The sequence below is a fragment of the Lipophrys pholis genome, assembly GCF_963383615.2.
Source record: "Lipophrys pholis genome assembly, chromosome: 3".
In the NCBI taxonomy this organism is placed as follows: domain Eukaryota; kingdom Metazoa; phylum Chordata; class Actinopteri; order Blenniiformes; family Blenniidae; genus Lipophrys; species Lipophrys pholis.
In genome coordinates, this window is record NC_137627.1 from 28646580 (window position 1) to 28718668 (window position 72089).

The window sequence follows — 72089 nt, forward strand, 5'->3', positions numbered from 1 at the left end:
TCCCAATCACGCTGATAAGCTGCTTGAGTTCTTTTCAGCGAAAACGTCCCGAATATTGACAACAATCATCCCACTTTGTGAATGCTACTTCAGTAAAACAGTGAGCAATGTTAGCATCATATAAGGTGGTGTACCAAATAGCTCAGTGCAGAAAACCCTACACCATAGCAGAGAAGATCATAGCATTAGACTGGTCTCTGTCATTCTGGATGAACAAGTGCTGCAAAAATAAAAACAACCCATCTGTCCAATGACACTGTCGCCAGACAATGACATTGATAACGATCTTCAAGAACAGCTGGGAGATGAACTCAGACTTGTTGATCAATTTGAATGTTTTGTTTATTTTATTTTATTTTTCAGTATCAAATGGTTCAAATCGGTCCAAATTTTTTTTATAGTTTAAATAAGGATTTATTTTTTTAATGTCAGCTAAATTGATACACTTTAAATCTTTTCTAGTACAGACTAAAAATAATGTCAATTAAGTTACTTTGTTGTAAGTTGATCTATATTTCTTTTTTTTGTTTAATGTTAATAAGGATACAATGTTATGCAGAGGTGTAGTTATAACAACTTTATAGACAAATTATACATTTTACAGTCGCGGCAGAGAGTGGCGGGGCACGAAATGTTTTCTTCTTTCTGGGGGGGTATAACAGAAAATAATTGAGAAGCACTGGGTTAGAGTAAGTTAAAGTATCTGCTCAAATCAGTGAGTATCTGTGATAGTGGTCATGTTTACTTTGTTCTGCACATTTATAGTAATACATTTTTTAAACAAATCCTGTTTTGGATTGGTTTTCTGATTTGCATTTCTTTATCATTTATTTATTGTTCCAACTGTTCCCATTAAACAACGAAAATGCTTATTTTTTTTGCAGTTTCTAAAAAAAAAGTAGCCTACATATATACTGGTGTATAGCATACATTTGTATATTTTCGTGTACATTAATTGTTTTACTGAAGCCATTTGACAAACATTTTCATTATCTAATATTTTAACAGAATATTCAAGCAGCAACCTGTTGTGTAACTATTCGCTACATCAGTTTAATTTCTGAATGAAAAAAAAGTAAAAACTTGTTTTTTTCTTCTGATTCGAATAATCGGAAAAATAATCAACTGATTGATTATTAATCGTTAGTTCCAGCCCTATTGCTGTAGCATATTTCATTCACAAGATCAACATAACTTTATACGCACACACTAACAGACAACACTGAAGCAGAGCTTCAGATTATGAGTAGTTGAAAAAGATGAAATAACCTGCTGTAATAACAATATAAAACTGAATCATAACATATCACAGGACACAGAATTTCAAAGAGCTTATGACACCACATTCCATGTTGATTTAATTATTTTCTCAGTCAAAAATAACAGCGAATTGTATAATTGCTTTCATCGGATGCCCCCTTTTTCGAATTTTACACTGTTGAATAGCAAATCCTCTCCGGGAGGTGTGAGACTGGACAGGAATGTGGAAGTGACATCACAGGATGAATGCTTTCTCTCGGTCCCACAGGGAATGCTGCGTTTTCATGTTGTTGCAGTGATTTTTTATTTTTTTTTTGAGGGATTTTCAACACAGGATATAATAAATAGACATATTGTAGTAGACCTCTAGAGATTATAAACATCTACATAGTAGACATACTCTAGTACAGGGGTCATCAATTCCGGGCCTCGAGGGCCGGTGTCCTGCACATTTTAGCTCTCTCCCAGCTTCAGCACACCTCGATCTGATGTTGATGTCATCATCTAGCTTGTAAAAAAGACAAGTAAGGAGCCCCTTATTGGATTCAGGTGTGTTGCAACCGGGAGAAACCTAAAACATGCAGGACACCGGCCCTCGAGGCCCGGAATTGAGGACCCTTGCTCTAGTACATCGTTCACTATATCATGTAGACTAGGGTTTCTTCACATATATCAACGATCTACTAGCATATGTCTATGCTGTAGGTGCGTTAGAGCAGACATTCAATACAAGGGATAGATTTATTATTAGTCCTTCATTAGTTCTCCAATGGGAAATGTCTACACCAAATGGACCACACAGCGCAGTGCTCGGGGGGACGGGGGGTTGATGGAGCACGGGGGTCTTGCTCAGGGAGTCACAGTGCAGGTTGTTTGGACTGGAAGTAAACTGGAGTACCGGGGGAAACCCACACACGGAGAGAACATTCCACACAGAAAGGCTCCTGCCGGGATTATAATCGGGACCATTTTTTTCTTTTAAACCGGGATCTTCTGGCTGTGAGGCGAGAGACTGTGGAGTCAGGACGTGGTGAGTGGAACATTATCACAGCACATCAGATCTACAGTCTTTATTGTCTCCACTGGTATGGGCACAATCACATAGTCTTGACGATCATCATTGATGTCTTGTCTTCAGATTGTTTGAGTCTGTGCCATAGATGCTGGGTTAATTGTTAATATACCCCCAAATCTCTTCAGTCTGACCCCCAACACTCCTGCGAACACTCTTGCATACTCTTCTTTAGACAAAAAAAATAAAAAAGTCTTCAACTACCACTGAAGAGTGTAAAATATCAGATAATAGTTCTGTTTCTTCACTTGTCTGCGAGTCCACCGCTGTGTGTTGAGACTGGCTGCTGGAGCCTATTACTGCTGTGACGTCACAACAAGATGGAAGAGGTTGAGAGAGCTTGATCAGCGGAGAGATTTACAACTTAATTTCACTCGTTTTTGCTAACGAATGACCAGTATGACAAAACTTTTTATAATGAAATTACCTTTATTTTGGTATTGCTTTTTTTCAAAAATGTTTTGGTGTCATAAACTCTTTGAAGTATCTTTATCAACACTTACGCTCTTATTTCATCTTCACTGTAGAAGATTTCTGGCACAGTCTCCTTTTTCTTTTGATGACGTTGGGAGCATGGCTTTACATAGAATGGGTCCGTCTTTGGGGGAAAAGCCTTATATACATCACACCAAACGTGTTTTTCTTCAGGCTTTATGACTCTTGACTGCATCAAATCTCGAACACTGGGAATCATAAAGAAAAAATATCACAAAATGACTATCACAAATCAAAGAGTATTATAGGTCTGGTCTGTACACACACACACACACACACACACACACACACACACACACACACACACACACACACACACACACACACACACACACACACACACACACACACACACACACACACACACACACACACACACACACACACACACACACACACACACACACACAGGCCTTCTAGAGTGTGACCTTTGAGGGAGACACTGAATTCGAACCACGTTGCATCTCTGTCGCATGAATATGACGTCAAAAGAATAGCGCTTATAATGGATGAATTACGAACTTCTGGTTAATATACTCGTATTTATTGCAAAACTAGTTCAATTTACTGTCGTTTCATGCAAATGTTACCGCTCGTCTTTATTCGTCAGCGTGAATGAGAAGTAAGATGGAGAATTAAGTGAATTAAAGTCCGAGCTTGCTGAAACACTAACATGCCTGACAACGAGGATGTGTCCCTATCGCCTGAATGCTGTGTATACATAATATAACTAATAAAGAAAGTTACGATGAACCAACATGACGGAAGGATCAAAGGACATTTTAGCAGCGACTGCTTAAAGAGTAATGCTAGCTGCCTGTTAGCTCCACCGTTCCAGCAGAAACATGGAGGAAGGGGGCGACCTTACCGGCTGAAAACCGTCCCCAGCTTCTCCAGCCTGCTGCAAGCCATCGAACTCCTCCGGTACCAGCTGTGCGGCAGCTCTATGAAATGAGACGAGGAGAGCTAACAGCCGCTATGACAATCGCGGAGGCGGAAACCACACGGCGCCTGTTACGTCCAGGCCGAGCAAAGGTCATAACAGCTACATATACATCGAATTGTTTTTTCCTTCAGGTGTATCACCCAAAGAGGACCTTTTGTCACCACGGTAACATAGCAAATTGAATTTAGGAGCATTACGTGTCGGAAAAAGGGCCCTTTTACGGAAGGGTATTAGGGCCACTGAAAAAGAGATTTTTTATTTTTTTTTTATACTGACTGGAAGCGTCTTCGGTCCGTGTACGACCAAGGTACGTTTTGTTAGTTTGATTTGTTGGCAAAATCCACACAATCAGAAACAAAGAAACGAGTCGTTTTTTCGTTTTCTGGTTTTTGGACAAAAATCGCTTCAGCGATCCTTTTGTGTCTGATTGGTTCACAGTTGCCTAACTTCTCACTGTGGTGTTCATGATTGTTCATATAAATATGTTTATATGTCCATTATTTCTGTTGTTTAGTGATCAAAATGATTCTGTTGTGTGATTTTTGTTGTCCTCTGCGCACAGCGTCTGCAAATCGGGGCTGTACGAAGTCACTCTCATCTTTACGCAGGACTGTAAGCTGTCATCTGTGAGGCGCAGGCATCATTGAATGTTCTATTTTCTTCAGATATTTTTCTTTTCTTACATTTCTCCATACTTGGCCTTGCTGGGGTTGAAAGTCGCGACAAATGGACGGCGTTTTGGCGGGTATACCGGCTTTCGCGAGTATGACGTTTATTTTGAGCGACGAAAAACAATAAAATATGTTTATTCTAATATGTCAAGATCACAATAATCTTCCAATTTAGAACTAAAATATTAAAGAACTAACACAAATAAAATACACTTCAATTAAATACTTAGTTGTTGTTTTTTTAGTCATTTATTTTCCCAAGCCACTCAGAGCCGCAGTATAAGGATGAAAGAGCCGCATGCGGCTCCGGAGCCGCGGGTTGCCGACCCCTGGTTTAGGGCTTCAGCCCGTCGGGCCTCACTACTGATGACCCTAATTTTCATCCTCAGAACTTGGCATGTCTGCTTACAAAATCCTGCCTACGCCTCAGTCTGTCATTCTGTTGTCTAGATACCATGAAGCAGTAAGCAGCTTCTCCTGTGCTTCTTTCTCATGTTCCTTCTGCATCAAAGAACGAGCCACGAAGGCTTTACAGCTTCTCCTCCAGTGTGTCTGACAGCAGGACTGTGACAGAGGCCAACTGCTACAAACTCAACAAAAACACTCCTGTACCTGTACCTGTACCTGAACATCAAACACTAATCATGTTTCTAAAGTAATTGAACAGAAACGTGTTTGTTTGTTAGTAGTTGAGAATGTGGAGTGGATAAAAGAAGCTGAAACACATCAAAAGAGCTTCTGTTCTCATCATTTCCCCCCACACTGTAAACCCGGATAAGTTGACGACTTAAAAAAGTTTAGGAAACTGGTTGCCTTAAAAAAAATTAAGTAATGTTCGATGAAAACTTGAGTGAATTTAACTTAAAAAAATTAGTTAAATACACTTAATGCCAAGTTTGTTTAACTTAAAATCATTTGTAATATCAATTGCTTTGCATATATATGTTTAACTTATAACTTTTACTTGAATACACTAAGCTCCAAGTTGATTAAACTTAAAAACATTTGTAACATCAATTTCTTTACATATTTATTTAATTTAGAACTTTAAGCTGAATACATTAACCTCCAAGTGGATTTACCTTAAGAATCCCTTTGCCCAATTACTCCATTCATATTCAGATATATCTGATGAGTAAAATTAAATCTGTTTAATAAAATTAAACTATACAGATTAAATTAAGAAAATAAAAACCAAAACCACAAGAGTACATTTTTGTCTACATGTTTTATTAAACTTGCCTTAATCATGTTATTAAACAAAATAGGTTTGAAATCAAAAAATCAAAAAGGACGCTGGCATTAAAGGATGGCATTAATCTACAAAAACAATGGCAATGCGAGACAACATAGGTAGTAATAGAAATTTAACTAGATCAGCGCTAATAACACAAATCATACAGCAATCCGGATGGAATCAAATCACAAAATTAGTGGCGATGCATAAAAAACTTGCATATCAATCAGTGTCAACAATAAACATGGTATTTTTAAAGTGCAACATTACAATTAATGAAAGTTAGGTCAGAATATCTCCTGATCATTTCTGGTCATAATGATCAAAGCAGGCCAGATACTATCGTACTGATAAACACTGCCAAAGCCTCTTCTCAGAGGCTCTGTCATTGTTTTGCTTAGATTTTTTTTTTTTTAAGGGATTACTGGTTGAATGTGAACACATAGTTTATTTTAGTTGTTCTGTGCTCTGAGGGTTAGAACTAAACTGCTAGATTAGTGCTAATAACATGAATCATACCCCAATCGGGATGGAATCAAACAGCATTAGTGGCTATGCATAAAAACTGTCATATCAAACAGTGCCAACAGTAAACATGGTATTTTTAAAGTGCAACATTACAAATAATCAAGCACTCAGATCCAGAGTATTCAGCAGCCTGTTTTAAACAGATAGCTGATTCTTCAAAGATTGAATTTTGGGTTTCAGCTCACCTCTGCCCAGATTTAGCATGACCTGCTGAATAAAGTGGAAGGTGCTTTTCATGCACTTGGGGTAGTCCAAGAGCAAGGCATCAGTCAGTCCAAAAAGGACATAGAAAGCCTGTGGCAGGTTGGCCAGCCCCTCCATTACAACACTCCCTTCCAAGATGATGCTCACTCTGGAGGGGTTGAGTTGAGGATGTTCGTCAATGCAGATGATTCCCACTGAAGTGTCACTGTACAAGTCCTTGTCAGTTGCATCCTAACAGAAAAAGAATCAGACAAAGAGAGAACATTGTAATGTCAATAATGTTGGGTTGACCACAAAAATGAAGAAAGGACAACACCATCATTTGAACTGTGCATTACAAGAGCTGTTTGAAAACCTGTGGGAACGCTTTGCATACATAGGCTGCTCTCTTTTTAGCAGTTCCTAAGGGTCCATCTTTGGCACAAAATGACATCATGTTACACTCTGACACGGCACTGGTAATTTCGCTCACAACTGTATCATCCATATTATCAAAGTATTTATTTAATACAGCCCTCACTTTGTTATGCAGAAGTGGCTCTGACAGCTTATTGATTTGACAAAACTGCTGTAAAACCTCTTGCACAGAACTCTCTGGTCTGTGCATAACTGTTTGCATCTTTAAAAGGAGAGATGCCAAGTTGTGCTCCAGCTGCTTTTCTAAATCACAAATATCATTCTCACTAGCTTCTTCACTAACTCCTTCCAACTCTGCCATGTCATCAGCATGTGATATTTGCTCTTGTGCACCATCCTGATCATGACCTTCATAATCACAACCAATGATTTCTAACTTGAACCTCTTCCAGCTGTGTTCCTTGTGTGCTTTACTCTTGTGTGCTTTGAACGTGGAGTAGACACTGCTTTCAAAGTCACAGTATTTATAAGGGCAAATTACTTTATGGTTGACTTTTAAGTGTGCATTATGCAGGTGACTAAAGTAGTCAGTTTCAGTACAAGACTCAGCAAACCCGCATGACAGACAACAAAACTTCACTGGTACATCTACAGTTGGTTGCTGTTCTGAAGTTTTGGTGTGATGGCGGGATAGGTGTACTCTTAGTGCATTGAGTGATTTGAATGTACACAGACATTCCTGGTGTAAACATGGAAATGGTTCTGTTCTTGCATAGCTCCCATGTTTTAGTCTGTAGTGCTTAAATAGCTGTGCTCTCTTTTCACAGATGAAAGGGCAGTACTTCCACTTCCACAACGTGTCTTCTGGAGACCTGCAACACAATAAAAAAGAAAAAAAAAACATAAGAGACAGGGAAGTAATATTAAATTATCCTCTACGATCTATCTGTATTTTGAGACTCATAATTCTGGATAGTGATAAAACTGTATAATGTCATTTATTTGACATTCATTTTAGGGCTGCACGATTTTGACAAAAAACCTAATTGCAATTTTTCTGACAGATATTGTCATTCGATTTTTTAAAATATATTGTATACCCTTAATAGGGCCCTATAAAATCTGTTTCTTTTTTTCCCAGATTGAGTTTTTTTTTCCAAATTTCGTATTTCACACATTAATTAAAACATTTTTTTATTTTTTTTAAATAGAAATATTAATAATTTTTTCAGAAAATATTAGATTTTAACTCCTGTTAGGAAGCAAAATAAATACTAATAAATAAAAAAAACAGAATTAAACAAAAATGTATGTCGGAAATAAATTAAGATACTATTAAAAGGTAGATTTAAGTTGTACTGACATGGATTATTCTGACTGGCCCTTTTTAATTATTTACATGTCATATAAAACTGAAATTGAATGGCAATATCCGTCAGTGAAAATCGCAATTAGGTTTTTTGTCCAAATAGAGCAGCCCTCGGTCACATACACATTGCAATATCACAGCCTGGTCACATGAATACAGGTAGCATTTATCATAAGTGAAAGTATCATTGTGAATACTTAAAATGTATTGGGGGTGGGGGAGGGAGTGGGGGGGTCTTCACTGCTCACTCTAGAAGTGAAAATATCATTGTGAATAATGTCATTTTCACTGCTCACAAACAGCTACTAAAGCTATATGTGTCTTAACATTAACATTACTGTGACTTTAGCTGATGAAAACATGTTTTTTCACTGCTCTAACAGTCATTGGAGCTAATGCTCACTTTAAAGGGGACATATCATGCTAAATCCACTTTTTTAGCCCTTAAATGCATGTTGTTGTATATTTAGAGTGTTTAGAAGTACAGAAAAGTTCAAAGTAGTCTCTTCAGGTGCTCCGTTGATATCTTTATATTCTGTTTTGGTCATATTTTGCGATCCGTTTCGATTTTTCTATTCTCTATTACGTTTTTTGAACTATTACGTCACAGTATTCCCGGCGGAACTGCCAAATTAGGACATCGACACTTCGAGCAATCCGCCATTTTTGTTTCTCGCTGCGATTTTGTAGTCCAACCTAAGGGTGCCGAAGTTACGAGAGGATAAGTCGAAATGTTCGGTTGTTGGATGTAGTAACCCACAAGCTTCGTTACACCGTCTCCCAGCATCAGAACCTTTTCGAAGTGCCTGGTTGAGTTTTATTTTTCACAGAAATGTACCCACATCTGTGGGTAAGGTCATTTTTGTGTGCGCGAAGCACTTTAAGGACGACTGCTTCAGCAACCTCCGCCAGTATAAAGAAGGATTTGCCGAAAGACTTCGTCTGATTGAGCGGTCAGTTCCTTCTATCTATGGAGACGACGAACAGAGCACTTCGGTAAGCTGTATATAACGCTAAAAAGTGTGATGATAAGACGTCCCTGTCATTGTTTTGTTAGCATTAGCAGTTGCACCGTCTTCATATGTTAGCGCTGTGTGCTCGTTTTAGATTATAATGTAACTTCTGTGTTAAATAGTCGTTGTTATACAGGCAGTATTGTAGTAGTGGGCATGGATGGAGAAGTTAGTGTAAATATAGTAACACACCATTGCGTTACATCCATATGAAGACGTTGTTCTTCAGGTGCATCATCGTCATTTTCATCTCGCTCCGCCTGGTCCGACTCTGGCTCGAACATGTATGGCTGGATGGACAAATCTTCCGTTGTTGACATTTTGTAAATAATGTGTGAATATAAAGTTTCTGCGCCGCTAGATAATTGTATCTGTTCTATCAAACTACAAAGATGGCCGAACAGGGTGGCGTTGAACCGAGTGTCACCTCTGCAACCTGGAGAGGAGGCGGGGTATGAAGTGTCTCATTTGCATTTGAAGAGACCGCCCCAAAACGAGTTGCTCTCAGAAGCACATCAGAAAAGGGGTTGAAAAGGGGCCTGTGGAGCTCTAATAATGAGGAATTCAGACCCAAGCATTGCAGTTCCGCTTTATATAGACCACAACTGTATGATTTATATGTAAAAAGGAAGGATTTAAAAGCATGATATGTCTCCTTTAAACCAAAAGTCACCACAGAGTAAAGGCGCTCGCTCACTCACCAGATTCAGGAGTCCTGTCGCTCGTCTCGAGGCACACAAACTGCTGTTTCCACTGCTTAAAAGCTACTCCAGGCCTCACTGTATGTCTGGCAGACACAACAGCTGCGAACAGTGGAAATGACAGGCAGCAGAGGTCCAGGTGACCCTGCAAAGCCTGCAACATGCCCCGACATGTCTTCGGGATCCTTTTGCTGCATTCAAGTGGTGTCAGAATAATCGCCCTTATGATTATCCGAATGACAAAAATCACACAAATACTGATAGGCTACAGTACATTGCTGCCCATCTAGAGTAAAACAGATTAGTGAGGTTTTTTATTTGCATAAATCCTAATATCAATGACATCAAGTCAATATTTTTGTGATTTAAAATTTGTATGTATTGTAGAGTCTACTAGTAGAACAAGAAGTCTGATACAAAGCTTAAAAAGTGTTTCTGCATAGTTGATAACAACATGAATTATCACCGGAAACGGCAAACCTTGTCTTTTTAATTGTTTTGAGTATTAAAACAAACACATCTTCTTTGTAGCATCCACAAAATTGAAAAATAACGTAAATAATTTCAAACTTTCCTACACTGCATGAATGCAGCGGGAATTTAAGAGGCGTGGTCATGACCAAAACTTAAAAATTCCATCCCTTTTAATTTAAAGGGGACATATCATGCTAAATCCACTTTTTTAGCCCTTAAATGCATTTTGGTGTATATTTAGAGTGTTTAGAAGTACAGAAAAGTTCAAAGTAGTCTCTTCAGGTGCTCCGTTGATATCTTTATATTCTGTTTTGGTCATATTTTGCGATCGGTTTCGATTTTTCTATTCTCTATTACGTTTTTTGAACAATGACGTCACAGTATTCTCAGCGGAACTGCCAAATTAGGACATCGACGTTTCGAGCAATCCGCCATTTTTGTTTCTCGCTGCGATTTTGTAGTCCAACCGAAGTTACGAGAGGATAAGTCGAAATGTTCGGTTGTTGGATGTAGTAACCCACAAGCTTCGTTACACCGTCTCCCAGCATCAGAACCTTTTCCAAGTGCCTGGTTGAGTTTTATTTTTCACAGAAATGTACCCACATCTGTGGGTAAGGTCATTTTTGTGTGCGCGAAGCACTTTAAGGACGACTGCTTCAGCAACCTCCGCCAGTATAAAGAAGGATTTGCCGAAAGACTTGGTCTGATTGAGCGGTCAGTTCCTTCTATCTATGGAGACGACGAACAGAGCACTTCGGTAAGCTGTATATAACGCTAAAAAGTGTGATGATAAGACGTCCCTGTCATTGTTTTGTTAGCATTAGCAGTTGCACCGTCTTCATATGTTAGCGCTGTGTGCTCGTTTTAGATTATAATGTAACTTCTGTGTTAAATAGTCGTTGTAATACAGGCAGTATTGTAGTAGTGGGCATGGATGGAGAAGTTAGTGTAAATATAGTAACACACCATTGCGTTACATCCATATGAAGACGTTGTTCTGTAGGTGCATCATCGTCATTTTCATCTCGCTCCGCCGGGTCCGACTCTGGCTCCAACATGTATGGCTGGATGGACAAATCTTCCGTTGTTGACATTTTGTAAATAATGTGTGAATATAAAGTTTCTGCGCCGCTAGATAATTGTATCTGTTCTATCAAACTACAAAGATGGCCGAACAGGGTGACGTTGAACCGAGTGTGACCTCTGCAACCTGGAGAGGAGGAGGGGTATGAAGTGTCTCATTTGCATTTGAAGAGACCGCCCCAAAACGAGTTGCTCTCAGAAGCGCATCAGAAAAGGGGTTGAAAAGGGGCCTGTGGAGCTCTAATAATGAGGAATTCAGACCCAAGCATTGCAGTTTCGCGTTGTATAGACCACAACTGTATGATTTATATGTAAAAAGGAAGGATTTAAAAGCATGATATGTCTCCTTTAAAGTTAATCATTCATAACATTACTTTCAAATCTAATTATATTCTACTTCAAATTAGTAAACTGAGCTTAAATTTGATAGTTATGCAATCAAACAGAAATTATCTATGTACATTGAAATTGATTGTTTTAGTAGAAATGAAATCCGGGCTAACAGTGCAAGAGTGAATTGGAAAATCTTTCTTACTATTAATTCTTACATGAGTCCATCTGGTTATTAACACCAGAACGTTTTTGAACATACTATCAGGGGATGCAGTGTTACAAGTATGGTTGTTAAAAATGAAAAATCTGAGACCCTATTTGACCAAAGATTAAAAATCTCTTCCAGAATTGACTGTCTCAAAAAAAGTTCTATTAAATGTCTCATGTCAGTGGATTGAGAACAAGTTAAATTTCAATGACTCCTTTCATCCTGTGGGAATATAACATTTAAGTAATGTTAAACTTAGCCCTGTGATTATTATTTTTTGCATTGGGTGTGATAAATATGTTAAATCACACATTTTTACTGAGGCACATGGAGCCAGTCTTGACAGTTTCCACAGTACATTTTGTGACTCTACCTTTAACACGAAAGACACTGAACACATTCCTCCACTCTTCCACTCAGACTTTACATATCACCAGGCTTCAGCAGCAAAAAGAAAGCATTGGCTGAGTCACTGTATCTTTAAAAAAGAAAAATATACTGATATTATGGACTGTTTCTGAGATGTACACTGGAGACAAAACCAGCCATGTCCAAACCAGAAATAAATAAGAAGAGACTTCATTTTGAAATTAAAATCATTTACCGGGGTGGCAGGGGAGTAATTATTTGTTGTGCTATTTGTTCAAAATTAGATTTTCTGATGTATTGTCTGAAAAAAAACAATCTCTCCATTTTGTTCAAATTTGTATCTTAAATTGAGATTCTTAATCTCTATAAAAATGTCAAAATCTTTAAATATCAGACTATTGTTGAAAGATTAATGAACTAACATTACATTTGATTATTTGTTGTACTATATCCAAACAGGCAGAATGGAAACAACCTGCAGATCAAGCAGAGACAAAGGTGAAGGCACTTTATATACATACCTGTATGCCAGGTTATTTTTTTCGTTTGTTTGATTTATACAAGCATTATATCGATAAGTCTAAGATGGGTTGTGCGGGGCAACCACACAATGAAAGACTAATATGAACATAAATGATGTATCATAGTAAAGTCTTTACGTTTTTCCAAGTATAAAAATAAACTAGTATGACAAAAATAAACCAAACCAGCCCTGAGCTCATCCAAAAGCTGATCACTGGCTTAGTCATATGCACGTCTTTTGATTTATATTACGTTTTTACATACACTAACATTCATTAAATCAGGTCTTTAAGGGACAAACATGTCTCCAAACTGCCACCTGCAGGTATTGTTTTGTAACTGCTTTTGGTGTGTCAGCTAGTTGCCGGCAATCGGCAGTTTAACATCCAGGAGTTACGGGGTTAATCAGGAGTAAGTGTGGAAAAATAACCCAGTGCAGAGTGAGCATGTGTGCATTGATATATAACCAAACACGATATTTCCAGTGGTGACAACACAGACTGGAGGCTGCAGTGGTTATTTGACATTGAGGTATGTTGCGTTAACGTAGTTTTACTGTGAAAAGTTCAGGCAAACGTGAACCAATCAGAAAGAAAAGGGTAGCTGAAGCTCCGCCCATCAATGACAGCTCTAATGTACTTCATCAATGACAAAAGAAAATAGGAAATTGATTTGAATTTGTTTTTTTCGATTTTTGTCCAAAAATCAGACAACGAAAAAACGATACGTTTCTTTGTTTCTGATTGTGTGGATTTTGCCAACAAATCAAACTAACAAAACGTACTAAGGTCCATTCAATTTTAGTTTTGATGTCGGAGAACGAAAAACCGGAAACCATCCGATTTTTGTTTTTCGATTTGAGGAGCCACTGGAAGATCATCAAGAGCAAATCCCCCCCAGTGGGGATTCCTTACCTAATTGCTTAAGGCCTTACCTTTTCTACATTATTACATTGCAGTTTACTTAATGTCACTTATGCTTTGGTGTGATGAGTCATATGAGGCTACGTGGAAAAGTCTGGAGTTCTCTTGAACTGAATCACTGCTACAATCAATTCTTGTTTGAGTGGAATACGCTGAAGCAGTTCTGCAGCTTGGGCTTACTTTGTAAAGGAAATGCAATGTGCTTTGACTGCAAATAATAATGGATATCTATAAAGGATCCAGCAATAAAAGTATTGTAAGGAAAATATACCAAGGCTTTAAGCTCAATGGAGAATGAGACACATCTTCATATGAAGTATCAGTACCAGAAATACCAGAACAGCGTTGGCTGGAGGGATGGAAACCCCAAAGCTACACTACAAAAGGCTGTTTTATGCTTTACACACAGGCGTGACGTGCAAAACTTAGACGTGCGTATAAGTTACAATTATAGCAAGGGATATTTTCATTGTAATTAAAAATGTTGCTATTGTCTCAGTATCCAGTAACAGAAACACTACGACGTGTTTTTAATCTAGTTTCAGTGGCACTATGAGAGAAGCTATAAAACCTCACTGACATCCAGCAAGTCAGAAGACAAGAAAACACAGGAATCTGGAGTTTGTTATTAGAAAATCTTTGCATTTACAGGTTTGAACAGACAAGCAGGTACAGACAAAGAATGCCTATATACAGAGCAGCGTGAAATGTTAAAACGAGTGCTAAAAACCATGTGATATTTACAGGTGGACTATCGCAGAAAGTACACACTAAGAACAAGTTTTATCACAAAACTTCTGGTACTCTACATGGTATCACAAATTTCATGAACTGTACATTTTACCCCCCCCCCCCAAAAAAAAGGTAACTCTACATGTAATCCAATGTTTCTCCAACTGAGAGGCACTGAAATGTGTGTGTGTGTGTGTGTGTGTGTGTGTGTGTGTGTGTGTGTGTGTGTGTGTGTGTGTGTGTGTGTGTGTGTGTTCCCATACATATATAGCTACCTGTGGTGCAAAAGCAGCAAAAGAAATGAGAATGTATGGAATTTAAAACAACAAAAAGGTTTGTGCTAAATGCTGACTGACAGTGAGGTTACACCGTACATAACTAACACATTGGTAAAGAAACTAAGCAATGGTAAATAATGTGTGCACAAAGTTTTAACAGTCTGAAGTGAACACAATGGTACTGCCAGTCATTCACAAACAGAAAAGATTGTTCATAATACTTCAACTTCATGCAACGATATAAAGCATTTAAAAAAAAAAATAAAAATAAAAAAAAGAAAAGAAACTTTTCCCTGTTGACCAACCAGCTGTGCAGCTTTCCCTTCATTGTGGCTTGAAAGGTGCAAAACCAAAGTGTATTTTCCTCTGCATGTTACGGAACAGAGTTGGAGCGCAGTACGGGCACTTGGTGTGGAGGAACAGTGTCAGCCAGGTCCCGGCTGGAGGCAGTGCTGAGTGGTGGGGGGGGGGCAGGAGTGCTGGTGGCAGTGTTAGCCATGCTGCTGGGGTTTGTGCAACTGGCAGTAGAAATCCGTGTGCTGACGTGCTCCTCTTTGGGTTGCTTGCTGGCGAACTCAGTGATGCTGAAGACGAACTGAAGGCAGCCCAGCTTGATGTAGCTTCCGTGGTGCAGCAACGCCGTGCCCTCCCAGCCGGCCCCGCTGCCTCCGATCAGGCTGGAGCTGCTGGCCTTGCAGCTGCATGTGTGTTCAACAGCACCCTGAGACTGGCTGCTCATCACCCCGCCTGCAGGCAGCAGCCCCCCCACGGAGCTCACACTGCCGCTGTCCTCCTCACGCTTTCTACTACGACCTGCACACATCACAGCCAGCAGGCACACTGATCAAGACCTGTCCACCAGTCTGAAAACTGTCAACATGTTACACTTCTGACTTTACTGAATGCTCAAGTACAGTAACAATTAGATAGATTGTGTATACACTTCCATTTCAAGCCTTAAGTCACAATCAACAACATATCACATTTACTAAGTGCCTGAAGTTGGAGGCTCTTTGAAGGAGTCTGGAGGTTAGCATGTAGCATTGTCCCTGCAGGACTCTGGAGGTTAGCATGTAGCATTGTCCCTGCAGGACTCTGGAGGTTAGCAGTTAGCATTGTCCCTGCAGGACTATGGAGGTTAGCATGTAGCATTGTCCCTGCAGGAGTCTGGAGGTTAGCATGTAGCATTGTCCCTGCGGCAGTCTGGAGGTTAGCAGTTAGCATTGTCCCTGCAGGACTCTGGAGGTTAGCATGTAGCACTGTCCCTGCAGGAGTCTGGAGGTTAGCAGTTAGCATTGTCCCTGCAGCACTCTGGAGGTTAGCATGTAGCATTGTCCCTGCAGGACTCTGGAGGTTAGCAGTTAGCATAGTCCCTGCAGGACTCTGGAGGTTAGCATGAAGCACGTAGCATGGTCCCTGCACCATGTTTTCAGACTCAACACTGAAGTGAATCAGATGTTTGAATTCATTGTGATGAGCTGTGTTTCTTCTCAGACCTTCAACTTGTCAAACTAGCCTGAGTGTCGCTAGCTAACAGCTTGCAGCAGCAGGTTGCTGCAGGATAAAGTTGCTTCATGTGGCTGCTATAGGTTAAAGTTGCTCTATGTGGTTGTGCGTTGCTCCAGTGAATTATATGTCATTCTTTTCTGAGTCAGCCTACAAGCTGCCTTTTCATTTTCTTGAACATGATTGTTGTAAAAAATGAAAAGGCCACGCTGGTTTAGAGATCACATCTCATTTCAAATGGCAACTTTTAAAACTGCTTTTTATTCCAGTACTCGTGCAGGGAGTTTACCCCAGTACTGCTGCAGTACAGTTAGGTGACACCTTGTAAGTGAAGGAAAGACTAATTAGGTAAACATATTGTATAAATGACGAGCCAGAAAAACTCTGTGCTTCATCCGAGTACATTTGAAAGCATCCAAGAGGCAGGAACAAAACTACAGCATGAAAAAAACTGCTCTTCTACAAGACGAATAATTTGTACAGTGAAAAAGTGGAACATTGTCAGGGCTTGACATTAAGGATTTTGAGCAACAACTTTTTACTTAACCGGACAAATTTTTACTTGCCCGAAGTTTAATGGAAATTTATAAGCCTATAAGCAACCAATAAATACACTGAAATATGTTTCTGTAATGGTTTTTTGAATAAACTTGAGGTATATTTGACTCCAATTAAAAATGACTAAGCAAAGATAATAGGATTTCACAAATAATTTTTTTACAATTTACATTTCTTTCTATGAGAGTATCCATGCAGATTCTGACATAGTACTGAAACATTAAGACATTTAGCCTATCAGAGTTCATTTACATGTTTAATTGATTTACACGTTAACAGAGTCGTTTCAATTACCTTAGAATAGTTGAAAACAACTGTCTGTATTATATTCAAGTACTGCATTAATGATTTAAAGGGAAGAATTAAATTATTGTGCATACTAGAGAATTATTGACTAGTTTTAGACAAAAAATAATATGCTGTATCATACATTAACTGGTATTATTCAATGACTCGAGTTCATCAATAAAAAAACACAAAACTGATGCATGACAGAGTCCAGTAATGTAGAACCCAAACTGATAAAATGTGGATCCAGTTTGTTGTCACAAAAATATTTTGAAAACAAGTATTGAAGCACAATTCATGAACATTCAAAAGTTCTTATTTCAGGTGTCTGATCGAGGGACAGCTTCAGGAACTTGCTCATCTACATTGCAGTAGGGATGCACCAATCCACGTTTTTTCACTTCCAATCCGATCCCGATACCAAAATTGTAATATTTGGGGATACAATTCTGTTTTCTTTCATATTCTTATTATCATTATTGTTGACTTTATATGAGGCTGTAATAAACTCCTCTCTACAGACAAGCATGAAATGTACAAATGTATACATGTATTCTCTTAAAAGGCAACTCGAGGTTAGTATAAGATCAGAAAAGGAAGCAGTACAAACTATTTTTGTTTAATTTGGACAATGTGGGGCTCTGCGTGACATCATCATCTCATAAAAAACTTGTTATAGCTTTAAAACCTCAGAATCACTTTATTAATCCCTGGGGAAATTCTTTAGCAACGCAGCACAAACAGCTGATTGGGACTATTTTCAGAGAGTTTTGAGCGGAGTAGGACGCAACTTCACGGAGGTGTGAATCGACTGGTACGGCAGAAGAGCTTCTGTTCATTGTTTTGATGCCGTGATCAGTGCTTTTATCCTCGACGAGCTGGCATTTTAAAACGGTGACATCTGGCGGCAGAGCGACCGCCAGATGTACAACGGCTGTACAAACATCCAAGTCGATGCTTTGGGATGTTTTGAGCATAAAAGACGTTCAAACAGCGGATATGTCATGAAAAGTTAGTTAGCCTCAGTGCTACTTCCCTAGCCTGCTTGCTGGCTGCAAACTGTGGAGTGGATTTCCTGACTCATTATTCTTCGTCTCATTGAGACCCGCCTCCCTTCAGGAAATCCACTCCACAGTTTGCAGCCAGCGAGCAGAGAAGCCGGCAGGGACACTTGTGGAGTCATTTCAGTAACAGTAAAGCACAGACGAGGCTTCATGGATGGAAAATCTCCACAGGTTGGATCGTAAAATTCCGATTCGTGAATTACGTTGATATCGGAACCCGATCTCGGATCGGATCAGCCTCATCCCTAAAAACCACTAGCCCGTTTGGGCAAGGCGGGTAGATGATTCACTTGCCCGACCAAAGCTTCTACTAGCACCGGACATTCAGACAAGCCTTAACGTTGAGTCATGATCGTGTTGGGAGAAGATGCACTCACGGATGATGCCTTGAACTTTGGCCACGAGGCCGCTGGGTGGAGAAAGAGAGGCCTTTTCCGAGAAGTCACAGGAGTACAGCACGTTGTCCACCGTCGTGCCATGTTCACTGTAGTTCAGCAGCTCATAATGTTTCGTGTTCTGAGAAAGGAATGTCACATTCAGCACTCGTCAGGTTGGACAAACACGTTGGCAGCACAGTGGCGTGCTGTGTCGGAGCTCACCTCATCGTAGAAAATACAGGCGTGTTTCCCCGATATGTAGTTGCAGTGACCATAGTTGGTAAGGCACACATCCATGTCAGCACCTGCAGAAACATCAGCACAAAACACGACTGGTCACACCCGCCCTGCTACGACGGGGGTGCTCAGTGGAACGGACTGAACATGGGCAGTATTTTGGCTACTAAAGCCAGTTTAAGTAGCAGCAGGTCCATTTCAGTGCACAGTTCTAGGCAGCGAAAATTCCAAATGAATATTTGGACCAGGCCCGGAGTGGAGAATCCCGTGACAATTCCCGGTGGGCCGGTCTGATGTTTGGGCTGCTCGGGCCATTGTTCGCTTCTTTTTTTTCTTCGGCCGGTGTTTTTTTCTTTCACAGCATTGGGTTGATCACACGCTGTTTCCATTGTTCCTGGGCTGCCCCCGCCTCCCTTCAATTGGAAGCTTCTTTTTTGTTTTTAAATAAACTTTATTCAAAGTTTGCCACTGGCAGTTTCTTTCTTTTTTTTTGCAGACGCACCCTGATGACATAACATGTCCGTGCACTCTGTCCACTCTGGTGTTTGAAAGATGGCCAGAAAGAGCAAGGTGGAGCAGAAAAGGCTAGAATTAAAAAGAGGAAAGTTGTGGAAACAGACGCAACAAAATGTGCTAAGATTGGCAACGTTTTCAATAAAACCAGCTCACGGTTCGAAACAATGGTGGAACGGTTAAGATGTTTAACTTTGCCTCCAAACCACTATTCAATTCAATTATCAAGTCAATGAATTCAGTGGCGTTGTGGCATAAAACATAAATTTTTTAAATTTTAATGTGTACAATGCCACATAACTGAGAAAGTTTGTCTTTTGGCTCGTCAGAAACAAGATCCAGCAGCACCAAGAAGGTAGGACTGATCACAGGATAGATCTGGGTTCCCCGATTCTGGGCCTTGAGGGCCGGTGTCCTGCATGTTTTAGGTTTCTCCCAGTTGCAACACACCTGAATGCAATAAGGACCTCGTTACTTGGCTCTTTTACAAGCCTGACGATCTGACATCATCAGATTGAGGTGTGCTGAAGCTGGGAGAGAGCTAAAATGTGCAGGACACCAGCCCCCAAGGCCCGGAATTGGGGAACCCAGGCAAAGATCATATTATTATATTGAATATAGGGCTGGGTGACAGCCGTGCGTAAAGCTGCACTGTGGATGCAATGGTCATGCGCTCAGGACGCGCTGGTGTTGAGCACACTGGTGGTAGAGATAGATGACCACCTCATCATCCAGCACTTCCAACTGTAATTACTGAAGACACAACACGCAAAGCCCATTGAGCTTTTTCATAAGTCACTGTTCAAATATTGAATTTATACATTTAATAAACAGATAATACTGGACTTTATCGGTCTGCTGTGTCTCCACCAAAATGTCTCCTTCCCTCTGACACACGCTGGCCGTCACAACCATGGGGGCCGTTTTGGTGTCCAGCGGTGGGCTGGGGTGCTGACCCCTTCTGACCTCAACCTTCAGATCAGACTCTTCTTCTCCACCTCTGCCTTCACTGATCTCTCTGTGGCTCTCATACTATTTTCAGCAGTGACAACGTGCAATCGATCGCTTGTTTTTTTTTAAAATTTCATTAGTGATTCCACTGATGTGATCCCCAAATAAGATTATTTCCTGACCTCCACCTCCTCATGACTATTTCGCTCTCCGTAAAATTCCATTTCTTCGTCTTTTCTGTCAGGATTTCGCGTTAAATGTCGGCGATCAACAAGCTGATTGAGCTGCATTGACCATTTATGGTAGAAAGTGGGCGTGTTGAGGGCAAGATCTGAACTGCGCAACCTTCCAGGTGGACTGGGATCTATAAAAAGAAAGTGCAAGAAGATGTGGGTTTGCACGATTTTATCAATCCCAATTCTTTTTTAGCACACGCCATTTTCAGCTTTTAGGCGCACGTACATTTTCAGTAGGAATCCTACGCAAGGTTTTATAAATGAGGCCTCTGAACTCATCAGAAGGCTTTGTAAAAAAAGGGGAGATTTGTGATGAGAATTTAGACTATTTTTGATAAGTGATTTAGTTTGAGAAGCAGAGCCAGTGGTGATGAGGGGATTGTGCCCATCAGTATGGAAGGAACAGGTGAGCTGTTGTAACAGTGTGTGTGAACAATCACTTCCACTATATGAGAGGATTCCCAACAGTACATTTGATTAAAAACAGACTCAGGATCACTTTGATCCATAAGAAACTTGAGGCATTCATGCTCATGTGCACTGAGGAAGGAATCCTCATGTCTTTTGACAAAGATATTGTCATAAACAAAGTGGCAGAGACCAGTGCACTGCTCAGGCGCTTAATGTTTTAGGGTTGGCCATGTTTCTTTGAAAATCAGATGATAGTGTTGTAAGAAAGTTAATTTCTTAATTTTAGATTTTCAATCTAATATTTTATGTTTTTGTTTCATTTTTAAAGTTTGTATATTTGTTAACACTTATCCTTCAGTGACAGGCTTCTCCACCCGCGGTGTCTGAAGGAGAGATACCGCCGGTCCTTCCTCCCTGCTGCAGTCAGACTCTTCAACCAAGCCTGCTCCCAGTAGACCACTGCACACCACAACCGGACAATATCACTCCACTCCAACTGGGCAAGAAGTGGTGCAATAACTACAATAATCTATAAGAATGTATTTACTATGTAAAATACATCCCCCCCCATATTCTGTACATGTCCACACTTATAGGCACCGTGTGCATATTCTTCTGTTATATTGTATTTTTACCTGCTTTTTTGTGCAATACATCCACCCCCATACTCTGTACATGTCCACACTTATTGGCACCGTGTGCATATATTTCTATTATATTGTATTTTGATCTGCTTTTTTTAGTTCCTGCTATGTGTGCTTCTTTCTCTGTACTATCCTGCAGAACCACTGCAAATTTCTCTGCATGCGAGATAAATAAAGGGATATCTTATCTTATCTTATTTGATATATAGATTCTGAAATTATATCAAAAATGTATGTATTGTATAATGTTGGTGCACTCGTGTTTTCATTATGAAGCAACCCCTTACTTGCAATGAGTTGGACATATTTTAGAAAAGAACACTGAATTACAAGGCTTTACAGAACAGCGCTATAGACTTCACATGGAAAATCATAATTACATGATTTTAATAGGTTGTGATCTAAATTGGGCCGGTCTGAGGTATGAAACTCCGGGGGTGAAAATAAGTCCCACTCCGTCCCTGATTTGGACGGTCAATTTTCAGAAAAAAAAAAAAAAAAACAGCCCAAAACAAATAGCGCACAGCTTGCTCAAAGCCATCTCAAACATGTGTACAGTTGAACCTCGGATGAGGAGACCCGATAAGAGCGGACAAATGGTCTTACACGGAGAGGTTTTAACTGTTAACACACTGTTGAGCGGACAGCCACAGTGCTGCTGAGAAGTTTCAAATCAGTCAAACAAAAGGCCCGTGGATCAAAACTGGCTGCCAACCACCAAGTAATGTGGTTTTATAGGATATATGGGAGTGTTTTTTTTTTTTTGTATTTCACAGTTTTTTCACTGCAGCAGAATGTTTCATTAAAATTGACTTTATGTTGAGATTGTAGTCATTTTTCAGAACTAACTGTTTGATCTTACAAAATTATAGACCGTTTCATCACGTTTCATAACAAAGAAAAACTTTCAAGTGTAAATTTAAAGGTTGTTATAGCAACATTTTACCAGTCCAGCCCACTCGAGATGAAACTGGACTATATGTGGCCCCTGAAGTAACATTTTATTTAGTATTTTTTTATACATCAAACACTTTTCTCTAAAACGAGTAGTGTATGAGTACTTGCCTTTGAGTACTCACTGATACCGAGTACTTAGGCCAATCCAGACATTTTTTTTTTTTCTACAGATTTTTTCTACATTGTGATGTACTGACAATCAAAATTTGTTTTTTTATGGCACTGCCAAATATACTGCTAGAAAACATTGCCCCTTTAATAGATGCGCCGCTCGCTTGACCAGTGTGCCTGAGAGAGCGAGCGTGCTTATGCAGAAGGTCTAGCACGAAGCTGTACATAAAACTAACTGGCAAATAAATACAAGTATTCATCTCAGAAACTGAGTTCTATGTCCAGCTTTCCACCGGGTGTGAGGCGAGGGACTTAACCCCGAAACTGAGGACAACTTCACCCGGAGTATAAGTTGGTCTTTCCTTGCGTCTTCTGACCACTCTCTGGAGACCGGAGCAGGAAGGGTTAACACTTTGTCATAAACTGAGAACTAACATTTACCAAAAGTGCTGGTGGGGTTGCACTCAGTGGAACAGACCAAACACAGTTGCTAAAGCCAGTTTAAGTAGCAGCAGCTCCATTTCAGTCCACTGTTGCAAGCAGCGAGCCTCAGTCATATATATATATATATATATATATATATATATACACGGCTCAAAAAAATAACACCTAAACATCCATCCATCTTCTCCCGCTTGTCTGTTTCTGGGTCGCGGGAGTGGCAGTCTGAGCACTGTCACCCAGATCACATTGCACCGATTAAGAACCTTTCCTGCAGGTGGTGAGCCCATGGGAAGGTGGCGCCCGGCGTGGGACACGAACCCGCTACCTTGAGATTGCGAGTCTCACGCTCTACCAACTGAGCAAGCCGGGGGTAACACCTAAACAACACAATGTAACTCCAAGTATATCACACTTATGTGAAATCAACCTGTCCAGTTAGGAAGCAACACTAATTGTGAATCAATTTCACCTGCTGTTATGCAAATGAAACAGACATGTGGGAATGAGAGGCAATTAGCAAGACAACTCCTATAAAAGAAGCGGTTTTGCATGTGGTGACCACAAACCATTACGCTATTCTCGTCGTTTCTGGCTGATGTTTTGGTCACTTTTGAATTTTGTTAGTGTTCTCAGTCCTAGAGGTAGCATGAGGCGGTGTCTACAACCAACATAAGTTGCTCACAATGCTGGATTTTCTTTTATGGCGATAACTTCAAGGATTAACCCTGGGTTTTCCGTACTATGACACTCGCTCACTTCTTAGCGGGATAAATCACCCCGACAACTTATGCTGAATGTCTAACCTGCTACGGAGCAAGTTAAGTTCTCGATAAGCAGTCAAGAGCTACGCTTCCTGACCAATCAGATCTCTTGGAAAATGACATGCCCATTCTTAGATGATCGTGATTGGAACGCGGGTTCAACGCAGAGCTGCAGCCGAGGGTAGAGGAGAAATTAATTCGGAGCAATCTTTTTGACATAATAAAATAAATCCTCGTCACTGAGGCTTTGAATATATTTTTGTTCTTGACTTGTTCCAAGTCTTTTTAGTTACAGGAGGGTTGATCTGTAATAATGAGGTTAATGATCACACCTGACAGAACTGCAGAAACATGAATTTATGGAGCGCACATCTTCCCATGCCGACACGGTGATGAATTAAAATTCATACAAAAAACACTCACACAAGATAAACTCAGCCTCAAAACAACTGGATGGAAAATATAAACTAAAAGAAGAGCAGTGAGGAAGTTTAGCCAAACACGATTTGGTTGTAATAAAGTGAGACTGAGTGATCACAGTGCCGTCAGTTTATATCGCAGATGAATTAATATTGTATGATCTCTCGAAACCACGCATTAACAAGTCGGGGATGTTCTGGCTTTGGATGCGACAGCAGAGTTGCTTATAGCCTGCTGGATGTGTTTTAATTCTTCATATTCTCAGAGAATAATTGCTCCTTCAGTAACCTGTAAACTGTGCTGCAGGGTTTCTCCATGTGTGTGATTGGTCAGATGCTGCTAAGGCCACCCCTTTCATGTGAACGCGCAAACATAGGTCATACTATGTTTCGCATACCACGAAGCAGGCAAGTTGATAACCTGCTTCGTAGTATTGCGCTCGTCTGGATAAGTCAACCAAGGAAACAGAGAGAGATCCTGGATATGTTAATCATGGTTCGTAGTACAGGCCTCAGGTTGTGCAGCTCATTCAAGATGGCACATCAATGTGAGCTGTGGCAAGGTTTGCTGTGTCTCCCAGCAGTGTCCAGAGCATGGAAGAGATACCAGGAGACAGGCCAGTACACCAGAAGATGTAGAGGGGGGCGTAGAAGGGCAACAAGCCAGCAGCAGGACAGCTACCACCTCCTTTGTGCAGGAAGGAACAGGAGGAACACTGCAATTGCCCTGCAAATGACCTCCAGAAGGTCACTAATGTGCTTGTTTCTGCTCAAACAGTCAGAAACAGACTTCACAAAGTGGTATGAGGGCCGGAAGTCCACAAGTGGGGCCTGTTCTTACAGCCCAACACCGTGCAGGGCGATTGGCATTTGGCAGAGAACACCAATATTGGCAGATTCACCATTGGCGCCCTGTGCTCTTCACAGATGAGAGCAGGTTCACACTGAGCACATGTGACAGAGTCTAGAGAGGCCGTGAGAACGATATGCTGCCTGCAACATCCACCAGGATGGCCGGTTTGGCGGTGGGTCAATAATGATGTGGGGAGGCATTTCTTTGGATGGCCGCACAGCCCTCCATGTGCTAGCCAGAGGCACCCTGACTGCCATTAGGTACCGGGATGAGATCCTCAGACCCATTGTTAGGGCTTTTCCACCGAAAAGATCCAGGAGCTCGTTCAGGGCCGGTGCCAGAGCCAGTTCTTAAATGAGCACTGCCAAAGAACTGGTTGTTTTTCCCCCGTTTATGGAGCCAAGTGAGAGCCACGTCATTGCGTCATTCCAAAACGTGATACGTCACTGATTTCACACTAACAGCGCTCATACAAGAACGAGGAGACAGACTGTATTCATTGGTTTACTCCGGATCGCTCCATCTAGTTTGGCCTGAACTTCGGATGCAGACCAAAGAGAGAGAAAACATTACGTCTCTTCGTATCTCTATTGGTGTTTTTTCACGTCCTTCTTGTTTTAGTCCGGAGCCCCGGAGTGGTAATAGAGACAAAAAAACTACGCGTGAATGAGTTTGGACTTATTTTTCAACATTACATTGTGAATTTCTGCTCCTTTCACTTTATTTCTGGATGTGTCTGAATCAAATGCTTCAACTTCAGAGAAGAATGGAGGTGTACAATGACAGAACGCAGCTCTAAAGCTGTTTCCAATGACAACCTATGTAAACACACTGATTAAAGTTCTCTTTCACATGAAGCCATTAAAAGGCTCATTTTATGCCTAAAAAATCAAAGCTTTCATTTACATTAGTATGTAGTTTGTTTTTTAGTTGCTGATGAACCAAAAGTATTCATTATAAAGAAGTTCTGTGGGTTAGAAAATAATATTGGAGCATCTCGTAGCGGAGCGCAATGCAGCCGAACACTGCATTGTGCAGCGTCTGCGTTGCCTCAGCCTGCGGTCATAACGCGAAACAAGACCTGGACGTGAAGTTAGTTACAATGATGTTGCCATGAAAAGCGTGAAAAAAAACGACAATGAAAAACTGCTTCTAAATTCTATCCGACGTCGCTGATTGACAGCGGAGGAGCTATGCAGCACTTGACAGCCATGGCCCCACGTGGATTAAATTATCTTGTTCCCTCGTTTATCAACTTCAGTGAGCGACTTGTATCGTTCCTACGCGTTATATTTATATTTTTCTCTATAACCACTCCAGGGCTCCGTGTTCGCTGTAGTTTTCAAAAAGCCGGTTCAACCTCGCTTGCGCCTCGTAGGTCGCAATACCTCCAGCGGTAACTCCGCCCCCAGCTGATGACGCGTCTGGCCCCGCAATGGCCCAGCAACGATGTGGGGCCAGTGTAGCACCAGTTTAGCAACTGTTTGGTTGGGGCTTTGGCAGTGGAAAGACAAAGAACTGGTGCTAAGTCTGGTCCTGGATCCGAACTAGCCACTGGTTCTTTCCGGTGGAAAAGACCCCTGTGAGACCAGATGCTGATGCAGTGGGCACTGGGTTCCTTCTCATGCATGACAATGACAGACCTCATGTGGTTGAAGTGTGTTAACACTTCTTCCATGATGAAAGTATTGATGCTATGGACTGGCCTGCCCGTTCCCGAGACCTGAATCCAATTGAGCACATCTGAGACATCATATCTCATGGGGAGGGAGGGCGGGAATGTGTTTTATTGTAGTGAACGAGTGAATGAGGGAGAGCGGGAGGGAGGGAATGTGTTTTACTGTAGTGAACGAGTGAATGAGGGAGAGAGGGAGGGAGGGAATGTGTTTTACTGTCGTGAGAGAGGGCGGGAATGTGTTTTATTGTAGTGAACGAGTGAATGAGGGAGAGAGGGAGGGAGGGAATGTGTTTTACTGTAGTGAGGGAGGGAGGGCGGGAATGTGTTTTATTGTAGTGAACGAGTGAATGAGGGAGAGCGGGAGGGAGGAAATGTGTTTTACTGTAGTGAGGGAGGGAGGGAGAGCGGGAATGTGTTTTATTGTAGTGAACGAGTGAATGAGGGAGAGAGGGAGGGAGGGAATGTGTTTTACTGTAGTGAATGAGGGAGAGAGGGGGGAGGGAATGTGTTTTACTGTAGTGAATGAGTGAATGAGGGAGAGAGGGAATGTGTTTTACTGTAGTGAATGAGTGAATGAGGGAAGGAAGGAAGGAGAGAGGGAGGGAATGTGTCCTACCCCAGTGAATGAGTGAGGGAAAGAGGGGGGAGGGAATGTGTTTTACTGTAGTAAATGAGGGAGAGAGGGAGGAGGGAATGTGTTTTACTGTAGTGAATGAGTGAAGGAAGGAGAGAGGGAGGGAATGTGTCCTACCCCAGTGAATGAGTGAGGGAGAGAGGGAGGGAGGGAATGTGTTTTATGATAACAGGTAATTGTGAATCAGATATTTACTCTGTGTATTCTGTGTATTTCTACTTGTCTGATGTATCTTGGTGTTGTATGTACCGTTTCTTCTTTTACCCTCTGAAAAGCCCTTCCAGGGACGAGAGTTGCAAATTAGTGTCGATCTATATACTCTATGTGCAACACATCGGATTTTACCTATGTATATTGCACTGTCCCTGATAAATTGAGAATCCACCAACTGTACTACAGACTGTCCAGGAGTTGACTCGTACTTTGATCCGAGACTGGGAGGCGATCCCTCAGGAGAACATCCGATGCCTCATCAGAAGCATGCCCAGGCGTTGTAGGGAGGTCATACAGGCACGTGGAGGCCACACACATTATTGAGCCTCATTTTGACTTATCTTGAGGAATTTATCTCTGAATGCAGCACTGTAACTACAAAGCAGCACAATACCGAATGGAATAATTTTAAGGCAGAAAGCTTCACTTTAAAAAGTTACCTAACGGCTGATTGACAAAGTGAAAGTAATTAGCTTTACTTTGTAAAGCTGAATTTACTGACCACAGTAGTAATTCTAAAGCAAAACAGGTTGCCATCTTGGCTGACCAGCAGCCACTAAGCTGCTTAAGTTGGGGGAAATACCGGCAGGTAAAATATTAATTTCTCCTCTTTCTCCCTTTCCCTGGCTCTCCTCTATACTCTGTGTGTGTGTGTGTGTGTGTGTGCGTGAGCATGCTCTCTCTATCTCTTGTGTGTGTGTGTGTGTGTGTGTGTGTGTGTGTGTGTGTGTGTGTGTGTGTGTGTGTGTGTGTGTGCGTGTGTGTGTGCGTGTGTGTGTGTGTGGATATTACTGCCACTTTGTTCATGTAATAAGATTACAACTTTGTTTCTAGAAATATTCAAATTCTCAAGGTGGTCCACCTGTACTCTAACAAAACCCAGACTTATGTTAGATGTTTATTAATTCATTTACTTATGTTTTTATTGTTTTGCTAATCTTTGAGAGAAACAGTTTCACCAAAAGCTAAAAGGATGTTTTAAAAATAGTCTTTGAATTTAAATATAGTCTCTGTGTGTTGAGGCGACATTAATACCATTGTTTTCCCTGAATAAATATCCATTACAAGCTTCAGTCTTCAGTAGAAAAACAATGCAATTAATCACAATTACAGAAAATTGTGCAATTAATTAATTTATTTTAATCGATTGACAGCACTAATATTTCCCCGATTTTATTTTATGATTGTAGAGTAATAACAAAAAACCATATATATATATATATATTTGACCTCTACTGGTCGCCCCCCAAATGCTTTTTGAAAAGGATTCCTGATAATTCATGTCTTACCAGAGCCCAGGTATAATGTCCTGTAGCACATGTTGACAGCTACTCCTTTTCCTGTTAGCGGGTAGAAGACGGCTCGGGCCTGTACCTTCCTCAGACCTGCAACAGACGCAGCATTTCACCATCAAGCTGCTTGACAGTAGAAGTTAAAGAGTCTAACCAGTGCTTGTTCTTACTGTCAGGGGTGGGTGGGCAGGTTTTGGGGGCAGCAGTAGGAGTGGTGGGAGATGGAGCGCTCTGCACTTTGGGAGGAAACAGCTGTTTGATCCTCTGATAGGCCAGCAGCTTGATCATCTCTGTATCCAGTTTGTCCAGCTCAATCCCTGCACACACATCAAACAACCATCAGCCGACATGCAAGTTTCAGCGTGCATGCTAGCATCACATGATCACACTCACCAGCCTCCTCTTTTCCATACTTGATGCAGCTGGTCAGGTTTGTGAATGACGAAGAGGCGGCAGGCAGCAGAGAGTCCATCAATCCCGTTCTGCTCTTCAGGTCTGAGGAAGACAGAGCGGACAAACCAAGTCTGAGGACAGGCGACACAATTGATTCATTCAGTGAAGTGACACTAGCCCATTCAAATCCAACATCTTCACTCCAACTGTAGTGTCAGAAATGTAAAGAAGTAGTAAACACAAGTCAATGCATTTGATTTCAGATCCTATTGAGTGAGTGAATATGTTCAAACAAAAACCCAGAAAATCTTGTGGTTTTGATCACATCTCAACTTCCATCCTCACATCCACCAGGTAAGTTAATATTTGGGCTGCCACGGACATGACCTGTGTGTATGTGGATAAATTGTGTATAAGAGTATAGAGGCTCCTCATCAACCATTTGTATTGGTTCAGTGATCAGTCCTGATCAATGTGTGTTATAATGCTAATGGCAGGTCAACACGCATTACAAATTCTTATTTAGACTTTGGCTTCACTCTATAATGAGATGATGATGAAAAGTTACCTCTGTGGAAGAACATTAGTTATCGTTACCTCTGAGCAGCTGAACAGCTCACGGAGGTTGGGTTGTTGTATTTTGTCTTGAAGAAGTAAAATAAGTTTTTTACATTAATTAAAGTGATTTCATGGTTCCCTTTTTCCAGATCATGTAGCCAGTCGCAATCATCAACTAAATCGAAAAATTTACAGCCAATCCCTGTGACTGGTATCGGTGATTGGCGCTCATGGATTATCGGTATTGGAATTGGCAGCATAAAGTCTGACCAGAGCATGAGTTACCTCCATGGCAGCCATAATGAATGCACACTGATCATAAACTGCACAAACATCAGTTTTGTTTTCAAAGCTATGAAGCTGGATTTTCTCTCATCGAGATAACTTCAAGGATTAACCCTGGGTTTTCCGTACTACGACGCTCGCTCACTTCTCACCAGGATAAATCACCCCGGCAACTGACGCTGAATGTCTAACCTGCTCCAGATCAGGTTATGTTCTCGATAAGAGGCCAAAGCTCTGCCACCTGACCAATCAGATCTCTTGGAAAATGACCCGCCCATTCTTAAATGATGGTGATTGGTGGTCAGGTTCAGCGCTGAGCTGCAGCGGAGAGGAAATGAGAAATTAATTCAGTGCGATCTTTTTCACATCATAAAATAAAACCTAGTAACTGAGGCTTTGACGGATGTTTTTGTTCTTGACTTGTTCAAAGTCTGTTTATCTCCAAGAAGGTTGATCTGGAATAATGAGGAATGATCACACCTGACAGAACTGCAGAAACATGAATTTATGGAACGTAGAACTACTTGTGTTGTTGCGGTGATTAATTAATATTCCAACACAAAACACGATAGAAACTCACCTCATAACAACTGGATGGAAAATATAAACTAAAAGAAGAGCATTGAGGAAGTTCAGCCCGACACATTTCTACTGTAATAAAGTGAAATTGATTGATCAGCGGTCCGTTCATATTGCGCATAAATTAATCGTATAATAGTATAGTTGTATAATCTCTCGAAATCACGCACTAACAAGTCAGGAAAGTTCTGGCTTTGGCTGCAGTAGTAGTGTTGCTTTTAGCCTGGTGGATGTGTTTTAATTCTTCATTTTCTCAGAGAACAGCTCCTTCAGTAATCTGTAACCTGCGTTGCAGGATTTCGTCGTGTATATGACTGGACAGACGCTGCAAACTACCCCCCTTTCATGTGAATGCGCACACGTCGGTCTGGGTTGAACCAGCGAGTGGATAGCCTGCTTTGTAGTAACGGTTATCAGGATCGCGCACATCTCGATAAGTCAGCCCAGGAAACAGAGAGATCCTAGGTATGTTGATCACGGTTCGTAGTACAGGCCTCAGGTAAACCATTCTGATAAATCTGGTTATGAATCAACGCTTTTCATCACCCACCTCGACCTGTGTGTGAGTGGCTGTGTGGCTGGATGGGAACCAAAGGTTTAAATGACAGAATTAATTTCTAAGCTCCCTTCAGGACAAAATAACAAGACAATAGAATTTTCTCTATAGTTACTGGAATAATTACAATGTCAATAACTCCTCATGTGTAGCAATTAATGCTGATGCATGGAGGTGTACCTGGAGGAGAGCCATGTTTGGATGTATCCTGCTCCTGTGGCTCTTTAGGAGGACTGTCTGATAGAGAAACCCTGGTGGCAGAGTGAAACAGCTTCTCATCTTTGCTGCTGTCGTGGTTTTTCTGGCTGCTGAGGGACCATACAGTGGAAGAAGTGGAGCAATTTTTCTGGAGACAGGGCTCCGGTGTGTTCTCAGGCTCTTTTTTGACCACTTCTGCTCCAGTGTGATTGAGCAGGGTGGCGGGAGGAGCGATGTCTGGAGGCGCAGCAGCAGGATTGAGTCTGTGCTGCAGCTCGGCCTGTCTGCAGGAGTCTGAAGCACTTTTACAGTCTACAGGCCCATTGGCTTTAAAAACCTGAACTCCTGGCAGAGGTCCGTTGATTTTTCTACAGTTCTGACATGGGGTCAGGTTACATTTACATCCACCGAGATCTGTGGGCAGATTCCTGGAAAGAGAAGCCATTTGAGGCTCATCAGTTGTACTGCCGGGTTTGAAGCAGGGGTCTGGTGAGGTCCTTCCTACAGAGATCGTCGGCTTTGTGCCTTCCAATGTGACACATAATTTAGAGGAGTTGGACTCTGCCGATGGTTCAGGGGATGTGGCCTTTTGCTTGATGCACAGATGTCGCATGATGCTGCACTGCAGTGCGATGACGTCCTTCAGCCACTATTAAACACAGCAGGGACACAATTCATCATCACTTCTGTTCAGAAATCCAGTCCTATCCCAAACATCATCTATGTGACAAAAAGACTTATTTTGGTGTAGCACTTTTAAAACATCGTCTTCAGTAGAGTCGTCCCTTTGAATAAATCTTGTTTTGTAGGTTATAAACTTCCTAAACAGTCAGACCGATATCTGTCATTATGATTTGATTTTATGGTCTCAACAAAAATGCAGAATGAAAGCAAGTCCTCCGGCACTGTCCCACTTGTGTTTTACACTCAATAGCTATCGCAATTGTAAACTTTCATAATCTTGGTGAAGAAACTACTCTTATCAGTTGGTTGGTGCCTACCTCTTGCTGCTCAGCCTTGGTGGTGAGGTGCTTTGATGGCTGAGAGTCAGGAACTCCACTACAAACTAGCTCCAGCTGACGAACCCCAGCAGGAAATAGCATGGTGGGGGGGTTCTGGTACTGTGCTTTGATGGCATCAGGCACCTGAGTAAAAACAAACGATGTCACAATATATTACTTCAATAATCCTGGGAAAAAGTCCTTAAATGATATTTGGAATTGTTTCTCTTGATTTTCTCAAATTTCCACTCAAATGAGTACCTTTCATATCAAGTCAAACAGTGCGTAATGTAAATGAAAAGCTGTGAATGGAGATTAGCTCACGTTATAGAGCAGGGGTGTTCAAACTCAGTCTTTCAGGGCCAGGGTTTTAGCTCTCTCCCTGCTTCGGCATACCTGAATCTAATGAGGTCATAACCAAGGTTGTGAAAAAGCTCAAGAACGAGCCCCTTATTGCAATCAGGTGTCCTGCAACTGGGAGAGACCTAAACCATACAGGACGACAGTCCTCGAGGACCGAGTTTGGACACCCCTGTTATAGAGTCACTTCACCATCTACACAACACAATGGCAGAGTAACAGCTACAGACGGATTCTCTTCTCTGTTCGTCACTCTACAATAACCAGTGTTCAAATGACATGGTGTCAAAGAGCAGCAGTCACTCAATGTGATTTTTACAACTGACACTGCAAACCAACATGAACAATCATCCCAGCAACAATCAAACTGACTCACATTTTATGGCCAATTATAGCAGAAAACTACAAAATCCCAAAGGGTCCACACACTTTTTCCTGCCACTACATGCTGTGTGATGGATCAGTCTATAGGCTTAGCTCTCAAAGAAGAGATCCCAAGTAAATGTATTATCAGTAAATATGCTTAATTTTATGCCTGCTCAATAAAATGAAGGAACAAATAGTGAGTTCATGATGAGTGGGTTCATGTGTACTGATGTTATACATAACTCATTAGAACATTACATACACTACAAAATCTAAATTTTTTTAACAAGTCTAAACAGACTTCCTAAATAGGAAGAAAAAATTCAGCCACCTAAAATCACATGAATGCAGTTTGACATGAGTGTAAACAAGACCAGACACACTGTACAAACCACCCACAGAAACTCTGAATACAGCCAGTCTACCTTGATGCTCTTCTTGTTCTGCAGGTGTGTGCTGCGTCGGTTGGGCGTGTTCTGCCGATGGACCGTTCGCAGAAAGTGCAATTTGACAGCATGCTGAGACATTCGGTCCTGAAACTGGTCAAAGAGCCGACAGCGGCTGGACAAGCTCAGGGTCCTCTGGTTCAGCTGAACAATACACGAACAAACAATGATTCTGCTGAACAATCAGCCACAGAAAGCAACAGAAGATGAGTGGATACACTGTACAGTCTCACACACAAATTCTGTGGTTCACAGCACTCAAGATTCCCCAGCCTCCCAGCTTAAGTTATAGTTGGTATGCAAATGAAGCCTTGATCGGGACCTCGCACTCCGTCCTCTGGCCCGTTGGGGTTACCACAATCATGGCCTCTGGTCCCAAAAAAGGACTTTTAATTAGAAAAATCTGTGCGTGGGAGGGGCTTTTATTTTGAAGGTCAGCTCAACCCAAGCCTAGATAAACAATTAATATCCCGTTTGAAGTCACAATTGTAATTTTTGATGAAAAAGTATTTATATTTTGAAGGACGTTTGGTCTTTTATTTTGAAAGACAGCTCACTCTACGACAAGCTAAACACTTCCTATCCATTTTGAAGTCAACATTGTAATTTTTGATAAACAAGGACCTTTATTTTGAAGGAGTTTTGGACTTTAATTTGGAAAGTCAGGACATGCAGGTTAAGTGGTCACAGTTTGATTGACATGGTATTGAGTAATTCTTGGTGTGAGTAATGCAACACAGTTAGTGATGTCATCAGAGTGGGAGAGAGGTGGATTTTATCTACATATTTTGGAAACAACTCCACAGAATTCACAGTTTTCAGGTGAATATTTTTCTAAAATTATAATTAAGAGGAAAATTTGTTGCCTTTCAGTCTGTGTGGATTTCAAAGCAGTCAGACGTAAACTTTAGACACTAGGTGGCTCAGTTTGACGCAGACGCACGATTTGCTCCATCTGACTCCATAAACGTCGCTTGAAATCTCAGGAACAAAAAAAACGGTGGGGCTCCTGGTTCTGGATGGACAGCTGACTGAGAGTGACCTCCAGGGCCTGAAATATGGGAGGCGTGTGTGTGTGTGCGCATGTGTGCGTGTCTTTTGTGTGAGCGTGCAGGGATTGGGAGGGCTCACGGCCAGCGGCTTTGGTCGGGGGGGGGGGCTAGAACCCTGTGTCCTTTATCCTTCTCTTGTGAACACACACACACGCACGCACACTTCCACTCCTCATGATGTGTTGCTGATGTCGCTTGTTAAGATAAGATAAGATATCCCTTTATTTATCTCGCATGTGGAGAAATCTGCCATCATTCTTTCAACTATCAAAATCATGTTCTTTTGTTGTTGCTTCTTTGTTATTTATGTTCCTGCTTGAAAATCATGTTACTGTCTCGATAGAGCTGCTCAGGCTGGTTTGATCTAATAACATCCCCTGCCCCCCCTCTCTCCCTCAATCTTCTCTCTTCTCTCCCTTTTTGAGGGCTCCCCCCCAGTCATGTACGGCATTCATTCCAACTTCTAATAAGACTCTAGGTCTCTTCCTGTTGCAAGAGCGAAAACTGTTCTGACACCGGAAGGCTCTCAAACGCATAATATTGTTTGCCCAAGCTGCCGACAAGCTTAAAAACAACCCAAAAAAAACCCCACGAAAGCTGCAAGCAGCGTTAGTCGGAACCTTGCCCCCTGGCCCGCTGGGGTCGGCCCAATGACGGCCTCCTGCCCAATCACGGCATCTGGCCCCTTTAAATGTTATGTACCTGAAAATCACACAGGTTACTCCTCAGGTGTCCCTGCTCTGGAATCTGGTCGAAAATGAAGTCAATTTTAATGAAACATTGTGGTGCAAAATACAATGGAATATCAAAAAAAACAACTTGTATAAATCCTTTAAAACCTCCTTGCTTGGTGGGACCAGGTTGGAGCCTCTTGCGGTAGGTTTTGGCCCATGGGCCTTATGTTCTCTGCTGTTATGTGAAAGTGAAACTTAAGTACGCATGACGTCAAACTCGTCATCCACCCTGTGCGCTAGGCTCCGACCCTCTGCAGGGATTTTCGGGATCGTTACATTACGTTACGTTTCGCGCATGGAAGTGAACCCAGAGTGTAGTACGGGGGTAAACATGTATCATCTGCGGCCTGAATATTCTAATAAGCGGGTCCAGCCCAAGTATTTTGGCTGGTTCAGTGTCGCTCAGCTTGAAATTTTCCAGGAAAACCACATCTATGTTTCGCACATCATGCCGGTCGCCGAGGACGCGTCAATCATTAAACACCCATGACGAGCATAATGTGACAGGCATGTGTGTGTGTGTGTGTTGAAAAGAAAGAAAAGTAGCCTGCAGTTTGAGAGAGGGAGCCGCGTGTAGTACAGCACACGCGTTCTCTCATGGTGCGTCAAGCATAAATCAAAATGCTGCGCGGAGGAGATGGCGGCATCCGGCGTTCGGAACTTTGATGGCTAATTAAAAAAAAAAAAAGCTGGACTAGTCAAAAAGTTGAACAGAACATTTGAGCAGGAGAGTCTCCTCTATCATTTCATAGTATTTTGAGGGCGATACGATATTCTGTCTCAGAGGAGATAGCTTTTAAGCTGCGGCGAGAAAGCGTTGTTTGGAACTTTGATGGCTAATAAAAACAAAACCGTTTGACAACTGTAAATGATATTTGGGATTATTGAGGAGAAGAGTGTCCGCTATCATTTAATAGGTTTTTGAAGTCGATAGATATTCGTGCTCAGAGCAGCTAGCGTTTCCATATCTTATTTTGAAAGGCAAACTGCAGACTTCGTGTTGGATTTAGGTCAGGTGCAGCTGCAGGGCTTGATGAGACGAACAATTGAGTTTTGGTTTGATCTCACTACGACTTTCCTACGGGCCGTGGTAGCCGTTTAAGTGTTTTTGGTGGCTGTTGTAGTGTTCTTAGGTGGCGCAAGAGAGCGCATTTTGCCACTCTGGGGGTTCTTTTTTTTTTACATTTTCTTATAATGTTATCCAGTGTTAATGAGCGTGCCAAATTTGGTGAGCATGTTTACGGGGTCAAATGTCTTCTCCTTCAGAAGTTGAGGCCCTTTTTTTGGGGTGATAATCGTACTTTGAATAGCAGACCGCAGACTTTCTGTCGGATTTAGGTCTGGGGTACCCGCGTGTGATTTTTAGGTCTCAATGAGCCGAACAATTGAGTTTTGATTTGATCTTTCTACGACATTCCTACGGGCCGTGGTAGCCGTTTTGGTTTTTCTAGGTGTTGCTAAAGAGACATTTTAGCACTCTGGGGGTTCATTTTTACATTTCCTTCATTCTAGCGCCAGCCTTTATGAGCGTGCCAAATTTGGTGAGTTTTTGAGCAGGTTTGCTGCAAAAAAAGAAGAAGAAGAAGAAACACTACAAAAACAATAGGGTCCTGGCCTCCAGGCCCAGGCCTCGGCCTTTCTGCTCGGTCCCTAATTATAAATACAATAGGGTCCTGGCCTTTCAGGCTCTGTCCCTAATAATCTGTTGCATTCCAATATGGTCTCGCCAGCTCTGCACCTTCACATTGTGCAGTGTCAGAGTTCCCATAGCAATACAGGACTGAATAGCGGAAAGCCTGTGGGACATGTTGTCCTAAAACAAACAACATGCCACTTACAATTCAGTCACAGTATTTTTTAAATTCTCTTACCACTATGTGCTCCACATGGTTTGGACACATCCATTTTCCAGCTGGTGAAGCGGTGAGTGGAGGGTCGAGACAGTCCATGTGGAATAGAAGGGGACAGTAATCACACTGGATCAGGGGAGCCAACCTGCAACTCCTGTAAAAGAAAACTAGGACCTCAGTAAGAGTGTAGTAACATGTCATCTTTGACTACATGCTGCAATGTGGCACGGTTCACACCTGTTGCATGTAAAACAGACTTTAACTGGCAGAGGAACAAGACCGTTGGGATCCAGTTCATGCTGAGGCCTTCTGAACGGCTTCCCTAGTAGCTCCTCTTTTCTCCTCCGTTTACTGCTGCCTAAAAATTCAAATGCAGGAAAATGGATAAATGATATAATTCATATGAAATCCATGAATCTCATTGATCCATATTGTAGACGTGCTCGATAACAATTAAAGCCCTCTGGTAGTGATGATGATGAAAGCTGGTCCTCTGATGTAGATTGAAATGAGCCATGCATACAGATGGTATGTAGCACTGTGTTGCTGACCTGGTAGTGCAGTGGTGCAGGTGAGCTCGCTGGGCAGCTGGAACTGTGTGGGATTCCTCTCCATGGCAGCTGCAATGAGAAGCTGAAAAGGCCTCTTGAGGAGACGTGGTGGTGCAGACAGCACTGCACAGTCCACCTCTCCACCCTGAATATCGTCCTCGGGCTCAGCTATCTCTTCCTCCACATCGTTCTGCTCCTCTGACAGGGTGGGTGTGGACGAAGTGTTGGAGGTTGGAGTCCCCGGTCGGCTGCTCGGTCTGCTGCTGGTCCTGCGGTCTAAGAGGCGTACCTGGGCCACTCGCAGACCGGGCCCTGCTGCTCCAGCACCTGGCGGCAATCCGTCAAGTCTCAGCGGGCCCGCACTGAGTTCCAGCTCAACAGCTGGAGATGCAGAGCGCTTAGAGGAAGACTTGTCAGGTAGACCATTGGTCTGTTCTGACTTTTGGTCTCGCTTCTGGCAAAGGCAAATACAAAACAAAACAGATTTATAAAGTGTCCGTTTCTCAAGACTCAACACATCAGAAACAAGTTCCACCATGTACCCGTTTCCGGACATTGCAGCGATGACACATCCACTCTCCTGGAGGAAGCATTTCTTCACTCAAAGGTGGGTTGCTGTGGTGAGAAGATAAAAGAATCGATAGACAACCCATATGTGTTTTCTACATCAAATGTCACATTAAGAACCACTTGAAATGTGAAAAGCTTAAAAGTGACACACATTTTAAAGACTGATAAGCATTGAAGTGAAACATTAACGCCTACTGCCATCTCGGAGTTCAATTACAGATTTACAATAATAAAAATGTTTGACATGCAAAACATTTTCATCAGCAACTTTATATTTCTGTAGCCAGAACACAATAAACTTTCTCAGCTATTACCATAAAGCTCAATCAAATGAGGTTGAAAAAATTAACAGTAACAAATAGTGTCAATGTAGTGAGAGGTTGTCACAAGTGAAAGTCAGATGATGACCTGTAACTACTGAAGATGAAGAACCAGCATTGCCAGGTACACAATAATTATTGGGTTTGTAAGACAATGTGATCGTCTAAAAGATATATGGTCAGAAATCCCCCTAAAATGCTAAATGTAGAGAAATTTGACGATTTTTTGGGTAAGTGATGCCGCAAATCTGAGTGCCTGTCGGAGGCTATTGAACAAAGAACTGAAGTGTTCAGACTATGGTCCCTGGACCAGTGTAACCTGTTTGTAACTGTAACCTATTTTTAATTAGCCTGCAGCACTTCAAGAAGAAATTATTAATTGAATCGTTTGATATAAAAAATTATCTTTTGGTAAAGATTTAAATAATTTTCAATCAGTTTCTGAGCTATATTTTTCTGTATTTCCTCACTGATTAAAGTTTTTACACCCCAGAAACATATTTAACCACCTGCAATAGAAAGTTGTTTATTTTAGATATTACAGGTCCACAGTCACTTCCTCAAAATACAATCACCTTGACCAACAGAACCGAAAACCACCATCAAAATCCTGCCAACTATCTTAATATCAGTGACCACATTCATACTTGGATTATTAAACTGAGCTGATACTATGTTTCTGCCGTCGAGCGAATGTTTCTTCACGTTGCTGGGCTTTAAGCAGATGTTTCTGGACATTTCTGGGTGTCTAGTGGATGTTTTTGTGTACTTGGCACACATTTCTGGGCGCTTTAGCGGATGTTCTGGACGTTTCATGCCACGGGCATCGCAGAAATACACAAGCTTATTCACTGCGTTGTCACAACTCTGACTTATTTGTTGGCACTTTTGTCAAGAAAAGTGTCTTTTCAGGCCATAAGATGGCGTTAGCACACAGAGATCAGGGTAGTCGCCGCATTGTGAACAGATTCCAATTTGAGCAACAGCCGCGCCAGAAAGTAGGACGGGCCGGGAGAATGCTACTCCTTCTCCTGGCCCTATCCAACCGAGCATGTAGAGTAAAACTTCCATAGAAAACCATAAATTGCCACTTTGTAATTTAATCACATGGCTAGTACATACAATATCTGCCATTGCTACTTTATGAAGCAAGAATATAGGTAGTGGACAAAACACTGAGATCTGAGCCGAGAGATCAATCTTCAGATTTAATGGATACTTGGTTTCAGGCGTGCAGAAATATTCTGCAAATATGCCTTCTATAAGAGTTTGACTTGTGCAAGCACTTTAGTGAAACCGACACCTGAGCATTTTCTCAAAATTAACGACGAATTAAGTTGGGATTTGTTGATGACATCATCAGTGAAATGCAGGTGAGTGTGTTCTGCTGCACATTTGATCTTACTTATACATGAAAGTAGAACTGACCAGCACTGGAGGTGGAAGGCTGCAGGGCAGTGGTCACAGCACAGCAAGTCTCCCCCCTCACGGCAGCTGTCGCAGGTGTCATGGTTTGTGGCTCGGCCGCTCCTCCGGACGTCTCTCACCAACTTCCGACTCCTTTTCTCGACTTCCTCAGATTTCGGGGGTGCCAGTAGTGTTTGGATTTGCTGTAAAAGTTATCCAGCTCCTCAGTATATGTTAGGATACCACTACACTGTCGTAGGGAACCACTACACTGTCGTAGGGTACTGTATTCTTGCATATCAAGCTAAAGAGAGTAGTGACATTGACTTGTGGGCTTCATTAATGGGACAGTAAGTCATTAGTAATAAGGCTTAATTCACTTTGACCATTTGAGCAAGTACATATTTTTGGCCACTTATGTATTAATATCCACTGACCCAGCACTGAAAAAGATTAGAATATAGGAAGACACAGTGGCACTAACCTTTGTGGTCAATTTTAATAGCTTGGCCCATCTGCTTAATAAAACATCTCCTTTAACCTGAAATGCACCTGAAAATGTGACTAAAACTGTGCTTGAACAAATATACACAGAATGTTACTGCAAGTGACAATATAGATTTTAAACCTGGAGCCTAGCAAGTAATGTTCAGTGTAACCTTTGTGAACAACACAGGGCAGAACACAAATATATAAGTTGGGGTGTAAATCCCATTGAAAGAGACCTTTAAGAAGAAACGGTGTGGGATGTCGTTTAGTTTTATGCTACTTTACAAGTGATATGACAGCGTAATAGAGATGTAATGGTTTATATGGATACTGATTTAACAGGCTTGAAGGGTGGTAATGCATTTGAGTGTCCTTTAAAGGGTTAATTAAGGCCTTAGTGCAGAGCCACCTCACCTCCATTAAACCCCCAGAGGTATCCAGATCGTACACAATCGTCGGGGTCTCCATTTTGTCCCACATTCATTCAGGAGCAAGCGTTGCGAAATAAATTCACTGTGCAAGTGATGCGGGACGCAGTTATTAGTTTAAATTCGGCGAAAAATCGTTTCCCCAGCAGTTGTTTTCAGCAGGATGGCTGGTCGAGCGAAGCAGCAGCTAACACCGTTAGCAGCTAACGGAGCTCGCTGGGAGACGAAGCGTCAACAGTCAAGGTGAAGCGAGCGGCTCAGCGGTGTCCTGCCCCTGCCCCAAAACACAACATCTCTCAAAGAAACCAGTCAAATCCAAAGGCGGGCGTTTCAGCTCCACTTTTAAAGCGCAAACACAGAGACCGTATCCAGTATTTTGCATCAACAAAAGGTTGTTTCTCGCTGCCAAATGCAATCGCGGCCTAGCTGGCCAGCCATGGTTGTTGTTTGAGCTCCTGCAGAAAGGAGCCGTGTGGACCCGGAGAGCTCTCCGCTCCCACTCCCATTCCCAGCACACCTCACACACGGCCCGCTACGGCCCCGAACACAGCTGCTGGTCCTCGTCGGGTTTTCCGGTCCTGGGATCGGGCAGGTAGAAGTGCAGATGTGCTGGGTATTATTGTTGTCAACAGGCTTCGCTACTAGCCTCTAGCTGTTGGCGCAACCGCGAAGGGCCGGGAGCGCATGCGCAGTGTGTGGGTCTAGATAATGATGTGGAAGCAGACGTCATGACGAGGAGCCGTGCGGTCATGGTCTACAGCCGCTTTTGTTCAATTTTGCACAGAAGCAGAGTGGCTGCGACCTCAGTACTGCTGACAGAACATTCAAACTGGCTTCTTCTGCTCATTGACAGATGGTTCCATTTCTTTCTGTATGGGGTTGTCAAACATGAGGCCCAATAGAGGGTCTAAAAGCACTGTCTCTAATCCCAGACTCTTATACAATACTTAAAGTTTACTCACGGATTACTCAGTATTAATTCATTAAAAGTATGCTTCCTCTGTGTGGATCAAAGAAAAAAAATATATATAACAAAATAATACTTTAATAAATCCAAAGAGACAACTTCAGTCTTCTCAAAGGGTATGTTATTACAAAATGTAGGTGTTCCATATTTTGTAAGCATAAACATGCTTTATTAAGTCTAAAGCAGTGGTTCTCAACCTTTTTGGGGTCCTGGACCCCCTACATATTTAAGATCAACCCTGAGGACCCCCCGCCCCCACCTCTGTAAATGTCATAGGACAGGGGTCCTCAATTATTTCCCCCCCAGTGCAAACATCTGACCAGCATGCCACACCAATGGCCAGAACAGTCGCAGGTTTTTTGCACTGTCAGTAAAAGTTGTTTTAACTACATATGTTTTAGCTGATGTTGACATCATTACTATTATCATTGTTATTATCATCATCATCATTATTATAGTAGTAGTAGTCAAGGTAGTTTTAGTAATAATCCAAGCCTGAGATTTTCAAAACTTGTGTTGAGGGTCACAGTGTAAAACCAACTATCTAATTATTTACACACCGAGAGAGACAGAGGCAGAAATACAGGGAGGGATTTACAGTTAGCTAAATCCTCCACTCTTCTTGTAGCAGTATTAACCGACAGCGGCAGTTGCTTAAAGGTGCATTTACACATCAGCACGATGAGTTCCTGAGTTCATTCCTGCCATTCTTATTGTGATGTAATGCATCTGAAGATAGTTCTCGGAAGTGACTCGTAATGCACCGGGGTCATGGGGAACTCGGAAGGTACGGGGGCCACAGGGAAACTAGGAACAGGGACTGACAGGTCAGGGAACAAGGGAAACAAGAGACTGAGGGGGGGAACACAGGACTGGGGGGAAACAAGCCACACGGGAACAGGTCAGTGGGAGGGAAACAGGCCACGGAACGGGTCGCAGGTGCCTAGGCCGGACTGGAATGGGTCACAGGTACCTAGGCCGGACAGGAACGGGTCGCAGGTGCCTAAGCCGGGCTGGATCAGGTCACAGGTGAGCAGGAACAAGTTGCAGGGAAGCCTTGAAGGATTTGTGTGGAACTGGTCTGCTGGGTCCATGATGGTCAGATCGTTCTGTCATGGTTTTGCCAGATGGACCCAAACACACACTCAGCCAGTTCCATAAAAAACAGGTTTATTGTAACAAAAAGTCCAAGGAACACGAGGAGAGACAAGGGCAGTGAGATAAGAAGAGCGACGGGCTGACCAGAGGCGAGACAAGTGACGAGGAGCCAAGACATGTGGACGAGACGATCCGACAAGGACAACAGAGGGAGAGAAGTTTAAATACACAAGGAAGGGGTGGACACAAGTAGAACATTTAATTGGAAACAAGAGGTGAGACACACAGAGGCAGACACAGAGACCTGACAATAACAGTATTATTACAATACAGCGATTCTGCTAGGTATATCGCTGGAAATTTCATCCACGATACATTACGATATCTGTCTCATTGAAGAAATCCAGAATTTATTGACTGCATCCACTTCACATGAATTACAAAACATTGTCAATCAATTTCACATTGATGGCCCAGTAAAAAAAAGTGTATACTGCACATTAACACACACTAAACAAAGTCTATACTACACATCAAGGCACACTAAACAAAGTGTGTACTGCAAATTAACACACAAGAAACAAAGTCTATACTGCTCATTAACACACACTAAACAAAGTGTATACTGCACATTAACACTCACGGTGTATACACTAGTGTGCCTTGGCACACTAAACAAAGTGTGCACTGCACATTAACATACAAGAAACAAAGTGTATACTGCACATTAACAAACACTAAACAAAGTAGCTACATGTATGACGTTTTTAAAAAATCAAACAGTTTGGAAATCGTTTCAAAATTCAACTTAGAATTCTACTTAGAGATTGAGGAGTACCTCTTTCCGTCGTCTATGTTCATTCACCCCTGCCTCCACCACCACCAGTCCAAGATGGCGGCACTGTTGATGTGACCCTCCCCAATCAATGAGGTGCCTACTCTTTATTATATCTATGGCTGGACATATCTGTCATAGCAAAATCCACAACTGACTATAATAAATTCTCCCAATTCGCCACATTCCTGACAGATTAATGAAAGTGATGATGCGCAACGCACAGCAGCCCGCCGCAGGGTGCAGCCGCCGCAGGGTGCAGCCGCAGCAGGGTGCAGCCCGCCGCAGCGGGCAGCCCACCGCTGTCAGGATTCGGTGGCAGTTTTATGTTTTGTGTTCTGTTTGTTTTGGTGGGTGTTGTCTTTCTGTTCTGTTTGTGTGGTGTTCCTTCCTCCCCCTCGCATTTTGACAGCAGAGCAGGCGCAGCCGTTGGGGAGGATAACTCGTTTCACCTGTGGCTCATCAGCGGCTCCGCCCTTAAAAGCCTGGAGCTGCCAGTGGTCGTTGCCAGTCCGTACTCCTGTGAGGATAGTCGTTTGTGCCAGCCCTCTCTTCAGCGTTTTCCCCCCGAGTGATGATCCCTGAGCTCGCAACAGTCCTGTTTTCCTGCGGACTCCTGATCCTCGCCATCCTCTCCCATCCTGCACCGTGGAGAGGCTTCTCTGCGGTGGTTGTCTGGGAGCTGAAGGATTTCCCAATAAACTTTTGAGTTTCACTTTTCAAATCTGTCTAACGTGGTCTCGTGTGTTCTGCATCTTGGGTCTGCCCCCCTCCTGGAATCATGACAGGCGCAGCATGCAGCCCGCCGCCGCATGCAGCCCGCCGCCGCATGCAGCCCGCCGCCGCATGCAGCCCGCCGCCGCATGCAGCCCGCCGCAGCATGCAGCCCGCCGCAGCATGCAGCCCGCCGCAGCATGCAGCCCGCCGCAGCATGCAGCTCTGGGCATATTAGTTTGCGACACCGCGAAACAATAATGGTGACAGTGCATAATGACTCGTGATGATCCACCACTGTTTCCTGCTCTTACTTGTAACTCATGATAAAAGGTGGTGACTGTCTGTGACGGCGTGACGCCTTGACCCTGAATCATAGAATTCAGGTCAAAATCGTGATTCGTGGTCAGGAATTGAGATTCTTGCCAAACTTGTCGTCGTTATGTGTAAACGCACCTTTAACAGCTCTAAAAAACATTTTCTTTCTTTTCTTGTCGTGACTTTTGTAGTTTGTTTACATGGTTTTTATTGAGAGTAACACAGCCGTGTCACTAGAGGGCAGTAATGCATCTTGATAGAACATACATTGTAAAATTACTATTACGACACTCCCACTTAATTTTACGATGGTATTTTCAATTTTACAGTTACTGTTGTCATTTTTTATTTTTTTTGAAAACACGGTTATATACCTATATGCCAAACTTTTAAACATGGTTTAAAACAGAACTCCTTCATTTCCTTTTAACACAAAAACATGTGTAACACAGTATTAAGTCTATCTTAACAATGAACACAGTATAGGTCTTTTATACAAGTTTTAAATTGCGCACAGTCCAATCTCCTCTCTGAGGTACTCAAACTTTTGTTTTGGCAGTGGCTTGGTTAAGATATCAGCGTTCATTTTATCCATTGAATAATACTTCAGTTGTATTTTTCCATTTTGGACACATTCACGAATGTAGTGGTAGCGAATGTCAATGTGCTGTGTTCTTGCATGGTCAACAGGATTCTTTGCAATTGCAATTGCTCCTTGATTATCCTCCTCTATGACTGTTGATATGGTCTCCATTCCAAGTTCAGTTAGTAGTCATCTCAGCCAAGTTCCTTCTTGTGTGGCCTGGCTCAAAGTGACATACTCTGCTTCTGCAGTTGAAAGTGCAACTGTTGCCTGTTTCTTGCTTAGCCAACCAACTGCTCCCCCAGCAAGAAGAAAGATGTTTCCAGTAGTAGAGCGTCAATCATCCCGATCTCCTGCCCAGTCAGCATCTGAGAATCCAACCAAAGTTCCAGTGTCTGACCTCTGGTTTTTGAGTCCTAGGTTTAACGTACCTTTCAAGTATCTTAGGATTCTTTTCACAGCTGTGAGATGTGCAGTGTTTGGGTTTGCATTGAACTTTGCCACAGACTTACTGGAACTGATGCACTTGATGCTCCATGACAGGTTGTGCAGCTTCCCTCAGTGTCCAGCTGATACAACGGTCCGTGTACCTTCCGGCCATTCGATTTTCGTTTTGATGTCGGAGAACGAAAAACCGGAAACCATCCGATTTTCGTTTTTCGATTTGATATCGGGAAACGAAAAACGGAAATCGGACGGTTTCCCGTTTCCCAATATGCGTTTCTTAAACAAAAATCGGGAAATAAAATACGACTGTAATTCTTTATTTCAAGTTCAATTTGTCGGAAAACCCGGAAGTCGACCCTCTTCTTCGCTTGATGAGAGTAAACAACGGCGCATTGCGTTGCTGCCCTCTTCAGGCTGTCTGTGTGAGCTTCAAACTCGCCCACCAGTTGATTTAGATGTTTATCTGGCTGCTGCAGATTAAAAAAAATAAATAAATAAAAAATACACACGGTGCAAATAGATTAACTGGAGAGGGGCTAGGATTTATTAAGCGTACCCCTACTCATTTTCACGCACGTTAGCTTTTCAACTACAATCTATGTTTTTTCCCTTTTGTGTTTGAAATTAAACAAAAAATTACTAAATAAAACCTTACTTTTGTTATGTTATTTGAAATAGCATGGAATTAATTTAGCATTATTTCATATCCCAGGTGTTGGTTAAATGTTTTTTTTTATTCATTTAATTCATGAACAAACCATGTCTTAATATTTAATATAAAAAAAGATTTAAATACAAAATGGAAATCCCACCTTTTTTCAACTAACTTTATTGAAAGAGCAAATTCTCTCATTAAGAATGAATATTTTGTTAAAATCACATGTTGCACTTTTTTCCTTTGCTTTTTCATTCACTGCTGAGCCGGATGAGGAGCTGCAGAGCCTCCAGAAAGGACGTAGGGTCGGCACTCTGTGGCAGTAAGGACTCAAACTGGCTGATGCCAAAGCTGGTGACCTGGCAGGCAAGGCTTGAGACAAAGAACCTGGCAACCCCATCTTGTAGACTGAGGAACTCTTGATCCAGCAAATGAGTCAGGCAGCCCTTTATTTTATAGTTGATATTCATCTACAAAGTTGTCAGGAGAATTTCCTAGTAAAAACCTCAGGGAGACAGAATACACAAAGTTTAAGACCATTTTATTACTTTATTCTTGAAAGAAGAGAATGTCACAGTACAACCTTTCCAATAAACAAATAAGACATGCAAACATGAGAATTACATTTTGTTGGAGCTCAGTTGAATATAATTCCAATTTTAGTTCAACAAACTTAATGGCTCACAGTAAGAAAAACATACAATCCTTCCCCCAACTCCTTTCAATGTGATGCTTCTGAAAGTAAAGAAAAGGGATTTGCATATCACAAATAACCTCTGAGTGCATGTAAACAACAACAAAAGATTTAAATGCATGATAAAGTAAAACATAATTTTTTTTAACAATACCATTCCTGCAAAGCAACATCGAGATTTAATCATCAGAATATTAATTATCAGAGCACGTCAATTTCACAAAGTACCGCTCAGAAAAAGAACAGCAACAAAGAAAACCGATCGATTTTGATGCCGTCTGCAGAAAATGTGTTTTGCGGTGTTGAATCTCTTGTAAAGCTGCTCCTGTCCTTTCCCTGGCACGTCTTCCTTTAGAAGGCACAATCCTGTCATCATCTCAACCATCAATTAAAGCAACACATAAATCAGTAAGATGATGAAAATGACACATAACTGCATACAGAGCTGCATCAGGTAGTTAATAGTAATAGTATCAAGAAAAACAACACTAATAATACATTTTTATATTTTATTATTGTATTTTAACCAAAATACAAAACGGTGTCATTTGTTTTTTTAGAATGTGCAAATATTATAGTGTAACTAAAAATTAACCCTACTGAATCTCACATTTATAATCATTATTTAGTTTTTAATTTGGATTTTTCTCTCCTGAGAAATATTTCATTTAATGTGATGACTGAGCTCTGAGGACAATCTGCAAGTGTGCTGCTTCTGACAGTAGGGGGCGCTGTGAGACTGCAGTCAAATCAATGAAAAGACGCGATTTTAATGATGTAATGTATATCATAAATTAATCTCGTACAACGCTGCTCACCTCAGCAGCAGCTGAAGCAGCTTCAGCTTGGAGGTCATGCTCCATCATGTAGGTGGAGAAGCCTGGCTCTGGTGGAGCTCCATGTAGGTGGAGAAGCCTGGCTCTGCTGGAGATCCATCTTCAGACATTCCTCCCTGAAACTCTCATTTCACCCGTAGTCATGCCGTTGGGGTCCGTGTCCACTATTACGTTGGCGCAACCGTCCAAAGACATTTTTTAAAGTTTTTAATCATTAAATTTATACAAGAATATCACCGAGGGGAAAGCCAGACGAGTCTGGATGGTAAAGCAGCGGCAGCAACAGACGAAGAAGAGGGTCGACTTCCGGGTTTTCCGGCAAATCAAACTTGAAATAAAGAATTACCATCGTATTTTATTTCCCGATTTTTGTTTAAGAAATGCATTTTGGGAAACGGGAAACCATCTGATTTTCGTTTTTCGATTTTCAATTGTAAAACGAAAAACGGGAGACGAGCTGTCTCCCGTTTTTCGTTTCCCGATATCAAATCGAAAAACGAAAATCGGATGGTTTCCGGTTTTTCGTTCTCCGACATCAAAATGAAAATCGAATGGCCGGAAGGTACACGGACCTACAACCCATCCGATCTCTGTGTTCCCATTCCATGAAGAGTTCCATCCTTTCCTCGTATGTAGCAGTGAGACTTTTTGAACTACACTGTATTTCCTTTCCTGGCAGCAGCTCCCGCTGAGAAAAGATTCATAGATAACTTGGGAACATACAGTACATCATACATTGTTACATTTTTAACACCACTTACTTTGACTGACATTTGAAGCCTTATGTTCCCCAGTCCAAGAGCCTCAACCACTCTACCATCACCAAGTTTCACAGATTGTGGTTCTGAGACCTGCTGGTAGTGTTGAAGTCCTTCTTTGTTCCATGTCATATGTTTTGATGGCCCAGAATCAATCAACCAGTCTCCTTGTTGTAAATCACTTTGACTTGACTTACTTACAACAAAGGCACCCTCACATGAGTCCTCTGTATCCTCACACATCATGCTTTTAGCCTTGTGGGTTTTGTATTTCTTTTTAGTGCTTGGACAATCACGTTTGATATGTCCCTCCTTCCCGCATTTGTAACATCTCCATGAGCTGGGGCTGTCGGCTCCCACTGTTTTTGACTTGTCCTGCTGCATACTTCCATTGTGAACCCCACAACACTGTTTATGACCTACAAAAAATCCGTGTTTAGCAGCTTTTTCCAGCGACCTCTGGGCCCATAACCTGTAGTTTATTTACTTGTTTTCTTTTACAGTAACACAGCCATGCCACTAGAGGGCAGTAATGCATCTTGATAGAACATACATTGTAAAATTACTATTACAACAACTTTAAACTTCATCAACTATATTAATTGCGATTAAAAAAAAATAAATTAACTCAGCATTAGCAAATTGTTTCTTAGCTTTGGCAAGGTTCCATGAAACAAGCGATGATGTGCTGTTGCACTCACTTGTGCCAATGCCGACATATCGTAGACACGGAGGGCTTGTATCACGTTATGTTTTCAATTTCTGTTTTGTGGCTGTGAGATTTTGGAGGGTAGTTGGCATTAAAGCTGGCTGCATGCAGAAAGTTAAAGTGATGATCCACTTTGCTGACAACTCCGGTCTGCGTGCAGATCAAGCATGGGCCGGTAATTTTTGACTCACTGTTGGATGGTGTGTAGTTTCATGGGTCGTGAAATTGAAATCCGTGGACGTCCGAGCGGAGCAGCATTGACGTAATTACGTCAGATGCGCTTAGACTCTGGCTTTGACTATGGTGTGTGATGAGGATGTAAAAAGGTAGAGCTGTTTTTTTACCGGTTTATTGAAATGTCGACGCTCCACAGCACCAACAAGGCAGCTGTTCCTCTCAGTAACAGGAGAGGAGGAGATTCAGCAGGAGCTGGACACTGCCAGAATGAGAAAGTTTAAGCTGTGTCACAGAGAACGGAGGCTTAAAACTTTACTCGGATGAGCTGCAGCCAGCCACCGCCGGCCACTTCCGTGTTCTTCGCTCAACACACTTACTTGTTCACAACCTAGTCTACATTTTACCGTACTGTCTGCAGTGGGACCGTGGCTATAGAGTCACCCCTCCCTCTCTGGTGAACATCTAGGGAATGAAGACTGAGATAGCAGACTCTTACAAATACCTGGGTTTTCACCGGATCAAAAACTTATTCACTACACTATACATTGTTGTGTAAAGGGGGGCCTTGGACAGGACTCTAAACACTCTGAGGTCTTTTGGTGTGCAGGAAGGACTCAGGACTTTTCACAAATTGACTGTTGAGAGGAAAAGTCTGAACAAACCGGTGAAGACGGCGGGTTCTGTCATGGGCTGCAGTCTCAACCCTGTGGGGGTTGTGGGTGACAGGAGGATGATAACAAAGCTGTTTGACACAAATCATAAACTGATAAGGTAGACTGAAATAACTTGTTTATACAATTATCTACATACAGAATGTTAATAGTGGAGTTGTGTCATACATTTAAAACAACCTTGGTTATTCCCCTGCAGGTACAATATTGTGATCTTTGGTGGAGTGGACGGCTACTCAAGGAATGTAATAATGTTTTGCTCAGCTTAATGTAAATCGTTTTGTATTTAACTGCATATTGTTGGAGAGTGCAAATTCCACACAGGAATGTAGCAGACCTATGCTGCTTAGGATGTTATTTTATCACTGCAATTTCATGAACATTTCAGCTCCTCAGTAATGAATCTTGATCATTATATAGCATGGATAAAGTGACTGACTGTAAAGAGTGTAATACAGCTACTGAAATATGTAATATTTCTCAAGGTTTATTGCAGATAATGTATTTGGATGCAGCAACAAACAACAAAGCATCTACTGCATTTTGCATTGTCCTTTTCCATGAGATCCACTGAGCTTCATGGTCTACTATCCAGGTAATCTGCCTACACACACACACACACGCACGCACACACACACACACACACACACACACACACACACACACACACACACACACACACACACACACACACACACACAATGTGGAGAGATGTGGCAGTTTTTTTTTCTTAAATGTATTACATACTAGCAACAATATGATGACTTCAACCGACTAAAGTTAAAGAAAAAGTTTTTAAATGTTAAAATGTATTATCTCAGGGTACGAGAGTTGGGAACCTGGACATTGCACACTTCATGTTTGCTGCACAGGGAACTGGAAGAGCAAGCTTTATCTCAGGAAAGAGTGTTCATAATCAGAGGTAAATAGTTTTTCAGTCTGAACATCTTTACATAATCTTGTAGTTCTGGCAGACGAAAACAAAAATCTCTGTATATTCAAGGGTGTAGAGACTTTGGCGGGATGTCTGGGTTGCAGTCACGAGCAAGTAACATGATGTTCTTCAGTCTCTGGAGGAAGATGGCCTGCTTGACATCTCAGATGTGGTTCAGCTCTTCGGTGTGCACTACATCTTTGTCCCTCAACTTCGGGCAGACCTTGACACATTCACCAAAGGATGGAACAATCATCCTCTGCGAACAGAGGGAGGTCTCACTCCTGAACAGCTGTGGTGCATGGGACATCTACAAGATCTTGACGAAGGGGAAAGACTTCAGGTACATTGTTCAAAACGGATCGTATGACATTAAAAACAGTTGTGTTGCAAGGGTAAGCATGTTTTCAAACCACAGAGCAGTGATCACCAGCAGGAGGCCCGGGTGATTTATATGGTACTAAAAGATGACTAATGCGGGGAACATATATCTTGTCTTTAAATCCCTCCAGCATATTGAGTGGTTATATCACAAAAGTAATAATATTCCTAATTAATAGATCCTTATTTATATCTCCCCAACAACGAGTAGTTCAATATTACAAAATGTAATTTTTTTTTTTCTTCATTTGTAGGATCTTCAAGACCCAGGGATCGACTGGGAGAATGCCATACAGAGGGAACACTCCAATGGTGCCATTGTGGTCTCTGAATTTGTGTGCCCACTGGATACCGAAGGCCTGGAACAACTTAAAAGTGTTGATCCTCTTGAACCCTGTCAAGCACGCGGTCGTGACTTGTACACACAATTCTTGCAATTTGTGTTCAACCAAAAATAAGAAAATAAACAGATTTTGCAACGGATGCTTGAACTTTTACTCACTGAATTACAATGCATAATTTTTAACCTTTAGAACTAAACCATAAACAAAAGCACCGAACCACATAGCCTTAACATTAATAAATCATTTTCTCTTGTTTAGCCCCAGAGGTAGTATTAAGCTCTGTGGAATCCACCAACATATCTCACCGCCTAACTCATGATTCTTTTAAAATTATCATAAGTACCAAGCTGCTGTACCGGAAATGTCACCATCTGAGTACACAGAGTGACAGTTGGGTAACACACCAAGTGATCTCCAAGCTGCTCTCTGCAGTCATGGTTGAAGTTGCACTTTATGCTGAAGAATTTCTTTTCATCAGGGAGGATGGGGATGTGAGATTGCCCGGTCATCCACTGTTGTACATGCAGCACTTCAAGAAATTGTGTGTCACCAGTTGATTCGTCTGTCTCGCCCTCGGTGATAAACATACAAATATGAATATAAGTTTCAACCTACATGGATGGGAAAATCAATGTAACAGTCTTTAAAAAGTTTTAACACCACAAAACATGCTTCATACATTAAGCTCAATAAAACATTCAAATGATGTGGGTCTATATTGTACCGCATATAGTACCTTGTATTTCCATCTCTTCTAAGAAGTCTTGCAGGAAGTTGATTATCTTCCTCTCGGTTCTCTCCTTTGATGTCCCCTTTTCACTGAAGTTTGGCTGACAGTTCATCATGATGAAGTTCGCATCAGTGTTATGGTGGGGTGATCGGAGGCTCAAGCGCAGGAAGCAGCCAGGAAACAGAATGAAAGTTCAAACCAAGGATTTATTTAAATTGAAATAACAAGTATTGAGTGTTTTCCAAGACTGAAGATAAATATTGTGGCCACATGAATGAGAAGGAATGTAAAGATATAATGTAGAGATAAGCGACTGTTTTCATGATATTTCCAAATACATACACAATATTATAATATTGGACATAGCGACAAAGGTAGAATTCTCATGAAAAAGTTTATCTATCTATCTATCTATCTATCTGTCTATCTATCTATCTATCTATCTATCTATCTATCTATCTATCTATCTATCTATCGATCCAGCTGGTAATGTAGTTTGTTTATATGGAGTTGCCGTAGATCAGTGGTTCTCAAACTTTTTACACCAAGTACCACCCAGAAAATACTTGGCTCTCCAAGTACCACCATAATGACCAACACTTTACAGTAGCCTAGTAAGCTTAAGCATTCATCAAAAACAAGGCAGAGGTTTTACTCCTAAAGCAGTATATTCAATATTGTCAGCCATTGTAACATTTTACACAGTTAGACTAGTAACACTGCACTTAAATATAGGAAAATAAAAGACTGAACTTTAATAATGATTCAATTAAAATATATTGCACAGAAAAGTTAAATAAACATTGTACTTAAATAAATGAAAAACAAATGAAGAAAAAACTGTTCTTAAAGATTAAGTAAAACTGTACTGTACTTAAATGTTAAGTAAAGAATGTACTGTACTTGATTAAAAAAAAAATCAAAACAGGCTGCCTGAACTTCACACTCTGCTGTATGGCTGCTTTCTGAAACAGAAACACACACACACACACACACACACACACACACACACACACACACACACACACACACACACACACACACACACACACACACACAGAGGAAGAACAATAAGATTAAGAATAAAACTATGATAAAAAAGATGGTCAATGGATTCTAGCGAATGTCTCTCTATCATTCTACTATAGATCTTGGATCCCCCGCCCTTCTCGTGTCACATGGCCCCTGCTTGAGCCAATCAAAAATGAAATATGGCTGGCATTTCAGGAAATTATGTTTTATTCACGGACTGAGTGTTTCAGACGATAAACATTATGAAGTAGGTAACGGCTTTAGAAGCGATCGAAGCATCTCCTCTTCCACCGTCCAATTCATCCATATTTGTAATCAGCCGGCAGCGTTACGGTAGTTGCTGCACTTCGTGTCATGATCGCCCGTAGCGCTACGCTTAGCGACCCGCTAACCTCAGGGACTCGACGTGAAAAGTCATTTTACACACAAAATACTTAACTTTTTTCACGAGAATCAGCTTCGATAGGACTTTTCTCACAGAGCTGGCTAAATCCTGTGTTTTCAGGAGCAGTACAGACTAAGTTAACGGGTATAAACGCTCTACCGTGGGTTGCCGTGATGCGAACCTTGAAATTAGGTCCCTTTGTTGGGGTCAGTCCACAGAAAGCACCGCTGAATAACCGTTTTCACATAAAAACTTTATTTTTTATAAGAACTCGATTGTATATGGAAATTCATGTTCAGAAACGTTGTCCGGAGCTGTATAGGCGGAGATGCCCACCTGTGCCCACCATCAGTTGGGCATGACCACGCCGACTAGCACAGCCTGTGACCCCGCAACTGATTAGTTCACGCGCCGGTACCAAATTTTCAAGAAAAACACTTTATATAGTGAGATATGAACGTAAAAGCAACAGCAGTGAAACCAGTCAAAATGAGCTTTAGGGCCCAAAGGGTTAAAAACCTCCACCTCTTGCCATCAATTCTTGCCTGCTACTGTGAATAACTGTTGATGCTGGCGCATTTATATTTATTTCAGTGATCCTCTAGATCCACTAGAGGGAGCCCCGAGTACCACTAGTGGTACACGTACCACACTTTGAGAATGACTACCGTAGATCATATTGTGTGTGACGTCATTGACAGGCGCAGGCACGAACTCCACCCTGGACCGATCTGGTAGCCTGAGCGTATGCACAAGCCCCGCCCCGGACAGATCTGGTAGCCCGGACAGATCTGGTACCTACACTGGCTTTCCCCTCTCTGCACACCACCGCCTGACCACTTGAATGACACAACAGAGGAGAGGAAAAACACACCTGCAGCACCATGACCCTCCTATGAGGCTGCAGAGGAGCAGGACATAACAACCGTCTACATTGTACCGCTGCAGGAGACATTGGACACATCTCCTCTGCCTCTCGACTGTCATAGATTTTCTAAAATGCCAAGGAAGACATGCTACCAGTGTCAAGAAGAAATGCCCTTGCAAATGCTTGCAGTGCACATAAGGCCATGCACAGGACAAAAATCAGCTATGGACACAGATGAGGTGAGATTAGCATATTTTTTGATTGTTTAGTTACATCACTTATAATAAAAATAAATAATAAAAAAGGAAAATATAAATGTTAATTAAAAATAATGTTTTGCTAACCTGCAGTCTGATGATGATGTCTGTGTTGTGAAGAGCAAGCAGGTTAGTCCATAACCACTTTATTCCTTTGGTACCTGCGATCATTCTTTTGGCTCTGTAATTTAAAGCATCTTCCCTTAAAATTTCAGGTGGTATGTCGTGTGGTGTGATGAGGAGATCACGGTCCATGCAAGCCTGTGTGGAGAGAGGTGATTTGCTTATGTTATCTCTTTACCCCCATCCCCATATTTGCATATACTGTATGTGTGTTTTTTAAATCTCAAAATAGTTGGAATGTACAGTGACAGCTGTGAGTATACAGTAGTATCTGCAGAAAGTGGTAGCAGTTCAAGCAGACATGCTGAAGTATACAAACCAAAAAGGTATGCTTTATCAAGATGGAATTTTGCATGTCAAATGCAGAATGAATTATGAAGTATCAACCTGGGTTTGTGTGAAATATCATAATTTCCCTATTTCTCCTGTTGTGGTAAAATTATATCTTGGCCTTATACTCACTATATTTGATCATCATAGGCTTCCTACCTTCCTGGCTTTAAGCTAGCAACTCTTGGTTCACTCCCTTTTCCAGCTGGCTTTCAACTAGCAAAGATTCCCTCACTCCCTTCTCCAGCAAGGCCTTATCTGCCTGGGAACCAAGGTCAATGGTCTGCTATTGCTAAAACTTAACAGTTCAATTGTTCTGCTTCAAACCCCTCCTTTTCCTACCCACCGGTTAAGACTCACAGGCGCAACTTGTGAGACGCACACTCTATCCTGCAGACAGCTGAATGCACTCTGCATGATCCTGTGCCTTGGGGACCCCAATAAACTTCTCCTGACAGAAAAACCTTGTTCTAACACTTTATTCCAAACAGCATCGACAACAGCAACAAAATGTCCACGACAATTTGGTGTCAGAAGTGGGATGCGAATTTGACCGCCGAACCGGGACCAGACGGAGAAAGGCCACTGATTTCTGTGTATACAAAATCTCCTCGTACCTGTGAGGCTGATGGAAGGAGGACCCTCCGGGACCGGACCATCGGTTGTCAGTTCCGCATCCTGTGTGAAAGGACCCATTGACGTCCTCCACTAATTTAACCAGGTTTATCAGACTTGGTTATCACCAAAATGAATCGGGTAAGACTGTCATTTTTATTTAGAATAATATAACAAAGTTTTTCATTGACTAAAAGTGCCAAATCTGACTAAGAATTTAAAAGTCACGAGTGTCGTAGAGTCCAGTCCTTCGGGCAATACTGTAGAGATACAGCATCAGCCTTTGAGTAATAAAAAGACAATTCTATAGAGATATAGTTTGTCAGGTTTTGTGGACCTGGAGAAGGCGTTCGACCGTGTCACCCGGGACGTCCTGTGGAGGGTGCTCCGGGAGTATGGAGTCCAGAACCCTTTGCTAAGGGCTGTCTGGTCCCTGTACACCCGGAGCAGGAGTTTGGTTCGCATTGCCGCCAGTAAGTCGGACCTGTTCCCAGTGCACGTTGGCAGGGCTGTCTTTTGTCACCGGTTCTATTCATAACTTTTATGGACAGAATTTCTAGGCACAGCCAGGGACCGGAGGGGGTCTGGTTTGGGGACCACAGGATCCCGTCTCTGCTTTTTGCAGACGATGTGGTCCTGTCGGCTTCATCAAACCCGGACCTTCAGTGTGCATTGGCGCGGTTTGCAGCCGAGTGTGACACGACTGGGATGAGGATCAGATCGGTGGAGAGCCCTTGTCCCAAGTGGAGGAGTTCAAATATCTCGGGGTCTTGTTCACGAGTGGGGGGAAGATGGAGCGTGAGATCGACCGGCGGATCGGTGCAGCGTCTGCAGTTATGCGGTCGCTGTATCGGTCCGGTGGTGGTGAAGAAGGAGCTAAGCCAAAAGGCGAGGCTCTCGATTTACCGGTCGATCTTCGTTCCTACCCTCACCTATGGTCATGACCGAAAGAACGAGATCCTGGATTCAAGCGGCTGAATTGAGTTTCCTCCGTAGAGTGGCTGGGCGCAACCTTAGAGGAGCTCAGTCACCAGGGAGGAGCTCGGAGAAGAGCCACTGCTCCTCCACATCAAGAGGAGCCAGCTGAGGTGGCTTGGGCGTCTGTTTGGGATGCCCCCCGGGCATGTCCGTCTGGTAGGAAGCCTCGGGGCAGACTTAGGACACGCTGGAGAGACTATGTCTCTCGGCTGGCCTGGGAATGCCTTGGGGTCCCACTGGAAGAGCTGGAAGAAGTGTCTGGGGCGAGGGAAGTCTGGACATCCTTGCTTAGACTGCTGCCTCCGCGATCCGGCTCCGGATAAGCGGAAGGAAATGGATGGATGGTGGATAGTTTGTCAGTTATTTATAAGATTCCAATGCATCAGCGTATGCATTGATGACTGATAAAACCTGGCGAGGCTATCAGATTCCAATTCGTTGGCGTACGTATTGAAGACTGACAAAACTGGGCGAAGCTGTCAGTAATAGGTAATAATAGTAAATCCTCCGGAGGTAACAAGGATAATGAAGTGGACTAGACCTCTCCGATAGTGGCAGACTTGACAAAATAAATATGGCACTGACAACTAAAAATCTGACTATGGGTAAAAGATTTTGGACTGAAAAAAACAAAACAAAAAATTAAAAAAATAAGGTTGAATCAGAAGAAGCATTTTCTCACACCAATCCATTATCTTCTTCTCCTCCTCCATATGCTGGGAGACATCTCCCTAGCCCTCCTACTCCGAGGTTGCTATCTCTTGAGGCTTGTGGAACGACATGGACGACTGGGCCCCTCCCCGGCACTGCGCTCGCACTGGCCTCCTGAGAAGCCCTAACAACGGGGCCTCCTCCTCCTACTCCTCTTCCTCCTTCTCATTGAACCTGGCGAGATCCACACCCTGCCCATGATCGAATTTCCAGGTGCCGACGGGAACCCCGTTCTCATCCTCTGCCACATGGACTCTCATTTGCTTCTGGACCCCGAGACCTGGCTTCCTCCCATCAGTCAGTGAGGAGAAAAGTTCGCTGACGTCCTCAAAGGCCTGTGCAGGGTCTGGAGACTGACAGTTGAAGAATCCTCCCGCCTCCTCAAACAAATCCCGAATCCAGCAGGTTACAGACCGATCCAAGCCAAAGTCGAGAACAACAGAAGCATGAGGACATGTGCAAGGCACGCTGAATGGCAAAACGACGGTCCCTGGGAGACTCATGTAGGGGACGTACTGGGAGACGTAAAGCGACAGTTCCCAGTTCGTGTGGACATGAGCGAGAGGTTGTGAGAGGTGAACTATGCGAGGCAGGGGGAGGCTCTCCGTATATTGACCCAGATCAATGTTTTCACTGAATGTCTACTTTTATGTCTACAGGGAGAGAGGGACTGTGTTTTACTGTAGTGAAGGAGGGAGAGAGGGAGGGAGGAAATGTGTGAAGGAGGGAGGGAGGAAATGTGTGAAGGAGGGAGGGAGGAAATGTGTTTTACTGTTGTGGGGGAGGGAGGGAGGGAGGGAGGGAGGAAGGGAGGGATGGGGGGCAGAAGTGTGTGTTACTGTAGTGAAGGAGGGAGAGAGGGAGGGAGGAAATGTGTTTTACTGTAGTGGGGGAGGGTGGAGGGCGGAAATTTGTTTTACTGTCGTGAGGGAGGGAGAGAGGGAGGGAGGAAATGTGTTTTACTGTAGAGGGGGAGGGGGAGGGAGGGAGGGAGGGAGGGAGGGAGGGCAGAAATGTGTTTTACTGTAGTGAAGGAGGGAGAGAGGGAGGGAGGAAATGTGTTTTATTGTAGTGGGGGAGGGAGGGAGGGTGGAAATGTGTTTTACTGTAGTGAGGGAGGGAGGGAGGGAGGGCAGAAATGTGTTTTACTGTAGTGAGGGAGGGAGGGCGGGAATGTGTTTTATTGTAGTGAATGAGTGAATGAGGGAGAGAGGAAATGTGTTTTACTGTAGTGAAGGAGTGAATGAGGGAAGGAAGGAAAGAGAGAGGGAGGGAATGTGTCCTACCCCAGTGAATGAGTGAGGGAGAGAGGGCGGGAGGGAGGGAGGGAATGTGTTTTATGATAACAGGTAATTGTGAAAGAGATATTTACTCTGTGTATTCTATGTATTTCTGCTTGTCTGATGTATCTTGGTGTTGTATGTACTGTTGTTTACTCTTTTACCCTCTGAAAAGCCCTTCCAGGGACGAGAGTTGCAAATTAGTATCGAGCTATATACTCTATGTGCAACACATCAGATTTTTTCTATGTATATTGCACTGTCCCTGATAAATAAATAAATAAATTGAAAATTGAATATGAGAGGACATTGGGCTGGAGACTGTCCCCAAAAGAATGGATGGGACTGCGGAGGCCGACGTGGGGGGGCGTCCCGAGGGCTGGTGCGTGGTGTGGGGAGATTCGTCCATGTCTGACTGACAGCCGAAGGAGGGTGAAACGCAACCGACACACTCAACACGTTTTCCACACGCAAATGCTGAAGCAGACCTGCAAACGCGCGCACATACATACGTGCATACACAGTTGGAGAGAGGAATGGAGACAGACAGGGCCTACAGTGGCAGTCCCTACACACACGCCAAACACACACGCCAACTCACTTTTCCATCCTTCTCATATTGTCTCCTCTCTCATGAGGCATTTGAAAAAAAGAAAAAGGAAAAAGGTTTCCTCTGACAAAACAACTCTATTAATGGTGTTGATGTTATTTGTCTGGTGGATACCTGCGCTATGAATTCGGTTATCAATGAATTCGGCAAGGCGTGACTTGTGAGACGCACACTCTATCCTGCAGACAGCTGAATGCACACTGCATGATCCTGTGCCTTGGGGACTCCAATAAACTTCTCCTGACAGAAAAACCTTGTTCTAACACTTTATTCCAAATAGCACCGACAACAGCAACAACAAAAAAAATCCACGACACTCCATTGGCTCGACATTATGTGCAAGAATAGCTCTTCTATTCTTTGGTTTCAATGTTCATGGTTAATTACCTTTACTAGTCTACATTATACATGGTTGTGTAATGAACAGATCCTCATAAAAATGGGTTCATATGCCAATGTGGTTAAATTTTAAGATCTTTGATGCCAAAAAAGGCAAAGAACTACTGATTTACACATACAGTATGTTTTCCTGCCTTCCTCAACATCTAGTAAATACATTTTCTCAAATAAATAGAAACTGACTATTAAAAACACAACACGTGGAGTGTATACATGTCTAATCACATGTAGTCTGATGGCCCTTTCTTTCTCAAACACTGTTCAGTTCAGATTATATTGCTAAAAGGCTTAAAATATTGCTTGGTTGAGTTTCTTATTTTGATGCACTTTTTGCAACTGGCCTAAACTTTTGATATGTGAATGAAGAATGCATCTATAGCAATGTATTTATCTTATATTTTCAAATTTTTTTCTAAGCATGGAGGACGTGTTGCACTTTCTGCATCAACAAGTTGACACCACACCACAATGTCAATTGTGTGTGGACAGAAAAGGCCTTCCAGACAGGGGCATTCTCCAATGGAAACGCAAAAAAACTGCATCTCCTGTGTTCTCTCTGTGGTCTACACAGGAGAGGCAGGTATTGATAAGGGAGCACCGAGGAAGGAGTTTCTGACTGGTAAGTTGGTCATTTAATGGTTTGTTCTGATATTACAGTTTTTCTCGATTGGTTTGGCTCATTTCTTGAAACACAAGTTACATTCTCAAAACAACATGGACAACCCTCCAAACCACTAGGCAGTTCTTCACAACAGATTTCGAATTCTCATTCCTTTCAACAAATTGCAAATGTCTAGCACATCTTTGCAAATGATTGATTCCAGTTGCCTACAGTTAGCACAATTCCCAATTATTGTATATGTCTTGCTGATCTAAACTAACTGTTGATTGTCAGTCAAATGGTTTTACTCTCCAAAACATGTCAGCGTTATTTCTTTTTTTTTTTTTTTTAAACTTAATTTTTATTGAAATTTTTTCAGTTTTCACAGTTACAGTGTCAGGGCAAAACAAATATACAAAATCTATCCATCTTTCATCAACCAAAGTCTCTATTGTCCAGTGGTGGCGGTGTCCTCTTCTGTCCTCCTGAAGTCAGTCCATTTTTCCCACTTTTCTTCGAAATGAGACTCCTGTAGTCTTAGTTTGTGAGTGAGTCTCTCCATTACAAATATTTCTTCAACAACACGTAACCACCGCTCCCGGGTCGGCGGCTCCACTTTGTACCACAATCTGGTAATCACTTTCTTGCTTGCCGTTAGTAATATCTTAAACAGATATACGTCTTCTCTTTGTATCACATGAGTTATGTTTCCCAAATACAGCATCTTACAAGTTTTGGGGAACTGATATCCGATTACTTTTTGTAAACTCTGCCATATTTGTTCCCAATACACCTGTAATTTGTGACAGGACCAAAATATGTGTGTGTGATCTGCATCAACGTGTCCACACAATCTCCAACATGGCTGTTGTGCCGACACCACTTTTGTCCTTATTTTTGGAGTTATGAAAAATCTAACAATATTTTTCCAGCTAAATTCCCGCCAAACCCTGGAGCTCGTGGCCGTGCACTGTGATTTACACATAACAAACCATTCCTCTTCTGTTATTTGTTCATTTAGCTCTCTTTCCCATTTTTCTTTAATATATAGAGAGGAATCGTCCCTATTTGACACCAGGTTTTGGTATAAAGCTGAGATCACTCTACACTTTTTCCCTTCATAAGCTTTCTGGAATATCTCCACTATTCCATCATCTCTGTCAATCTTAATCTCCTTCTCGAAATAGTGTTTTAGTTGTAGATATCGATAGCGTTCATTTTCCTTTAGTCCAAATTTTTCCTTGAGTCTCTCAAAACCCTGCAGCTTCCCCCGTTCCATTATGGTGCATATTGCTGTGATTCCTTTGTTTGCCCATTGCTCAAATCCTCTATCAATCGTCCCTGGTTTAAACCTGTGGTCAAATGCAAACCAACTCAGCGTCTTTATCTCCTCCTCCAATTTATACTTTTCCACCACTACATTCCAAATTTCTACTGTAGTTTTAGTTATTATATCCAGTCTATTATCCAGTTTTCTCAACAGTCCTTTGTCTGCTATTAAGTTCCGTACCTCTGTGTCCATTGTGCCCAGTTCTATATCTTTCCATCTTGCGACAAAAGCATTGTTGCACCAAAACACCAGAGGTCGGATTTGTGCTGCATAGAAATATTCTTTCAGGTTTGGCAAAGCAAGACCTCCTTTCTCTTTAGGCAGCTGCAGGGTTTTATAACGAATCCTAGGTTTCTTCCCTCCCCATATGAACCTTGATATCCACTTATCCCATTCCATGAACTGTTTTTGTGGGATTTTCACCGGCAGAGATTGAAACAGGTACAGAAGTCTTGGTAAAATGTTGAACTTAATTATCTCTATTCTTGAGCTGAAATCCAAACAAATAGCCGACCATATGTCCAGGTCCCTCCTAATATCATGGTTCACTTTTGTGTAATTTGCTTCATATAGCTTGTCTATTCTGTTCGTAATGTTGACTCCCAGGTATTTTATTATTTTAGCATCCCATTTGAGTTTATATACGTCCTTTAGTTCTTGCGATGCCGAGTAATTTATCGTCAAAATCTGTGTTTTTTTAACATTAATTTTGAATCCTGAATATCCACCATAACATTCCAATAGTCTCATTGCTTTCGGAAAACTTTTGACAGGGTGCTTTAAGAAAAACAATATATCGTCGGCAAACAATCCTATTTTATGTTCTACCCCTCCTAATCTCACTCCTTCTACTCCGTCCTCCTGCCTGATCATCTGGGCCAGTGGCTCCATAAACAGTGCAAAAAGAGTCGGAGAGAGACTACATCCCTGTCTAGTCCCCCTCTCTAATCTGAATTGTTTTGTCAGGCTTCCATTTATTTTGACCCTTGCTTTAGGCTGCTGATATAGTGATTTAATACAATTGACTGATTGTTCATTGAATCCAAATTTTGCCAGTACCGTATATAAAACTTCCCAATCTACACTATCAAAAGCCTTTTCGGCATCAATACTAACCAAAATTGCATTTTCCCCCTTTCTTTGGACATAATCCACAATATGCAGACCCCTTCTGATATTATCTTGTGTTTGTCTTTCTTTGATAAACCCACATTGGTCTTCATCGATCAGGTCCTGCATAAATGTCTCTAATCTTTTGGCTATAATGGAGGTGTACAGCTTATAATCCACATTTAAGAGTGATATGGGTCTGTAGTTACTGCAGCATTCTCTATCCTTGCCCTCCTTTGGGATTATGGAGATGATGGTCTCCTTCCATGAGGGAGGGATCTTACCTGACCTGAGGGTACAATTGAATGAGTCACATAAATATTGACTTAACTCCCCCTTGAAGGTTTTATAAAATGAGGCCCCAAATCCATCTGCTCCAGGTGATTTCCCCGGTTTTGCCCGGCTAATTGCTTCTTCTATCTCTTTTAGTGTGATTTCTGAGGTCAGCATCTTATTTTGTTTTGCGCCTATAGATGGCAAATCCAATCCTTCTAAGAACTCTGTCAGATGTTCTCCTCCTACAGAAGCACGCCGTGAATACAGTTTACTATAATATTCCTCAAAAGCCTTCTCTATTTCTTCCGGTTTATATAGAGTTACATTTGTGATGGGGTCCCTTATTTTATGTACGTTTGTTGAGGCTTGCTGTTTCCTTATACGTCTGGCAATGTTTTTTGTGGCTCTTGCTCCTCCCTCATAGTATGTTTGTTTACAAAATCTTGCCTTCCTTTCCACCTCTTCTAACAGTATATCATCTATTTCTTTCCTTACTTCCTGAATCTGAGTATATACCTCTGAGTCCTTTGACTGTTTATGTTGCTGTTCCAATTCTTTTAATTTACCAATTTGCTTTTGATACGTCTCTAATCTGTTTTTTTTGGCAAAAGCTGTGTATGATATCAGCTTCCCTCTCATCACGGCCTTCAGGGCGTCCCATAAAATTGTCAGATCTACTTCCTCATTATCATTTTCTTCTCTGTATCTCATAATTTCTCCCTTCAATTCTGTAATCAGAATCACAATTATTGTTTCGAATACCTTCGTTGAGTCTCCATATTGTATTTTTCCTCTTATTATTCAAATTAATTTTTAGATAAACTGCACTGTGATCTGATATATCAGCTACCCCTATCCGACACTCCTTTGTTCTGTGTATGTCACTCTTATTCAACAAGAAATAATCAATCCTGGAGTACATCGCATGAGGGACTGAATAGTGGGTATAATCTCGATCAAGTGGGTGGAGTTCCCTCCATACATCCAACATGTCCATCTCTGACACTAACATGTTTACATAACTACTAATTTTCTTTTTGCTTCCTTTTGTACTTGTCGTATCCAACCTATAATCCAGTACCACATTAAAATCCCCTCCACATATCAATGTCCCTTCTGTTTCTGAGTTCAAAAGATCGAATATTGTTTTATAGAATTTTTTCCCACATTCTGGGGGTGCATACACATTAAACAGTGTAACCAGTTCGTTTTCCAGAGTACCCTTGACCATGACATATCTCCCTTCCTTGTCGTTTATTTCTTTGATCATCTCAAACCCCAGAGCGTTAGAAATCAATATTGCCACTCCTCTTCTATGATTTTCTCCAAATGAGCTGGCAAACAAGTTCTTATAGCCTAACTTTTTAAATTTAGCATGCTCCTCCCGTGACAAATGTGTCTCCTGAAGGAAAATGACCTGCATCTTTTCCTTTCTGAGCTTGGTTAGAGTTTTATCTCTTTTTTTTACATTCTTCAAGCCGTTAACATTTAATGACACCACCTTTATATCTCTATGTTGCATCATTTGAATCCCTTGAAATGATCCTCAGCCCCTCAACTGTAACATTATCAACAAAATCAAAAAAACACAGCCCTGAGAACACAAAAAGGGCAAACACAAAACCTGAACTCCACAGCAAACAGGGGCCGCTCACAACACCGACCCCATCTCCCCGTTGGTAGGAGTGGGGGATAACCTTCTGTAAACAAAAAAGGGCCCCCCCTAGTGTTCGGGGGAAGACCTGATGTAGGTCTTCCCATGTCACCAGATAAGTTATTAATTTAGTAACTCTCTCTGTCGATTATTGTCCAAAACACAAAAGGTTCAGTGAATAAAACACAAACAAGAGAAAAGAAACCAAACCTTTTCTCTGTTTACCAGGTAGATATCACTGCTTTATCTTTTAAACTCTTGTAGTCTTTCCTTTGCTCGGTTTCCCGCATCCTGACTCAGATCCTCTAATGCCGCAGCGGATCCGCTCTGACCCCGTTTCTCTCCGACGCGTCGCCATTGAAGCGCCTTCTGCAGGCGCTCCTCGAGCGGCGCTCCGGTGTTTGCCGCGCCATCACGTCTTTCAGGTGTCTCCATCCCTCGCTTCCTCATGTCTTGTAGCACGTCCTCGGCGTTGTTATATGTCTTTGGTCCTTCCGGCCAGTGGACCCTCATCTTGTCCAGCGGTGTTTGGAAGCGGATCTTCTTTCCGTGGAGGATCTTTTTAATCGCTACGTATGATTTGCGTTTCTTCATAACCTCCGTCGGATAATCGTGATCAAAAAATATGCGTCTCCCGTCGATTTCAATATTCTTTTTCCATGCTTTGGCCAGAATATCCTCTTTTGTCTCGTATTTCAGGAAATTGACCACAATAGATCTCGGAGACGCTCCCGCTGGTGGTTTTCTGCCAAAGCTTCTGTGCGCTCGTTGAATTTGTAACTCGGAACTTTCCGGTAACTCGAGTTCCCGGTGAAGGAGCGCGTCAACCAGCCCAGGCACGGATTCACCGTCCTTTTCAGCGACATTATAAATCCTCAAGTTGCAGCGTCTTCCGTGTCCCTCCACCTCGGTCAACTTTTCCTGTAGTTTCTTTTGTTGTTGTAATAATGTGAGGATTGCACATTTCGCCTCCATGCACCACTCTTCCGACTCAATTACCGGCTCCTGCATCTCGTCAATATCCTTCCGCTGCTGTTTAAGTTCTTCGGCGTTTCGTTCAATTTTTTTATTAATTTCCTCTTTGAACCCGGCGAATTCTCGTCTGACTTCTGCTTTGAAGTCATCTCCGAATTTCGCAAGGTCCTCTTTCAGCTCTTTCTTCAAGTTTCGTATTTCTGTTGTAATAACACCGAGACTCTCCATTAATAAATGAGGCTGTTTGGCACTCACGTTTTCCCCTTCCATTGGTTCGACCTCGTGGTCGGGTTCTTCTGGGTCATTGGACATGGTTTTCTTCCTTGAACCTTTCTTTCCTCGTCCCCCGCTCATTTCGCGTTGATCAAATATTCGTGTTTTTCAAGTTTTTTTCTAAGTTTTGGGGTATGAGCATCGGGCTCAGAACCAGAGGTCCCTGCTTGAAGCAATGGATGCTTGCTGTGACAATGTCACAGCAGATCAGTGCAGGGGATGGTTGCGGCATGCAAGTAGATTCTTCCCCCGTTGCATTGCAGGGGAGAATATCCAATCCAATCCAATCCAATGTATTTATAAAGCACTATTAAAAACAACTCAGTTGACCAAAGTGCTGTACAACAATATAAAAATACAATTATAAATACAACAATACAGTGGCAGCACAGAATACACTTTGAGCAGTAAAAGTCAACTTCAACACTGGTTAAAAGCCAAAGAGAACATGCGTGTTTTAAGATGTGATTTAAAAACATGAAGGGAGTCAGCCTGTCTAATGAACAGAGGAAGCTCATTCCACAGTTTGGGACCAACCACAGAAAACGCTCGGTCTCCTCTGAGTTTGCGATGCGTCTGGGGGACTGAAAGCAACGCTTGATCAGCTGACCTGAGTGAACGTGCTGGGGAGTACGACACAAGCAGGTCGGACAGGTAACGAGGGGCAAGGTCATTAAGACATTTAAAAACAAATAACAGAATTTTAAAATCAATTCTAAATTGCACTGGGAGCCAGTGCAGAGAAGAGAGGACGGGTGAAATATGATCATATTTTTGTGAGCCAGTCAAGAGGCGCGCTGCAGCGTTCTGAACCAGCTGCAGGCGGGTCAGTAAGGACTGGCTGATGCCGGTGTACAGGGTGTTGCAATAGTCCAGCCAGGTTGTGACAAAAGCATGAATCAGTATTTCAAAATGATGTTTTGAAAGTGAGGATTTTATCTTTGCGAGTTGCCTCAGGTGGAAAAAACTCGCCTTCACCACAGCACTGATCTGTTTGTCAAATTTAAAATGTTGATCCATCTTTACTCCCAGATTAGAAACAGTTGGTTTGACAAACTGTGTCAGCGATCCTAGGTTCACTGGGGCGGCAGTACCAGAAGTGCTCGGCCCCACTAGGAGGACTTCAGTCTTTCTGTCATTAAAATGTAAAAAGTTAGCGGACATCCAGGATTTGATTGCTTCAATACACTCCAAAAGTTGAGTGGCACTGAAAGCATTCTCATGCTTCAGGGGCACATAGATTTGGCTGTCATCAGCATACAAGTGAAATGACACCCCAAATCTACGGAGAACAGATCCTAGCGGGAGCAGGTACAGTGAAAACAGGAGAGGACCAAGGATGGACCCTTGCGGTACTCCATACGACAGGGGGGCTGTGGAGGAAACACAATCCCCAACTTTAACACAGAAACTCCTCCCTGTTAAATAGGATCTGAACCATTTTAAGGCACATCCCCGAATGCCAACCAGATTTTCAAGGCGATACAGGAGGATTTCATGGTCGACTGTATCGAACGCAGCAGTTAGGTCCAACAGCACCAGAGCCACAGTATGGCCAGAATCATTCAACATTAAAATGTCATTAAAAACCCTTAATAAAGCGGACTCAGTACTGTGGAGGTTCTTAAAACCAGACTGAAAAACCTCAGGGATCTCATGTTCATCCAAGAATGACTTCATCTGAATGAAAACAATTTTCTCCAAAATTTTGGAAAAAAATGGGAGCTTGGAAATGGGGCGGAAATTAGAAGGGTCGTTAGAATTTAGGCCCGGCTTTTTAGTTAATGGCTGAACAACAGCGTGTTTGAAACTTGCAGGCACTGCCCCATTCGCCAAGCAACCATTAACACAATGCAAAGCAAAGGGTGCTATTGTGGAAAACACATCTTTGAACAGGCGTGGGGAAATAGGATCAAACGGTGAACCAGCGGGCTTCATTTGACTGACCACCTTTTCCAAGTTAGCGAGTGTGACAGGCTCAAACTGACAGAATAAAGCTGAGCAAGAAACATGGTTAGACATGCCTACAGAGGGAGGGCTGATAAGAGCCCTAGTGCTCACAACCTTATTTATAAAAAAGTTCAAGAAGTTTTCACACACTTCAGGTGTTGCCTCTAGGCCATTGGATTGAGGAACATTAAGAGCAGCATTCACCATATTAAAAAGAACCCGAGGGTTGTTTCTGTTGGACGTAACCATATCAGCAAAGTACATAGCCTTGGCAGATTTGACACTTTTCTGATAGGTATGTAAGCTGTCTTTTAACAGTTGAATGGAAACCTGCAACTTATCCCTTTTCCATCTTCGCTCAGCTCTCCTACACTCACTACGAGCAGCACGAGTCGACTCATTGAGCCACGGCTCAGATTTAGGTTTGGCACGCCTTGGTTTAAGCGGAGCCACAGTGTCAACAATTGATAGGCAAGTTGAGTCAAAAAGTATGGAAAACTCATCAATATCATAATCGAGAAAAGAACGATCGTTTGCCAACAGTGACTGGTGAAAAGCCGTGGAGAACTGAGCAGCAGTGGAAGAGTTAATTACACGACAGAGGCGCACAGGAGCGCACAGGTTGACGTCGCACAAAAGAGGCACATCAAAAATAATGGGCAGGTGGTCTGAAAACACTGCATCACACACCTCCAAATTACACACTGAAAGACCGTATGTTAAAACAAGGTCCAATGTGTGACCATGATCCTGTGTCATGTGGATGAAAATCTGTGGTTAGACAGACAGCAGAGAGAGGACGACCACGACAGTGAGGAGGATGAGGAGGATGACCATTGAGGTGGAGTTACTGGTGTGAACGATATTGAATATAATTTTCCTTTTTTTTTGTTGATGTGTTTACAGTACAGTATATTTTGCTGTATACATTATCTTTTTACTGTGATGTTTGGCAGTTACTTTATGTTTGTGAATAAAAATACAGTAACAATTACCATGACAGTGTAGGTCCATAATTTTTTTCAATTTGATACAGTTTTGATTTCTGGTAGCTAGACAAAAGGCATAAATTACAATAACCATTCATTGTCAGCGAATGGTCTGAACCAAGATTGAAATGTGACATAAGTGATATCTCCATGGTCCACTGCCATAGTGACCATCTAAACATTTTGACTAACAACGCTTAAACAATGCCAAAGAGACTTTGCATTTTGGGGCCATTGATATTGATATGAGAAAATGGCTGAGTTTTGACACGTGAGTTATATGTTTTGGGAGAGATATTACCTTTTGCAGGTGAGCCATGGTGTTGTGCTGAACCATCCAGGCTACAGTATTTTGGCAAATGCACTTAAAGCTTTGAGAATGTAATTTCTGTTTCAAGAAATGAGCCAAACCAATCGAGAAAAACTGTAAACAAAACTAATGAATTATCTACATGTTGGCATTGTCTTTTGTTACAGATAAGGTTTCAGAAGTTGAAAAGAGATTCTTTGAAGGGGCTGGGAACCAGTGTAAAAATCCAAAGTACTCTTTGACAGACCTCAATAATGACAACTTCAGGTCTGTAAAATGCATTTTTCGTGCATTACTGTTATCTGGATAGTTTTTTTTACTTAAGAATTGTTTTACCTTGCTCACAGAATCGTTAGTGAAGTAATGGCAGTGAGCCTCGCGCAAGGAGGTCCACCTCCTGCTTTCTTGAGAGAGTGGTGCTATAACTTCCTCAGGAGAGGTGGACCTGAACTGTCTGTCGCAAGAGGATGTGCTTGATGTACAATCCAGTCAGCTCATCAGCAAGGTAAGCATTCAGATTTTTATTGCTCATCTGAATTAGATTAACATTGTTTTAATACCTATTGTGTCCACTGTTTTCTATTGCATATTTTTAGGTTGAAAATTCTACAGATGCTGAGGCATTGATGTTGCTGGGTGATGAAATAGTCGGCAGTGGATACACAAGCCAGATCCAAATGGAGAACAAAGAAGGCATAATTCAGTCAGTTTCAAATTAATATTTTAACAAATTCTCATGAAACATTGTCAACAACCGTACTGAATTTTAATTGATTTTCTTTAAAGAGCAATTGTCTTGCATTCCACAACAAGACTCATTCCAATGCTGCTGCAACTCAGAAAGGGAATGGAACAATCTTGGTGTGCCAGATTGCTGCAAACCCTGAAGCTTGCCACTCCCTGTTTGTGCCTGGGCAGATCATGAAGGTCACATTTTCAACTGCTATCTGCTACACATAAACTGTAGACATTCACTTTGTTTTGACTTTTGGTATGTCATTCTTGTCCTGAGTTTAAAGCATGGTTTTGCCATTCTATATTCACTCATTATAGCCTGGTTGTCATGTCCTGCTCCTCTGCAGCCTCATAGGAGGGTTATGGTGGTGCAGGTGTGTTTTTCCTCTCCTCTACTGTGTCATTCAGGGGGCGTGTCCCGGGGAGAAGGACTGGCTCCCCAGAAGCAAGGGGGTTACTGGTGAGCCGAACCCTCTCTGATGCCCCCCAGCGACTTCAATTATCCAGAACTCTCTGTTTTCAGACCCAAACCCTTCCTGTTTCTGCTTTGGTGGACTCTGGAGCATAGGAGAACTTCATGTACTACCAATTAGCCCAGCCACTGAACATCCTGTCTGTTCCGTTGGCATCCAAGTTAGAAGCCCGGTCTCTCAACGGTCTCCATCTGGCTCGTGTCAGCCATAATACTGTCCCTGTCACTCTGGTTCTTGCAGGTAACCACCAGGAAACCCTCTCCTTCCACCTCATTAAACACTCGCCCCATTTCTAGTTCTGGGATACGCTTGGCTACGCAATCACAATCCTCGGATCAACTGGGTGAGGGAGGAGGTTAGTTCCTGGAGCCTGTTGCGGATATTTTGCTGTTGTTGTCGGTGCTGTTTGGAATCAAGTGTTAAAGCAAGGTTTTTCAGTCAAGAGTATTTTATTGAGGCCTCAAGGCACAGAATCAAACAGAGGGCAATCAGCGGTCTGCAAGATCAAGTGTGACCCAGGTTGTGACTGTGGGCCCTAATAAGAACAGCAGGGGAAGGAGGGGGAACCCCCGGCTAGCTCAGTTGGTAGAGCATGAGACTCACAATCTAAGGGTAGTAGGTTTGTGTCCCACGCCGGGCACAAACCTACTACCCTTAGATTGTGAGTCTCATGCTCTAAGGGTAGTAGGTTTGTGTCCCACGCCGGGCACCACCTTCCTGTGGGCTCACCACCTGCAGAAAGTTTCTTAATCAGGTGCGATGTGATCTGGGTGACAGTGCTCAGACTGTCACCGCTGCGACCCGGAAACGGATAAGCGGAAGAAAATGGATGGATGGATGGGAAGGAGGGGTGAGTAGCACAATAGAACAACAGAGAGTTTGGCCACAACAAGTGGCTCACCTTGGAGT

At 42.3% G+C, this 72089-nt stretch overlaps 1 protein-coding gene and 1 long non-coding RNA gene across 2 annotated transcripts; one reads left to right on the forward strand and one right to left on the reverse strand.

Moving 5' to 3' along the window:
- Window positions 1-14395: 14395 nt before the first annotated feature.
- Window positions 14396-41743, reverse strand: phf12b (PHD finger protein 12b). Its single transcript, XM_080459016.1, has 15 exons — window positions 41052-41743; window positions 40170-40351; window positions 38394-38466; window positions 37852-38305; window positions 37538-37658; window positions 37322-37454; window positions 33644-33808; window positions 32493-32636; window positions 31474-32140; window positions 29316-29417; window positions 29093-29239; window positions 28920-29015; window positions 18791-18873; window positions 18569-18707; window positions 14396-15588 (listed from the first exon to the last, which is right to left on the reverse strand). The coding sequence occupies exons 1-15, from the start codon at window positions 41115-41117 to the stop codon at window positions 15149-15151; spliced, it is 3012 nt and encodes a 1003-aa protein (XP_080315142.1). The 5' UTR covers window positions 41118-41743; the 3' UTR covers window positions 14396-15148.
- A 12393-nt stretch (window positions 41744-54136) lies between these two features.
- LOC308106937 lies at window positions 54137-58127 on the forward strand. The gene is made up of 4 exons (XR_013935177.1): window positions 54137-54195; window positions 55035-55440; window positions 55674-55733; window positions 56403-58127. It is a non-coding gene; the product is annotated as an uncharacterized lncRNA (long non-coding RNA).
- The last annotated feature ends 13962 nt before the right edge of the window (window positions 58128-72089 follow it).

Excerpts from the sequence above, each read along its gene's own strand:
- phf12b (XM_080459016.1), bottom strand. The coding sequence starts at position 41,117 with ATGTGGGACAAAATGGAGACCCCGACGATTGTGTACGATCTGGATACC. Across the intron at positions 38,306-38,393 it reads GCTGCAATGTCCGGAAACGG|AAGCGAGACCAAAAGTCAGA; the intron begins GTACATGGTGGA and ends TGCCTTTGCCAG. Across the intron at positions 32,141-32,492 it reads CCAAGGCTGAGCAGCAAGAG|TGGCTGAAGGACGTCATCGC; the intron begins GTAGGCACCAAC and ends TGTGTTTAATAG.